At 31.7% G+C, this 64,769-nt stretch overlaps 6 protein-coding genes across 13 annotated transcripts; 4 read left to right on the top strand and 2 right to left on the bottom strand.

Annotated features, from left to right (window-relative positions):
* Nucleotides 1-4,048: 4,048 nt before the first annotated feature.
* LOC137835547 (protein DETOXIFICATION 40-like) lies at nucleotides 4,049-8,731 on the top strand. The gene is made up of 7 exons (XM_068644103.1): nucleotides 4,049-4,461; nucleotides 4,763-5,394; nucleotides 6,526-6,582; nucleotides 6,743-6,981; nucleotides 7,286-7,404; nucleotides 8,344-8,430; nucleotides 8,512-8,731. Exons 1-7 carry the CDS (start codon nucleotides 4,135-4,137, stop codon nucleotides 8,572-8,574), a joined length of 1,524 nt encoding a protein of 507 aa, XP_068500204.1. The 5' UTR covers nucleotides 4,049-4,134; the 3' UTR covers nucleotides 8,575-8,731.
* A 4,379-nt stretch (nucleotides 8,732-13,110) lies between these two features.
* On the top strand, nucleotides 13,111-18,883 carry LOC137835546 (glutamate receptor 3.7). Of its 2 annotated transcripts, none has more exons than XM_068644101.1 (6): nucleotides 13,111-13,676; nucleotides 14,560-15,908; nucleotides 16,290-16,567; nucleotides 16,698-16,729; nucleotides 17,339-17,745; nucleotides 18,179-18,883. In XM_068644101.1, the coding sequence occupies exons 1-6, from the start codon at nucleotides 13,427-13,429 to the stop codon at nucleotides 18,590-18,592; spliced, it is 2,730 nt and encodes a 909-aa protein (XP_068500202.1). In that variant the 5' UTR covers nucleotides 13,111-13,426; the 3' UTR covers nucleotides 18,593-18,883. The 2 variants fall into 2 exon arrangements, with proteins under 2 accessions (XP_068500202.1, XP_068500203.1); XM_068644102.1 differs by having other exon boundaries at nucleotides 13,228-13,676; nucleotides 14,063-15,908.
* Nucleotides 18,884-21,287: 2,404 nt separating this feature from the next.
* Nucleotides 21,288-26,913, top strand: LOC137835545 (glutamate receptor 3.4-like). 3 transcript variants are annotated; one of them, XM_068644099.1, is made up of 7 exons: nucleotides 21,288-21,641; nucleotides 22,011-22,510; nucleotides 23,185-24,524; nucleotides 24,696-24,973; nucleotides 25,481-25,512; nucleotides 25,630-26,039; nucleotides 26,333-26,913. In XM_068644099.1, the coding sequence occupies exons 2-7, from the start codon at nucleotides 22,186-22,188 to the stop codon at nucleotides 26,786-26,788; spliced, it is 2,841 nt and encodes a 946-aa protein (XP_068500200.1). In that variant the 5' UTR covers nucleotides 21,288-21,641; nucleotides 22,011-22,185; the 3' UTR covers nucleotides 26,789-26,913. The 3 variants fall into 3 exon arrangements, with proteins under 3 accessions (XP_068500200.1, XP_068500198.1, XP_068500201.1); XM_068644097.1 differs by having other exon boundaries at nucleotides 21,310-21,641; nucleotides 22,186-22,510; XM_068644100.1 differs by having other exon boundaries at nucleotides 21,319-21,641; nucleotides 22,131-22,510.
* A 3,140-nt stretch (nucleotides 26,914-30,053) lies between these two features.
* Nucleotides 30,054-31,845, bottom strand: LOC137835548 (uncharacterized). The gene is made up of 3 exons (XM_068644104.1): nucleotides 31,628-31,845; nucleotides 31,342-31,421; nucleotides 30,054-30,389 (listed from the first exon to the last, which is right to left on the bottom strand). Exons 1-3 carry the CDS (start codon nucleotides 31,742-31,744, stop codon nucleotides 30,308-30,310), a joined length of 279 nt encoding a protein of 92 aa, XP_068500205.1. The 5' UTR covers nucleotides 31,745-31,845; the 3' UTR covers nucleotides 30,054-30,307.
* Nucleotides 31,846-37,738: 5,893 nt separating this feature from the next.
* Nucleotides 37,739-38,428, top strand: LOC137834369 (uncharacterized). The gene is made up of 2 exons (XM_068642424.1): nucleotides 37,739-37,802; nucleotides 37,929-38,428. The coding sequence occupies exons 1-2, from the start codon at nucleotides 37,739-37,741 to the stop codon at nucleotides 38,426-38,428; spliced, it is 564 nt and encodes a 187-aa protein (XP_068498525.1).
* Nucleotides 38,429-49,188: 10,760 nt separating this feature from the next.
* On the bottom strand, nucleotides 49,189-56,096 carry LOC137835543 (homeobox-leucine zipper protein HDG2-like). 5 transcript variants are annotated; one of them, XM_068644092.1, is made up of 13 exons: nucleotides 55,592-56,096; nucleotides 54,919-55,144; nucleotides 54,103-54,371; nucleotides 53,794-53,911; nucleotides 53,522-53,710; nucleotides 52,613-53,068; nucleotides 52,325-52,426; nucleotides 51,999-52,199; nucleotides 51,693-51,867; nucleotides 51,316-51,587; nucleotides 50,235-50,330; nucleotides 49,739-50,115; nucleotides 49,189-49,630 (listed from the first exon to the last, which is right to left on the bottom strand). In XM_068644092.1, exons 2-12 carry the CDS (start codon nucleotides 55,021-55,023, stop codon nucleotides 49,750-49,752), a joined length of 2,349 nt encoding a protein of 782 aa, XP_068500193.1. In that variant the 5' UTR covers nucleotides 55,024-55,144; nucleotides 55,592-56,096; the 3' UTR covers nucleotides 49,189-49,630; nucleotides 49,739-49,749. The 5 variants fall into 5 exon arrangements, with proteins under 5 accessions (XP_068500193.1, XP_068500196.1, XP_068500194.1 ...); XM_068644095.1 differs by having other exon boundaries at nucleotides 49,743-50,115; nucleotides 55,592-55,979; XM_068644093.1 differs by having other exon boundaries at nucleotides 55,549-55,931.
* Nucleotides 56,097-64,769: the final 8,673 nt, after the last annotated feature.

Raw genomic sequence — 64,769 nt, 5'->3', positions numbered from 1 at the left:
CAATTGGCGTCGACTCTGTTGTCGTTGACGTAACAAAAACAGTGTCACCATCAACCTTCATCTTCACTTTGCTCGAATACCCCTCCGTAGGTAGAGCAACCGTCGTTGTTGGAGCAAGAGATACCAACACCGTGTCGTCGCTGATTGTCGTACCAACTAGGGCGTTACCGCTTGGACTCTTGTCCTACATGTTCTGCCACGTCTACAATTGGGTCTGAAACCAGTGACTGCTCCGCCCCACCAACCAAGTGTACTTGGGCCAAGGTTGACCTAACACAAATAAACTCATCAGACCACCCCCCCTCTTTTCCAGAGCTACCCTCATTTACTCCACCTGACACGTGGTTTTGGATCCCATTAAGTGCACCGCCCACCTCCATTCTTTCCCATGCACGGTTTTGGCTTCCCAACCTTTCCCACTCACTGTTTTGACTTCCCAACACTGGCACTTCCTCCTTTTTTAGGTCTATACCAACTTTAGAACAATATTCTACCAACTCTGGATCTTCCAATAAATCTATGTTGCCCTTAACTCCATCACCTTCTCCTCCAAGGTCCGAGAACACGGACTCATTCACACCTTCATCATCAGTGACTAAATAGCGTGCCTCAGAAATCCCCTCAGACAACTGCCCCCATTCCATGCACTTATTGCAACCGAGCTGAGAATAAGGATAGTACATATCTTCTTCAAAGGTAATCTGACACCGATAATCATTAATATTAATACTTTTTACCACATTTGCACTCCCGCCCGCTGGAATCTTGATCCGTAATCTAACAAATTCAAGGGTCTCTCGTGCCTCAGTTGCCTCATCCACCTCGATTAACTTTTCTACTAATGCCCGAATAAGTTCAAAGCATTGTCTATTCCAAAACATCAATGGTATACCCCTAACTCGAACCCAAGCAACTTTACCAGTGACAGAGAATGAATTATCCCAAGGGACAAGAGAATCAAAGATATCCCCAAAGCACTCTTTGTTACCATCAATGATCTTCGCAACAGAAGTCTCACCATCACCAGCTAACAACATAAAATTCTCCCCAAGATAACTAAGATTTAGCGAACCATAACCACCCACCACAACACTCTCCTTAACCGCTTGAAAATTGGACAGTTTCGAGAATCTCCCAATAAAACAACTCTCAAGCCACAAGGATGGCTCCACCTCGGCCTTAAAACAAGGTATAGCATCTTCGAACTCCTTCTGTTCACCGTCACTCTTTTTTCCCGGAGAAGAACTCGCACTCCCACACATAACCACTTATGCGAATTAACGGTGCATCTCCTTCTGGCTCCAAACCTTTTTAGAGCCCTCCACCCTCCGGTTCTAATTACGCACTTCCTTTGGCTGTTCTTTCTTACGGTATCTGGCTATGTTCACACATAATTTCCATAACCCAATCCAAATAGCATCCAACCTTCTTTCTAACTCGCAGACGTCCCTCACCCCATGGAACCTTACGAACCCAAAGCGTTGTTTTCTAGAATTAAGCTTTTTGGGTATGAAAACGTCAAGTACTCTTCCCCATCTTTGGAAAATATTCCAAAGCTCCTTTTCTTCATGACCAGGCGAAATGTTAGTGAAGAAAAACGAAGTATCAGCCATGAAAAAGACCTTACCTTTCCCTCTCTCTCTCTCTAACCTCTCTCTACTTTGGTATGGATATAACTAGTCCATGTATGTGTATTTTTGTTTTTTCTAATGATTATAGCGATAATAATGTAAAGCTTACCTGAACATCCTCCCAGAGCATGTTCCGATCGACCTCTGACACATCAACCCTTGAATTAATCAAAATGTAGAGCCTCATACGAGAAATAATTATGAGATAGCGGTTAAATGTCTAAGCATTAGAACCAGAAGTCACTCCAATGTTAAATACTAAATATACAAATTAAAAATCATTAAATTAATTATAAATATTAAATAATATATATATATATATATACCATCTAATAATTTAATAATTATATTCTAAACTAAAAACAAAAAATAATATAAATTTTAAATATACAAATTATAATAAATAAAAAACAAACAAATTCGTAACATTAAAAAGAAATTCAAAAAAATTTAAAACACCACCAACCTTGTGCGTGAAGATAACGGTGGTGATAAAGAGTGACACGAGACCAACAGCAATGGCGACAACAACAGGAACGGAACAAAGCAAAAACTCAAACAAGTAGAGAGCGACAAAGTATTTTCCATCACTAACATCTGTGATTATTTTAATTTCTTTAATAATAATATATGCTACTTTTATTGATACTTAGTCATCATATGTATTTTTATCTTCAGAAGAATATTATATATATTTTATTGGGTTTTTAACTATGATGGGGTTATTTTTTTTGCTTTTTTACCAAAATGGGGTCCGTTTAAAAAAATTATAAATTTAGGCAAGTCGTGTCAATTTGGCACGACTTCATATGCACAAATCGTTCCAATTAGGCACGACTTCTGCCTTGTCATACTGAAGTTGTGCCAACTTGGCACGACTTCTACCACGTCATAGTTTTTTTAATTTTATTGTTTATATATTGGGTAGTAAGTTATATAATGTTAAAAATTAATTTGATACATAATTTTCTAAGAGTGTTAGTTTTAAGGAACAAAAAATTGGATAATCGTGTATGCATCATGTTTGACGGTAATGTAATACAATAACTTGATTATTTGATTAATTAAAAAATGAAGAAAACTGTTATTGAACTTGGAAATAAATAGATAAATGAAAATTTATTGTATTTGGAAAATAAATAGAGAATTATTGTTGTGAATTTGCAAAATAAATAGCTTGAAGAAGTAATGATTTTACAGAACAAGTAATGATGAGAAGAGATTAATTAGAACTAAACAAATTATGACGTGGCAGAAGTCGTGCCAAGTTGACACGACTTCAGTATGACAGAGCAGAAGTCGTGCCTAATTGGGACGATTTGTGCATATAAAGTCGTGCCGAATTGGCATGACTTACCTAAATTTGTAATTTTTTTTGAACGGACCCCAATATTTTGGTAAAAAGCAAAAAAAATTGACCCATGATAGTCAAAAACCCTGTTTTATTTGTACATTGTTCATCTATGTCATAAATTTACATTACCTTCTAAAAAAAAACTTACATTAACTTCTGGTTAATAACATGTTTGTATATAATTGCAAATATACTAATTTTAACAATTTTTATTTTTCCCTTATTTGCATTCTTTTATGCCTTTGAGTTATATAGCAATTTGTTTTTTCTAAGAGTTTCTACAATGTAGGAATCAAACAAATAATAATGAATATTGTAAAAAAAAAGTAGACAGTCAATGAAAAAAATCGCTATGCGTATTAATAAAGATGCAGATCATGTTTAAATAATTATGTAATAACTTGAACTTTTATTAAACAAAACAAAACTAATGATTTAGCCTAAGGAAAAAAAAATTCATTTGATATGAATTTGGTTTTCAAAAGTTGTGGGTATCAGTTCTTTCCGCTAAAGCTTCAAAATTAATATCAACGTTTCTGACACAGTATTTTTAAAGACATCCTAATTTAAAACAAAATACAGTCTTTATTAGAATTTTTATTTAGTATTTGATATGAGATATTTAATGCCATAAAAAAGAGAGAAAATATATGTATTATTTATTGACCACCAAAACTGGTAGTTCAACAAAAAAACATTCAAAATTGAATGGTAGATATACCGTGTGGATGAGAGTTGAGTAGAGGAAGGAGGAGGAGATTAAAATAATGCAAGATGTTAAGTGAAAAACTAAATTTTATTAATAAATTTTAAAAATGGATTTTTATTAAAAAAAGCAAGACAGAGAAATTTATTGCATTATTTATTGTCTACTTTAATTAATTTATTTCATTATTTATTATCTATTTTAATCAATTTACTATGTTTTTAAATATTTTTTTAAAGAAGCATGTTTAGTTTATATTTTGTTTGCAATATAAGTTTTGTGAAACATAATATAATAATATACGCAGACGTGGACTGTGCACCACTCAAGCCTTGTATAAACACAGCAGAACACCCCACAGAGAGAAACACGCGATCGAAAGCCTCTGAAGTTGCTCTCACTTATTTTATTTATTTATTCATTTTTTTTAATTATTAAGATCAATGGGTTCAATGGAGACGGAACCGCTCTTGGGATTGTTCTCTTCGGTAGAGGAAACTCCTCGCTCAAATTCCAAACATGGCTCCAATGGGGAACTTGAGAGAATTCTCACAGACGACACCCTCCCTTTCCTCCGCCGTGTGGGGGCTGCCTTGTGCGTCGAATTCAGGCTCCTCTTCTTCCTCGCTGCCCCTGCGGTGGTTGTCTACCTCATCAACTACGTCATGTCCATGTCCACGCAAATCTTCTCCGGCCACCTCGGTAACCTTGAACTCGCTGCCTCCGCCCTCGGCAACAACGGCATCCAAGTCTTCGCTTATGGCCTCATGGTATCTTCATTCTTCATATTCCTAATCCTATTCTACGATAGTTTAAAAAAATACATGATAAAAAGTAAATTTATAATTAAATGATGTAAAAAATAATTAAAATAGTAATACTGAGAGTTGTAAGAGAAGAAATGTGAATTTTCAATGGATATGTTACTTCTATTTTTGAGTAGACACTGTTGAAAAAGTAGCAAGTTGAGAAAAGTAAGGATTCTCCCGCGTGAAGAACAAATGAGGAACTGTATAGATGAACTAAAAATGAATTTAGAAACAGTGGCTGATGACATGTAACTGAATACAGTTGGGAATGGGGAGTGCGGTTGAGACGCTATGCGGACAAGCATACGGTGCGCGGAAGTTCGGGATGCTAGGCGTGTACATGCAGCGCTCAACGGTGCTTCTCTCATTGGCCGGCATCGTTGTGACGGTCATATACGCATTTAGTGAGCGCATTTTACTTTTCCTCGGCCAGTCGGAGGAAATCGCGGCGGCGGCGGCGCTCTTCGTGTACGGTTTGATTCCTCAGATCTTCGCCTACGCGGCGAACTTCCCTATCCAGAAGTTTTTGCAGGCGCAGAGCATAGTGACGCCGAGCGCGTACATCTCAGCGGTGACGCTGGGGGTCCACCTGTTGCTGAGCTGGGTGGCGGTGTACAAGATTGGGATGGGGCTGTTGGGTGCGTCGCTGGTGCTGAGCCTGTCGTGGTGGATCATCGTGATTGCTCAGTACGTGTACATCGTGTATAGCCCGAGGTGCAAGACGACGTGGCAGGGGTTCACGTGGCAGGCATTTTCTGGGTTATCGGCGTTCTTCAAGCTCTCTGCAGCTTCCGCAGTTATGCTGTGTTTGGAGACGTGGTATTTTCAAATTGTCGTGCTGCTCGCTGGCCTGCTTCCTCACCCTGAATTGGCCCTTGATTCCCTTTCTATCTGGTAACCTTTTCATTTAAAACTATGAATTTTAAATAAAAACTTAGATCAGAAAATAATAAAAAATTAAATTTTCTCTTTAAATGAAGACTTTTTTCCAAAAAATTTAAAAAATATATTTATAAAATAAAATGTTTTAAAAAACTTACATTCAAGTTGAAGTAACTGTGCTGTATTAAAAAACTAATATGGTTCATTAAGATCCCCAAAATGTAAATTAAGAACTCAATTCAATCAACCTTGAAATGGAAATGAAGTCACTTATGTTCCCTCAAGCCAGACAGTTGCGCTTTCAGTATATGCTCATATTTGTATTTTTTTAATGACTAAATTAATTTTTCTTCTTTAAATTTAAAATTAGTTTTTGATATTTACAAATCTAATAACAAGCATCAATATCTCAACTTTATGGTCATTTTATTTATAAAAAGTAAAGAACAAAACTCTCATTTTATTTTCTCATAATAAGAAGACTATAAAAAGCCTACAATATTAATGCATTCTCTTACTATTGTTTTTAAACTAAAAACGACAATCAATATAATTAAGAATATTTTGAAAATAATTAAAAGGAGTAAAATATTTTTTATAATCTAATGTTATATATAACGCATTTTAAGAATTTATTTAGACATACGTAGTTCATAAAAGTTAAAGTAATGGATTTGGTTTGTTTATAATGTTTGAGAAAAGTTTTGTTAATACTGTGTAAACAGTAAATAACATACATTTATCACTGTTTATAATAATAATTTTAAATTAAAAAATAAAATAAAAATAAATAAAATATGAATTTATTAAAGTGTGAAATATATATTTTTATAATTTAGGTGTTAATATATCAAGACACAATACGTTAGAAAAAATAGGTTAACACCATCCATAGTTACAAACATTCACCTCACATACCAAAAAATTAATATTTTAATTATATTTAATTACGTTAGAAAAAAAAAGTTAACACCATACATAGTTGCAAACATTCACTTCACATACAAAAAATTTAATATTTTAATTATATTTAATTTATTTTTCAATTAAAAATATTATTATAATAGAGTGTCAATTGTAAGTTTTTGTGTTCCTAATTGCTAAATTGGATAGTGATCCACTAACAGCTATTTGTTATTGCAGTACCACAATTTCTGGATGGGTGTTCATGATCTCTGTTGGATTCAACGCCGCCGCAAGGTTAGATTTCTCTGTCTTTTTACGTCTTACAAAATTTCTATAATGTAGTTTCATATAGATAAATTAAATCAAACCTAGCAGGAACCATCTTTGTTTTTGGCGCTTTTTCAAGTGTAGAAAGTTATAAAAACGCTGAGTTCATATTTAATAATGAATGCAGTGTGAGGGTGGGCAACGAACTCGGAGCAGGAAATCCAAAATCAGCGTCCTTTTCGGTGGTGGTGGTGACAGCGGTTTCTTTCATGATATCAGTTATTGCAGCAGTGGCGGTTCTTGTATTTAGGGATGTCATTAGCTATGCCTTCACAGAGGGTGAAGTGGTTGCTACTGCAGTTTCAGATCTTTGCCCACTGCTTGCTCTTTCTATTGTCCTCAATGGCATTCAGCCCGTCTTATCCGGTAATTAATATTAATTACTTCATAATCATATTTATGCCTGTAAATTGAATTATTCGTTGTGTTTTTCAAGTTCAAACAAATTGATGAATAATCCTTAGTAAAAAACTGAGCCAGGTATGATTGTGAATACTCAATTATTCATTTCTCACCAACCAGTTTACTGAGGCCTAACATGTTTGATTGTTAGTTTATCTTTGAACATCATCATTGTTAAAAATTCTCAAGATTTTCTTCGTAACTCTTCTGCACAATCTTCTTGGTTTACTGTTGCATGCAATTTAACCTATCTCGTGTATGAATGAAGGGGTGGCTGTTGGATGTGGTTGGCAAGCTTTCGTAGCTTATGTAAACGTAGGTTGTTATTATGGAGTTGGCTTACCACTGGGTTCGCTTCTAGGCTTTTATTTTGACTTCGGTGCCAAGGTACGTACTTGTGGCCTTTCCATTTGAAAATTTATATATACTTTTAGCTATTTCTGAGCATCCACCATACGTTTTATTATGTAGATATCAGTGTTATAAATAGGAAACAATGTTAAATATTTAAACATGTCTATTTTACAAACAATTCTTTGCTTTAGGTGGTAATAAACTCGTTCCTTCAACATGTCAAATAGGAATTAGATTGAAAGGGAATGTTACAATAAAAATAGATAACTGTGCTACTCTAACTTATAACAAATATATTTAATGGAAATGTGTGAAAACCAGAGAGAAAGACCTATCTAAATCTTCATTCTTTTTTAATGTCCAGGAGTTTGATATTTTATTATAAAGAATTATAGTTATCTCTTAAAACTAATTGACTTTAATTGTTTAATTAGCTAAACCTTTTTTTTTTAGATTTTACGATAATATTCTTAAGATATTAGATGTTCTTATTCGATCGTAGACTGATGTATTTTCAACAAACATTCTTAACTTTAGATACACTAATTCTAATACCAAATGAAAAACTAAGTACACATGACCTATAACCCAATATACTGTTATGTATGTATGGTTATGTATGCATGGTCAATGGAAAATGACTTATCAATTTGTTAATAGATAAAACTCATGTTAAGGATAAAAAAATTGAATTTTAATTACGAGTTTAATATAAATGGTGTGAGTCAACTATCTAATAATTAATTTTTTAATAAGATTTTTATTATAATTGTTGTAAAACTGATCAAATTTTGTGATATTGGATTACAGATATATAAGAGATGCATTTACACTTTCCGTACATGTGTGTTATTTTTTCTTTCTTTCTTTATTTATTTTATATGCATGTGCATTTTAATTAGTTTTGTTTTTCTTCTAAAAAGTGGTCTACATTTCAGTAGAAACATATAACTTTTTTTTTTGATTTGGCAGGGAATATGGCTGGGAATGTTAGGTGGCACCGCCATGCAAACTGTTATCCTAATTTGGGTGACATTTAGAACGGACTGGAATAAGGAGGTAAAAAAAGAGCATCTGGTTTTCTTAAAAAAATACAGGAAATGGGGAATTTGATGTCACAGTCAATTTTGTGTATTGTAGGTAGAGGAAGCAGCCAAGAGGTTGAGCATATGGGAGGACAAGAAGGAGCCAGTACTAAACTGAAGGATGTCTTGTTTTTGTAGGGGCCACACACCTTATTATCATTATTATTATTATAATTCGCAGTTAATTTTATGTGTGTTGTGACATGTAACAATTATATTTGAACAGCTATCCATTTTTGCCCCTAAGTTACTTAAGTTTGACTGTATTATGGCAATGATTCATCAGGGTTTGTTTTGCCATTTTAAAATATTTCTCAAAGGCAATGTTTGTCTCCAAACAGGAATTTATAAAGAAAACAATTTTCTTCAAGCTCCCTAAATTTCCTTCTAATTAGAATATTTTCACACAACAAAATATTAATATTTGAAATAAAAAAAATTTAAAAAAGAAAAAATCTCTTTAATAAAAATATAAATAAAATACAAAATATAAAAATAATTTTTAAAATAAAAAATTTATAAATAATTAAAATATTAATATTTATTAAAGGTAGGGTGAAGCATGTTGTCAAAATAATATTTTTGAATATATAAACCTTCCCCTACAAGTTTATTGGACCCTAGAAGTTCGTCCTTTACTATAATTCTTTATGAAATATCTTCCCACTCCATGTCCTCGTCTTTTACTCTCAAAACCTAAAATTACTCATTTCAGCCTAAAGAGATTTGCGGTAAAAGACAATTCAAAGACCACACTTATAGAGATTAAGTGGTATGAAAATAATCTTTGTTTCGTGAATTTATTTGTTTTGTTGGTAAAATTTTTTTTTCAAACAATTTCTTTTTACTCAGTAAAGGATAAGTAAATAAATTAAGAGGAACACTTAAAAGGGAGTTTGTTTCAATCTTTATAAAAAATAAAGTAATCTTTATAAAAAATAAAGTAATCTTTATAAAAAATAAAGTAATCTTTATAAAAAATAAAGTAGCTTGTCATAGTGACTACCACTCTACAAAAGCATAAAATCTTTATAATATGAGACTAGTTTGCACACTTTTTTCACCAGATAAAAGCAACCAAAACACACAATACTGCATCAATCACAAACCTATGCCAACAGCAATAATTAAGGTTTTTGAAAAGAGATTTTATATAAAATAATTAGATGATAGTTTGATTTTTGCAAAAAAAAAAAAAACCATTAAATCACATTTCTTATAATATTTCACAATAACAAAAAGCAGAAAATATATTATTTATATTTTTTTTATTGTTGTGTCATTAAAATTATAAATTTAGAAAGAAACAGAAAAAGTAAGTAAGAATAACTTTGTTAAGCTTCATGAAATTTTTTAAACTTTAACAAAACTTTTTACGGATATGAATATGAATATTTTGTGCATAAAATTAAATATTCGTGAGTAATTTAATAAATCTTAATGATTGATTATGATATGATAAATTTAATAAATTTCTTTAAAACAGACTCTAATATAATAATAAAAAATAAATTTAAGCTTAATGTATTTTTGCAAAACTAATTTATTAGGTAAAATTTGTATGTATATACTTGAAATTAAACTAATCGTTAAACTGAGATCTCCCACGGTAGTTATTAAAAAATAGTTTTAGTTCTTACCTACTATCCTAACAGAGAGGAAAAAGCTAAGTCCAAAGTCACTTGGTATCCACTGCTTACATGACACATTCAAAAATTTCTAAATAATCAATTATTAGTAAGAATGTAATAATTTTGCACAATCTAATATTTTTTTCATATGAGATGTGTTATTTTATAGTAGTACATCATGTCTCCCTAGAATTAAAAAAATAATAATGATATATTCACAATTTAATTTTTTTTACAATCACATTACACTTTTAATATTATTATTTTAATACTTTTTTATATCATTTTATAAAATTTCTTATTTATTATATATATTTATTTGTAAACCTAACACATTAAAATAATAAGAATAGTATATAACTATAAGAGTTCTGAGACTATGATTTGCATGTCTGAAATGGAATACAACTCTCTCACTGGTTGCAGGATGTAAAAAAGGAGTTGCCACAGGTTCAAAATTGAAGATTACTGGAAGATGCAAAGAGATGCTGAAAGTGCAGAGGTGGCTCAGTTATGCAGTAGAACCTGCTGGGAACAGTTATGCAGTAGAACCTGCTGGGAACAGAAAACAGTGAGCACATATTGTGAAGATTTGATAAGTGGAGTGAAGGAGCTCAAAAAGATAAAGCAGATCTGACATTCCAATGACAAAGGAACTGCATAGTGAATTAACCTGTTTTTGTTCTATATATATGCTTGCAGAACAATTTTGTTCTAGTTTTTTAGATTGAGCTTCGTACACTCACTTGAGGTTTGTCCTTTTGCAAGAACTTTTGATTTGTGAGGATTATAGAGAATGTGTGAGGACATGTGAAGTTGTTTGGATTGAGAGATGATAGAGTAGATTTATAAGGATGATTTGTTGTAAGTTTACAAATTTATCCTGGTTATTAAAAAATATTTAAATAATGAATTATGATTTATTTTATAAGTTTGAATTTTTTAATATACAATATTCATAATTATTTATATTTTTTCATAAAAAATTAAAAAATATAATAAAAAATATTTTGTGTTAAATTGAAATAAATTTATTAAATACATTAAAAATTTATGAAAATAATATTTATTATTATATTTATTTGTCATTTTATATAACTATATATATTGTTGATATTATAATTTTATTTTATTATTTTTATTATTTATAATTATATGTTGTTATTAATAATTTAATTAAATATTTTTGAAATTATAAGTAATAAATAAATTTATATAATATTTAATTTTGTATATTGTAATAAAATATATGCATAAGGATATTTTGGTAAAATACAATAATTCTACATTAATCTCCACAAATCTCTTTATTTTGTGAAGAATGAAAAAAATCATTCACCCTCTCTCCCATCCACTTCCTCATCCTAAAAAATCTTGAAACAAACACAAAAAATACCCCTTCCCTCTTTTCTCATGGAAACAAACACACCCTTAGTGTCTTTAATATTTTTAGATCGTTGATGAAAAAATTGTGTGCCTATGTATTAATGAGAGATCATAATTAATTGGGCATAAACATGAATTCATCTTTTCATTGGGTTGATGAAGATTTTCTTGTTGGACTCCAATGATAAAAATGAAAAGGTGTAGGTGATAATTAACTTACCTAAGAGCCAAATTCACCAAAGTTGTTGTAAAAATGGATTTATGGAAATTTTATAACTTCTTTACAAAATTAGAGATGCCAAAATTCTTTACTTTTAATTTATTATGTTGTGACAATCAATTTCACATGATAAAAATACCATTCACCCAATTATTTTTACACTACAATTTTGCGGTAAGTCTACATTAAAAAAATCAGTAATTTTTTAATAAATTTAAAAAGTTGAGAAAATTAATATACTTCCACACATTTAAAAATTGTTTAGTTTTCTAAAACAATAGAAGGTAGATTACTAAAATATTTATTTTTTTATAAATAAGTAAGTGTAAAGTGAACATATTCTTTTAAATTATCTTAAATTTATAATACGATAAATTTATCATTATTATGATCATTTAAGAATTGATTCTACACAAAAATGGGTAAATTTAAGTATTTTATTCCTTTACCACTCATCTTATGACAAGTTACGTAGAGTGTTGTTCATCGACTATAACTTTTGGGTTTAGGTTTTGAAATTATGTTTTTTTTTTTAATTATATTATTAATGTACAATATCTATCAGTTAATTTTTTTTATAAAAATTGATTGATATATTTTAAGAAAATGTATAATTTTTAGTCCAACTTTTTCTTTCAAAAGACAAGAACAAAGACAACTTATATTCATGTTAAAGTCTTTTTCAATCACGTTTCTTATATTAAATGTAAAAGACAACTTATATATTTTGCATAATAAAGAAGAAGAAAAATTGACATCATTGTCGGAGTCATGTTTTCTACCAACCATCCTGTGTTCAAACATCCTTCACAGGTGTCCCATTTTCACACATAGTTCATCCCACTTACCATTTTTTTTTTATGTGAAATAATCTCACTTACCATTATCAACTACCATTATTCTCATAAAAAATATTATAAATTCAACAATTTTTTTATAATAATCTGTATTTTTTTTACTTCTCTCCTGTGTATTATTCTTTTATACTTTTTCTTTATTTTCTTCATATTTTTTATATTTTGTTGTAAAATTTTAAAAAATGCTAGGAATATAGCAATTTCGAACACGTTATTTAAAACATATTTTATTATCTACGAGTACTATTCATATTTTATTTTAATAAAATTTGAAAAGCACTACATTTATTTCTTTATACAGAAACCTTTTGACAAACTGTTTATTCTTTCTTTTGTTAGATTCTCACCAAATTAACTATTGCGTAAACTACTTTTATTAAAATGTTTCTTTTTTTTAAAAAAAGTTGGTCAACAAATATTATAAATTAATAAGATAAGCTATTTTATCTTCTGCGAATATTGGAAAAGATTATTAGTCGTTAATTTCTGTAATTAGTTAAAAATAATTAGTCGTTAATTTCTGAATATTTAATGTTTAAACTGTATTAATCTTCTTCTTTAGTAATGATATATGTGGTATGTATCTCTCTCTCTCCAACCATCATTTTCCAATCTCTTTGAAAAGTGGAATAATAACACCTTTTTATATACCAGTGAATGGGTTGAATTGAATGCTTATAATTTCACCCCAACAACCTTTTGGCTACAGGGAATCGTTGCACTTCTGCTTTTTCAACTAAACTCATCTGGGCACCGATCAAAGTGTAATCTTTCTTCAATTTCAACTATGTTTTTGCTGTTTTGGATGCTGGGTGTCGGCAAGTTCGGGTCTTTACGGTGAAGAAATTTGTGGTCACTTGAAATTCTGGGTCAAGCATGAAGAAATTCATGGTTTTGCACCTTGTGACATGGATTTGGATATGTGGTGTTGCTCACAGCACAAGGCCTGCCAGTGTGAACATTGGTGCGGTTTTTGCTTTCAATTCGGTCATAGGTAGAGTTGCGAAGGAAGCTATGGAAATGGCCGTTTCTGATGTCAATGGGGACCCCACAGTTCTCAAGGGAACCAAACTCAACTTGATAATGAAGGATGCCATGTGCAATGCTTTTCTGGGATCAATTGGAGGTGCCAACCCTGAACCTCATCAATTTTGTTGTTGTTGTTGCTGCTGCTGTTACTGGAGTAGATTCCCCCTTTAGCTGTTTCTAGGTTTAAGCTTGAATCTGTTAGTTATTATGTTGTTGACTTCTCACGTCTTAAATTTGACTTCTTACATCTTAAATTCTCTGCCAGCATAAACTTTTTTTTTTGTTTTTTTATGAATATTAATCATGCTTGGTAATATGCCTTTTTGATACTATGATGTAGCATCTTTTTCTGATGATTACACCATGTTTAGGTTTTTAGCGACAGCTTATCATATTCCAAGGTTACAGTTTATGTTGTTTCCTCGTTTTGCTGACTGCTTTTATTATTAACTGGAACCTAACTTTATAAACTGTTCACGCTAGAGAACACATTCACTGAGAGGAGTCTTAAAGTTGGTTAAAAACTCATGAAATCCCAGCAAGATCACGTACTGGCTAGCCTGGTGTGATAAGGAGAGGATTGCACATATCTATGGAGTATGTCCTCTAACTGTTCCCACCTTTTTCAAGCGTTGGCGCGTATGGTGCCTTTCTCACGTGAAGGATAGTGATGCTTATCTTGCACCTTAGTCACATGTGATGTGCGGGAGCACTAGAATAGAATCTCTTGGATCTTGGCCTATAATAATTGTGTAGTAGGATAAACTAGTTGCAGTGGTTGGCCCGTGCTGTGAGCTAGTCTATGGTGAGGAACTAGGCTTGAGTATTGTGCTTAGTTAAGACTTACTTGGTGCATTCTTAGGATTGGTCTGCTGCAGGGCTTGGTCAAGGCTATGCATAAACATTGATGTAAAATTTCCAAATTTTAACTTGGGGTATCTGTAATTTACATTTCTTAATTGTCTATTCTGTTTATTCAGCTTTTCAGTTACTTGAGAAAGGGGTTGCAGCCATAATTGGTCCCCAGTCATCTGCCGTAGCTCACACAGTTTCTCAAATTGCTGATGCTCTCCAAGTTCCTCTTGTTTCCTATGCTGCCACTGATCCAACCCTGTCCTCCCTCCAGTTTCCTTTCTTTATTCGATCAACGCAAAGCGACTTGGCACAAATGACCGCAATGGCTGATCTAATTGACTTTAATGGATGGAAAGAGGTCATTGTTGTATTCTTAGATGATGATTATGGTAGAAATGGAATATCTGCTTTAAGTGATGAACTTGAAAAGAGGAGATTAAAAATTTCTTATAAACTGCCTTTGAGTATTAAGTTTGATCTGGATGAAATCACCAACTTACTCAATCAATCCAAATTGTTTGGTCCTCGTGTTTATGTTGTTCATGTCAACCCTGATCCGAGATTGAGAATTTTTTCTGTTGCCCATAAACTTCAAATGATAGCCAAGGATTATGTCTGGCTTGTCACGGATTGGCTCTCAGCTACGATAGGTTCATTATCCCCAGTGAATCAGACCTCTTTCAGTGTTCTCCAAGGGGTTGTTGGTCTTCGTCAACACATTTTGGATTCCAGGAAAAAGAGAGCTTTCGTTTCTCGGTGGACAAAAAGGCAAAGAGATGGATTGACAAATGCTAGTTTGAACTCCTATGGATTTTCTGCTTATGACACGGTTTGGGCAATTGCACTTTCAATTGATAAGTTCATCAAAGTAAATAATTTTACCTTCATGTTTCATGATAAGTATAAGCTATCTCATACAGAAGGAATTGGCGTCCAGCTTGACAAACTCAAAATCTTCACTGGTGGATCTGATCTGGTCAAGATATTATTACAATCAAATTTTACTGGTGTGAGTGGTCAAGTTATGTTTAATTCTGATAGAAATATTGTAAGTGGTGGTTATGATATTATCAATGTCAATCAGTTGGGAATTACTAGGGTTGGTTTTTGGTCTAATTATACTGGATTTTCAGTTGTACCCCCTGCGACTCTTAAAAAAAAGGAACACAGCAGGTTTTCCAAAGATCAGAAGCTTGACAACATTACTTGGCCAGGTGGAAAGACAGATCGACCACGTGGCTGGGTGATTGCTGATAATACCAAGCCACTGAGAATTGGAGTGCCAAAAAGAGCAAGTTTTGTTGAATTTGTAACTGAAGTGCCAAATAGTCATGAAATTCAGGGGTATTGCATCGATGTGTTCAAGAAAGCCCTAGATTTTATCCCATATGAAGTTCCCTTTGTATTCAAGCCTTTCGGGAATGGTAAAGCAAATCCCAATTATGATGAACTTGTGAAAAGGGTTGCTGATAATGTAAGTGATACCCATGTTGAAAAAATAAAACATTCTCAACATTGGTTAATTCATATGTATCTACTTAACTGGTTACAATTGTTTTTCTGAGTTGACATACAGTGTTTTTACCAAAAAAGCAGCTATGCTATAAGTAAAAGTTCTGATGGATGAAATAGTATTATGTTTTTTCTTGCTCCAAAGTTTGTACAAATTTTTACCTTCTTCTTCAAGGGAACATAAATTGAAAAAATTGTAATCAGCGTTGGTTTCTGTTCAGTGTTGTCTTGATTTATCCATTATAAGACAATTCCTTGGAGCTTACTTTCAGTGGTTGCTTTACATTTATTACTTATTTAAATATTGATTTTTTTAACCATGTAATCCTTGAACATTGTTTAGGTATATGATGCTGTTGTAGGAGACATTGCAATTGTGACAAACCGTACAAGGATTGTTGATTTTTCTCAGCCTTTTGCATCATCTAGCCTTGTCATAGTGGCTCCTATCAACAAAGCAGGATCAAATGCTTGGGTCTTCCTCAAACCATTTACAGCAGATATGTGGTGTGCTACTGCTGCCTCATTTTTGGTGATTGGAATTGTTATATGGATTCTTGAGCACCGAGTCAACAATGACTTCCGTGGTCCTCCTAAGAAGCAAATTGTAACAATGTTAATGTAAGCCTTTCTAGCGTCATATGATTACCTTTTACAGTTAGTTTATTGAATTTGATGCAGCAATAGGTGCCCCACTTTTGATCCTTTGTTTTAGATTCTAACTCCATGTTGTGATTTTGTTGTTTTTCAGGTTCAGCCTCTCAACCCTGTTTAAGAAAAATCGTAAGAAAACATCTTGCTCCAAAGTCTAGTAGTTCCTTTGTTTTCTTTTTCTTTCTATAGGTCATCATATAATTAATCCATGGGTTCAATGTGTCCAACCAAATAATATGTCCGCTAATATCCATTTCCTCTCTGTTTGCTAGTTTTAATAGTAAACTCTCTCTCTATCTCTCTTTATATATGTATATGTATATAGATGTATGTATGTATATAAGATTTAGATAATTGCTAGTTTGTTGTTAGTCTTAATTTTGTGTGCCTTTTTATAATGTTTATTTTATCAGTCAATATCAGTCTTGCACTAAGTAAATATTTGTAACATCTGCATAGAAAATTTATTTAACAGTACTGCCATTCAACAGTGCTAGACCATTGGTATCTTTTACGTATGGTATGCACACATAAACATGTTAAATTGAGTATATCATATCCGTAGTCAGTTTTGCATCTATTTGCAGTATATTGTATTGTTTAAATGTAAAATCAACAAAGAAAAACCGGACTGGTTATGAATTTTTTCTCTGGCATTCATTATTATATTGTGAAGAATGATATCTGTGGCATCTTTATTATGCTTTCTGATAATCTTTCACTTTGTCACGAAATCAGAGGAAGATACCATAAGCTCCCTTTCTAAAATGGTGATGATAGTCTGGCTTTTTCTATTGATGGTGATCACGGCTAGCTATACAGCTAGCTTGACTTCAATTCTTACAGTGGAGCAGCTTTCATCGCCCATCACAGGAATTGAGAGCTTGATTGGAAGTAACTGGCCGATCGGATACCAAGTAGGGTCATTTGCTTACAGCTATCTGGCAGATAATCTTTATGTATCAAAATCAAGGCTTATTCCACTAGGCTCCCCCGAGGAATATGCTTTAGCACTGCAGAAGGGACCGTCTGGTGGAGGGGTGGCAGCTATCGTCGATGAGCTTCCGTATGTTGAGTTATTTCTGTCAAAAGAAACTGATTTTGGTATCATCGGACAGCCATTCGCAAAAAGCAGTTGGGGATTTGTAAGTGGCCATCTAACTAGAATATCAAAATGGCCAATATAGTATATATGATAAAAATTAAATGCTACGGATTTCCTCGGGATAGTGATAATATAGATTGTAGTAACAACTTCTATCTTTAAACCAGACTTAAATAGGAGTATGTTTTTAATGGGAAAACATCTAATAAGAAAAGTTTTGTCCAATATATGATTTTCTAAATTCTTAGAACTACATTTTGAAACAAAGGCTTATATCTTTGTGGTATTTTTATGATTCAATGGATTGCTGGATATGGCATGTAATGGTTCATTGAGAAGTGCTTATACAGCAGTCCGTAATTGGATTTTTGGTCACATGGTTTGGAGAAGTGGACATCATTAACATTCTGTTATTTTAGTTATCTTCTATAGTATATTTCGCATTTACTGACATTTTTGTAACAATACATCAGGCTTTTCAAAGAGAATCTCCTTTTGCCTTTGACATGTCTACAGCAATTTTGAAACTTTCTGAGAATGGGGATCTTCATATGATACATGAGAAGTGGTTCTGTAAAATGGGCTGTCCTGAAGAAAGGACAAGCAACTCCAAGCCTGACCAGCTTCACTTGGTTAGCTTTTGGGGCCTGTATCTCTCATGTGGTGTTGTCTCTCTTGCTGCACTTTTTCTGTTTCTGCTGCTAATGATTCGGCAATACGCCCGCTTCAAACAAAAGCAAAAGGATATTGCTTCTTCGTCCCCAGAACAACCATCAGGCAGTCATTGTTCCCAGGTTGTTGTTAACTTCTTTAACTTCATTGATGAGAAGGAAGAGGCCATAAAGAAAATGTTCACTCCATCTGACAATCATCACAACCCCAACTGAGATCATTGTAGTTGTCTTGCAAAAGGCCTCAAATTTGTAGGTTTCAATAATCTACTGTCCTTCAGGTTGTTTGCTTAAGATGTTTATAAGATGCCTGATGGAAATATAGTCTTTGTATAGTTACAAATAATGACGGTCCTGTATATTATTTGTAGTACTAGGTTTTTATTCTATCACACAATCTCTGTAGTCAAATAGAAGTGCTGCTGCATAAGATGGTTTACTCATATCCATTGCAGTATGTTGTGCAATTTGAGTGCTAATGATCTATACGCCCGAGTTACTATTTTACTTGCTTCTCCACGACTAAGTTTTGGCTGCTGCTATTCCATTACTTGTTAGTAATTCGATGAATCAAACTAATGATTTGATCCTTCACAGTTTCTTACAAAAAGTTTTCCAAGGCACAAACTGTTCAAAACTTAAAACACTGGTTAGTGATCTAAAAATTGAAGTCCATCTCCCTAGCCAAAAAGACCTCAAGAGCATATATTAATTGTCTGTTTACTTTAAAAAATCAATTTTCACACATTTTAATGAAAAATGCATATATTCAAGGACTTCCAAACAGTCAAACTTGGCATCAAGCATGAGTGTGTGGCAATCTTGGGGCAACAGCTAAAGCTGTGCAAATTATGCACTTATCTTGCAAAGTTGACAACTGCTTGAGTCCCCACCAAACTTCAATCTTTTATTACTACCTTTTGTTGACAAGACACTTTTTTATCTTTTCCCCCTTTCCATATGATGATGTCTCCACCACTTATTGCATATTACCTTATACTACTGTAAATTTTTTTTACCTCATGACTCTACTAATGACATCTCATTATATATAAACAGATGTGATTACCTCTTAAAAAAATGATACATTGAAAAAATTAGGAGAGTTATATATATGATTTAGATATAAATATATATAATAAAAAATAAATTTATAATTAAATGACATGGAAAAATATTAAAATAATAATATATCATAGAGTTGTATACAAATTTCTGATGTGATGATTTAAATATAAATAAAAAATAAATTAATAATTAAATAACATAAAAAAATATTAAAATAATAATATTGAGGGTGTAATATGATTATATAAAAAGTATAATTTTCTATATCATTACCATTACCTCTTAATAGTCAAAAAGAACTTCTGCCATATTTCAATCCTTTAAGGTCACATCATGAAGGTCACATCATGAACATACTTGCAAAGCACTTACTTCATTCAACAAATACAAATTATAGATTGGAAAATTAGTTTCTCTAATTAATTATATATCTTTGTTGGGTTGCTGAAAGCTGGACCTGTGTTTGTTAGTTATTCAACCAATTTTTTTCTCTTTTAAGAAATCAATATGCTACAGTGTATCCTTTATAAATAATCTTATTTTAATTAAGAAGAGTACTGTGTACAACACAACTATTCAAAATATAAAGACACCAATAATTGAATTGGAACGTGCCCTCGTCATATACTGTACATAAATATCTTCTAATCCAAATAGCAAATGAAAAAAAGTAAAAGATGCCCTAGATTAGAAACGTATTAGCAGGAGTAACTGTAATCACTGCATTTTTTACAATAATCACTTTCAAAGAAACTATTGCTTTTAAAAGCTTCCTGCAGAATATTTCGATAAAAAAAATTGAAGATGGAGATTAGTTAACTAAATATTAACTTAATTATTCATTAACTTTAACACATCTATACAACCATTGGGATCGGTGCCCAACTAGTTCTACAAAGCTTTAGGAATCAATTCCTTTAATAAAAAATTAAACAATTTTTTTATAAGAAAGTTAATCCAAAATTTATTAAAGTCTAACACATTCTAAAGGTTAGAGTAAGATATTTATGTTTAACACATAATATATTTTCTTTACCATATACTACATGTCTAAGCTTTTAAAAGTGATTATATATCTAAAAAGGATATATAGGTATCAAACACTTGATGACTATATTTTTTTTTTTTGTTTTAGTATTTTTAAAGTATGATATGTATTTATAAAATTATCACAAATTAATGCACTGAATGAAGTAGTTGGAGATCCAAAGAATTTCAACCTTTACATTAATGATGAGTCCACATTCGCTGATGATGCCAAAAACAGTAATTTCTAGTTTTCTACACTGTTGGATAATAAATTTTCAGTTCATCAATTTTTACGTTCTCATTGGCTGTACATAAAAAATAGTGAAAAATCACTCCGACAAAATGAAAGTTGATAGAGATTCGTATTTTTTACAGTTACAATTTTTTAATTAAAAAAAAATATTATAGTACTTTATTCTTACTCAAAGACTATTGATATTTCGAGCTTTTCAACATATTATAATAATTAGAAAGAGAAATATTTAGAGTAATTTTAGAATTATATCTATCACATCACAGTTTTTAACTGATATAACTTTTCATTATGCTTGTCAAAATAACATTTTCTTTATTCAAAATTTATTATTATCATATAATTTTCCTTTGTCATATTCTGAGACTGTGTTTGTGTTGGGTCACGCTCGACAGTGTGTGAACCCCTCTTTAAACATGTGCTACTAAAGATGTCAGAAGTATATATATATATATATATATATATATATATTTATTTATATGTATATATATTTATTTATTTATATGTATATATATTTATATGTATATATATATATATATTTATATGTATAATAGACGTGTTGATATAGTTGATTTCTAGATATGCCGTCACTACCACACTCAACTTATCGTGACACTTTTTCACAATAAAAAAATGTGATTCACCAAAATATCATGCCAATAACTCAGTCACAGGAGAAGACAAAGATTTTGTTACACACTTGTTGAAATTAACTCCGAGAGAAGACAAAATTTGATTGTCTAGACTTGAAGGAACTGTGATTCTTTGCTTACAGCGTGAAACACAATAGCTTCCTTCTTTTTGCTAGTGAAGAGGGCAGTTTCAGTCTTCAATCACATGCTCTCAATCATTTATAACAAGTCTTCAAAACTGTTGGAACATGAGAAGCTTTCACACATTAAGTTTGGTGTTGAGGTAATCTTAGATACTTTCATCTCCTTATCTTTTCTCTCGTGGTTTCTCTTGCATCATATTATATTATAATCTTTTTGTTTCTTTCTTGAAATTCTCAATATACAAGGCATGTGGGTCTTGTTTTCACCAACACATCTACTTGTTTATATGGTTCAGTGGAGTCTTTCACCTTAGAATTTATGACCTTGATTTTTTTATTATAAATTTAATAAAATAAAAGTACTGGATACGATAACAACATTTTTCTTTTGCATCTGGGTAAGTGAAGAATATCTGAATTTTAAAATCTAAGTTGCTGATAGTACCATATGGCTTGTTCCTGTTGGATGCTTGAATCTAGTCTTCTGGGGGTGTTTCTGTTTTCTTCAGGAATAGGAAAGGTTTGATTTTAACTTTCTAAGACCAAAAGATTCTGGTCTTTGGCTACTTCCAGCTATGGTGATTCTTGCCTTCTCATGTGCTGCTGATGAAATGGTTGGCACATGACAGGTGCTGAGTTCTGATGCTGCTTTAAACTGAAGAACTTTCAGGTTTTTTCTCACAGATGGAGATGATGTGGGTCACAAGTCAGGGAAGAATGTTTTTAGGAAGGGTGTTGTTTCTCTTGGTTTTGTTCTTGTGGATTCCGACACAGGGAGTGGTGGGAAGGACAGGAACTACTATCACAAACTCTTCTACTTCTTCGAAACCAAGAGTTTTGAGAGTTGGAGCACTGTTCAGTCTTAATTCTATAATTGGAAGATCATCTAAACCTGCATTCGTGGCTGCTTTCGAAGATGTTAATGCTGATTCAAGCGTTCTCCCTGGCATTAAACTGGAAGCTGCTTTGCATGATACAAATTGCAGTGGGTTTGCTGGAACAATGGAAGGTACTTGCCAAAACTTGAATTTATGAAGCTACCAAGGTGCTGTTTCTTTGTTCAATTTGAGGGCTTGTCTTTTAGGAGTACATTTATTATCAAATTAAACTTCTTGATTTTGTCTATTACCTTTTTATTGCTTGGTGCATGTTTAGATTAATTTATGTGATAATCTTTTTTACTTAAAAAAAATATTCTTAAAAATTGAGGGTTAGTAAACATGCCCTTAGAATTCAGACAATATGGATTAAACATCCTGTCCTCGTGAACCTCTCCTTCACATGGTATGTTTCATTCTGTGTATGATCATGTTCAATTTTGTAACTTTTTTGTTATGTTTAAGAATCTTTCATTTCAAGATTATCATTCAGTTTCTTCCACATTAACTTGGTTCTTATCAATCTTGCTAAATCGTGTTTAGAAATGATACTAAGAAAGAAGATAACACGAATCAAACTTCTCTCAAATTAAAATAAACTTATGTACTGGTACATTTTTTCGTTAGTACGTGTTTGTGAAAAGTGTATAAAAATGATTATGCTATTTGCATAGATAATGGGACAGAATTTAGAGAAGAATTTCTGAAGACTGTAGTTGCACATTCTTTCTTATAGTCCCCTCTCTGCAAGTGTGTGGAAAAGAATTGAACAAGCTTCGTTGATTTATCTTGATAATGTATGCAGCTTTGCAGTTGATGGAGGATGAAGTGATTGCTGCAATTGGTCCACAGTCCTCAGGAATAGCCCATGTCATCTCTCATGTGGCCAATGAACTCCATGTTCCTCTTGTTTCATTTGGGGCAACAGACCCTTCTCTATCTTCCCTTCAGTACCCATATTTTGTTCGCAGCACCCAAAGTGACTATTATCAGATGTATGCAATTGCAACTTTGGTAGATTACTACAGATGGAGGGAGATAATAGCCATTTATGTAGATGATGATAATGGAAGAAATGGAATTTCAGTACTAGGAGATGCTCTGGCAAAAAAACGTGCCAAGATTTCTTACAAGGCTGCATTTCCTCCTGGGGCCCTCAAGAAAGACATCAGTGACTTGTTAAATGGAGTGAACTTAATGGAGTCACGGGTCTTTGTTTTGCATGCTAATCCTGAAACTTGTTTGAGCATTTTTTCTATTGCTGAGAAGCTAGGAATGATGGACGATGGCTATGTATGGATTGCAACAGATTCGCTTGCTTCAGCACTTGATTCAATAGAGCCAGTTGATCCTAAAACATTGAATCTCCTACAAGGGGTTTTGGCTTTACGTCATCACACTCCTGATACTAATGAAAAGAAGAATTTTTTCTCCAGGATGAAGAGACTAATAAACAAGGAGACTCCAAGCTTCAATTCCTATGCATTGTATGCATATGATACCGTTTGGTTAGTAGCCCGTGCTCTTGATGCTTTTTTGAAAGAAGGTGGTGTGGTATCTTTCTCCCCTGACCCTAAATTGAGCGACACAAATGGAAGCACACTGCATTTAGAATCACTTCATGTTTTTGATGAAGGCCCTACTTTTCTGCAGACAATTTTGAGAACCAACTACACTGGTTTGACTGGACTAGTTCAGTTTGATAATGAAAGGAATAGAATTCATCCAGCATATGATATCTTGAACATTGGTGGATCTGGAATGCGCAGAATTGGTTATTGGTCTAATTACTCAGGTCTCTCGGTTGTGGCTCCAGAAATTCTGTATAAGAAGCCACCTAACACTTCAACGAGCAGCCAGAAACTATACGATGTTATATGGCCTGGAGAAACTGCAGTTAAACCAAGAGGATGGGTGTTTCCCAACAATGGAAAGCCACTGAGAATTGCAGTGCCTAACCGAGTAAGCTACTTGGAGTTTGTTTCTAAAGACAAGAACCCCCCTGGAGTAAGAGGCTATTGCATTGATGTATTTGAAGCTGCCATAAACTTGTTGCCTTATCCTGTCCCGCGAGAATACATATTATTTGGACCTGGTAACAGAAATCCTAGCTACGATGACCTTGCAAGTCAAGTTGAACTAAATGTAAGGTTCTAAACATACTTTGCAGCCTAATCGGCTATAATATGGCTTTCGATTGTCTATAGTTTTTGCATGTAGTATCTAGATTGTAGAATACATTTTTGTGTTTCCAAGGTTGGTTGAGGTCTCTTCAGATTCTAGTAGCTATCTTAATTTGGCCTTTTACTTCTTCAGACCTATGATGCAGCTGTTGGTGATGTTACAATTGTCCCCAACAGGACAAGGTTTTTGGATTTTACTCAACCTTACATAGAATCAGGCCTGGTTGTTGTTGTTCCTGTCAAGGAGATCAAATCAAGTCCTTGGTCTTTTCTCAAGCCCTTCACTGCTCAAATGTGGTGTGTTACTGGTGCCTTTTTTGTCCTTGTGGGAACCGTTGTATGGATTCTTGAGCACCGGCACAATCCGGAGTTCCGTGGTAGACCAAAGAAACAACTCATGACAGTCTTTTGGTTAGTATATTATTTCAATTTGATGGCCTTTAGCTCAATCTTTTGGAATATGACACAGTTTGTCTTTGACATTGCAACCTCCATCTATCATAATATACTGCCACCACCACTGGAGTGTAATTTGTAAGTTAGAACTGAGGTTAATATATGATTTTTTTTTTTGAAGATTTTATATCGACTAGAGATAAGGACTTTCATAGTCTATAAGTGAGTGCAAACCATAAGTCGGTTTATAAAACTTTTATGAGATTGAGTTAAATATAAATCTCCTTCTTAATACGTATCTTCCTCTAACCTCATTTTATAAGTCGGCTTATAAAGATTTTATAAGGTTGAGTTAGACATAAAGTCTCCTTCTTAATATGTATCTTCCTCTCTTTTGTTTTGTAAGAATGTCTTGGAATAAATGTGTCTCTTTCTGAATTTCCAACCCCCGCATAGCATGCCTAGTACTAGGAGATGCATGGCTTAGTTTAACATTTGCTGAGATAAGTTCTTCTTTTGCAGGTTTAGTTTCTCAACAATGTTTTTCTCACACAGTACGTGGCCACAGATTCTCATTCACGACATAACTTCAATTTTGGCTTGTGACAGTCCTTATTTTGTGACACGTGGTAAAGGTTGTTGACTTACTTTGCTGTTTTGACCTGGTGCAGGAGAGAACACAGTGAGTGGTCTTGGGAGATTGGTTCTAATCATATGGCTTTTTGTGGTGCTAATTATCAATTCAAGCTACACAGCTAGCTTAACATCCATCCTCACAGTGCAGCAACTGTCATCACAGATTGAAGGAATTGACAGCTTGATCTCAAGTAATCAACCAATTGGAATTCAAGAAGGGTCATTTGCACGGAAGTATTTGACAGAAGAACTCAATGTACAACCATCAAGGATAGTTACATTGAAGAATATGGAGGCATATATTGATGCCCTTGAGCGTGGACCAAAAGATGGAGGGGTTGTGGCTGTTGTTGATGAGCTTCCTTATATTGAAATCTTAATGTCCAATACAAACTGTAAGTTCAGAACCGTTGGGCAGGAGTTCACTAAAAGTGGTTGGGGATTTGTAAGTATCTTTATTTGCAAGTCTAAGGTGTTTACATTCCTAGATGCTCTTCAACAAAACTCATTTTTTGTGTTAGAATATTGTTGATACTATTTTCTGAGAAAACAATGAAAGCAGAAATTATCATGATTTTAATTGGAGAACAACATTAATAAGTTCTGCATCTAAGTTTTGTTTACTTTTTAAAAGGGTTTGAGCTAAGTCCATGTATAAATTCTTGTACTTATTGAAGTTGTTTCTATTAGTGTTTATACCTTACACAACACTGATATTCTTCTCTTATTTGATGACAGGCATTCCAGAGGGACTCTCCCCTTGCTGTTGACATGTCAACTGCCATTCTTCAACTCTCAGAGAATGGTGACCTGCAAAAAATCCATGACAAATGGCTCTTAAAACAGGATTGTTCTACACAAGAAAATAATGTGGATTTAAACAAACTATCTCTGAGTAGCTTCTGGGGCCTCTTTCTTATATGCGGCATTGCATGTCTCCTTGCTTTGATTGCATTCTTCACTAGAGTGCTATGTCAATACACAAAATTCAGCCCAGAACATGAGCAACATGATGAGGAAATTTCACCAGTCAGGCCTAAAGGTAAAGGGCCTTTTGGAACCACTAATAGCTTCAGAAACTTGATTTATTTTGTGGATAAGAAAGAAAAAGAAATCAAAGAGATACTTAAGCAGAAGAGTAAGAAAAGGAGACGCAGTCTGAGCTTAGATGGCCAATCTAGTTCATCTGCCTAAGTATCCATGTATATTTTTGTAGCCTCTTCTTTTACTTCTCTTGTTTAGGCCATACCATAATAACAGTAGTGACACAACTTTGTCAGAATTGAAATATTTTAATTTCTACCTTCTTGGATAGAGAACTTGCCCTGTGAGATTGCTAGTATAAAGAGAAAAAAATAAACAATCATGGTCTTCTTCAGGCCAAAATACACTAGATTTAGACAAATCTACCTTCATACAGAACAGTTTTAAGTCTCCAACTAAGAGTTGTTCATGAATAAGAGGTTTTCATGCAGAGTTCATCCTCAATGGAAATACCATTTTATTTGCTTAAAGTGACAATCTTATGTAGACCTTTTACAAAGTGAATTTTATCAAATTGAAGAGTTCAAGAGTAGTATTATTCAATGGAAGGTGTCAAAGTGACCAACAAAAATGAACCAATTAAACATGGTTCATTCACTTTTTTCGTGAATTGTTAGCAATTTTACATCATTCTCTCCAATGGTATATTTTGTTAACACTTTTTTACTAATGGAAAATTGCCTTATATATCTCATATTTCGTAAGAACATATTTATATTATTAGATAATTTGGTTAATTGATTAAATTAATTACGCTAATTAAATGAAATTTGAGAAAATTTTAAAGAATAATAAATTCAAGTATTTATTTTAATAAAATAAAATGAAGAGGAAGCCAATATTACAAAATAAGATTTTCGATGTCTATATAAAAAATTCTTTTTATTTTGACTTTTGTTTCACAATAAAAATACTGTCTTTGACTTATTTTAAATTATTCATCTATTTTGTTTTGGATACTATCAGTAATTGGTCTTCATACTTAACTTTTATGTGCATTTGAAGGTCAGGAATAAAATTTAATCTTCTATAAGGATACTAATCTTGATTCCAAAATCGTGCTTGTAATATTTGTCTTTGGAAGAACAATTTACATATATTGATATTTTAAAAAAAAATATACCCATTTACATAAATTATTTAATAAATTACATCAATAAACCTTAGACATTCAACTTAATATATTTTTCATCAAAATTCAACAGTTCCATTACTAACAATATTGGTAATTTTAAAAATATACTAATTTACATAAATTATTTAACAAATTGCACCAATAAAGCTTAGACATTGAACTTAATATATTTTTCATCAATATTCAACAATCCCATTACTGACATGGCCTAGAATTCTTCTAAACTTTTTGAACTAAATTTTTAATTTATTAAATATAAACAATATTAAAATATTTTTAAGATGTTACGTATATTTATTATTTTATTTAATATCTTCATTAAAATAGTAAAATGATTTAAGGAAAAAAAATTGTAAAATGATATATCATAAATGAACTATGATCAATTTGAAAAGGATTTTAATTTTCCATATGTTCCTTGACCACAAAATACTTAAAAACTGAGTTTGTTTTTTAAAAACCCAAATACTAAGAAACTTATTGGTTTTGGTTATAGGTTTATATAAAAACAATCATTTTTAAAAAATTTTTTTAAACATGATAAAACTATAAAATAACGTAGAACTAGCCTGTGACAACTAAATAAAACAAATGGATGGATATTTTTTATACTCTCCATGCCCTAAATGCATAATTCATATGTGGAGGAAACTCGTATTCATCATCTAAAGTTTTGTGTATTTTTTTAATGTCCATGAATTTATCTTTTAAATAAATAAAAAATAAAGGAGGAAAGAAAAATTCTTTAGAACGAGTACTCTTTAATTTAACAAGTTTTAAAATAAAAGAAATAAATGATAGTTTAGTGTAAATATAATGTCTTAAATTGTGTATTTTTATAATTATTAAACAACTCTCCCAAATAAATTGACCTCTCTTCATTTTTATTTTTCAAAACTTCAGATTCATGTATAAAAAAATTATAAAAAAGTTTTGGTGAATCAGTTCAGAGTCTCGCTAGGTCCTTCAAAATTTAATTCATTACTGAACTTAAAACAAATTGTGTTACTATTATACATTTTAAATTTACAAAAGAAATCTTAAAAAAATAACTACATTAAAATATTCAGGAAAAAAAACTTAATTGTTCGTGATAATCCTCTTAGAACAAAATTTTCTACGATGATAATAAACCCTACAATTTTTTTAAAAGGAACTAATCTAGATAATATTAAAAAGGTATTTTTTTTTTTGGATAAATTAAGAAAGAAAGTATTGTTGACTATGCAAAATTGTCGGTAACAATTCAGTACAACAAGGCCATCAAATGTTCAATCATTTTAATGGTAAACATATTTCCTGTCACATGCATGTGGGCAGTCATGAATAGATATTGTTATTTGTTGAATCAAGAAAAGATTATTCACTTGCCAGATAAACCTTTCCCACAACAACCAAATTGGCAACTCCAACTTTTGTGTTAGCTTCTTTGATTAAACCAACACCATTCTTCATATTTTATCAATGAAAAACAGTTAATAAGATTATGAATACACTTTCTATTGGTTAAAATTGACAAGAAAATAAGAAAAATAAAATGTTTCATAAACATGGTTCATACAAATATCACAACATTTGACAACCAAGAGTATTCTTTAACAGTAAGTAGATTTCAAATAATTTTTAATCTAGAAAATTTAAATGAAATCATATCAAAATTGATATAAGGATTATAAACACAAAATGGTTCCAGTAATTTTTCCAAGAGATTAGAGGGTCTGGTTGAACCAAATCAAAGAAACATTGCATTGTCAGCATGCTATCAAAGTATAGCAACCCAATTTATGTTTTCTAAATCTACTATCATAGTTTATACAATGAAACTAGCTTATTTAACCAACATCTGGTGGAAGTATACATAGATTTAGCAGATGCTGTAATTGAACTGTGCAGGTGGTGTAATATTAAAAGATTTTTTTTATGACTAGTATGGTCGCAAAAGTCTCAAGACATCAGTAGAAATGACTTCACGTTACCTCATCATTATAATACCAAAGGAAAGAAGACTATGTAGAGCAAGACTTGAAATTTCCCCCTCTCTCTCACAGATACATACACACATATATAGTTTTCTGGCTTCCTTGCTTAGTTAGCTTTTCATTCTTATTTTGGTTTCTTAGTGTGTATGCATTGGTTTATCTCAGTTTTGAATTTAGAATAAATGAATATCAGTCAATCTTTTCACATGTTTTTCTTCATCCTCACTTTCTTCTTTCCTTTCATCTCTTGTTATGTTGCAATACAAATTCTGTTACATTAAAAACTAAAACCAATCCAGCAGAATACTAATGAATGCTGTTATAACATCAAACAAATAACCAATAGTTTATCATGCAAATTATTCAAAAATGCAACCAGCCATGATTTCTAATGAAGTAACAAGGCATATGACGTCTGTTTGAATGTAAGAAACAAAAACAACTTAGTTACATATTTCCTTCCAATAAACATCCACAAGGAGGGTAATTTTGAAACCACTACAGGACGACAATCTTGTGCCAAAGGTGTTAAGGCAGTTGTAAGTAAAAGTGGCACTACTCTTCAGGTTTCACAGGATTCGCCTCTTTCTTTGGAAGATCAAAATCTACGTAAGTATATGGTTCTGTTGGTTCCTCACTGTAATAGCCACAAAATAAATGTCACACGTTTAACAAGGTAATCGAGAAACTTGTATGGGGAAAGGAAAGCCATAACAAGGCATGAAAATAAAAATAAACTTCACTATAGAGTCACCCCAAGCAGTAGTTGATTTTCTTCATATTGTATTCAATGAAAATAAAACTAAACTTCACTACAGAGCCATGATTTCTCTTTCATCCTATTTTTCATCCCATTTTCTTCTTATCCCTTTCTTTTCATTCGTATCACATGTAATTCTCTCTTTCTTCATTTTCTTTTTTTCCCCTATCTCCCATCTACTTACATGAACAGATACACCCCATACAGGGGTGTAATACTCTCAGCTACTAAAGCCTCCCCATGTTTCAAGTACCGGTGTTGCTAATAATATAATAATTCATACACGTACATGCAGAGGATCAGATTACTTGCAAGAATGTCTAAGGGATCAAGTTAATCTTACGACTCTAATAACTCTTTTGTAACTGTTAGAGTAAGAGAATATGAAAAGTGATGGTGTTGGTAACTTTATTAGAATTACTCTTGAAGTAATATATATTCAACATCAAACAACGATAGGTTTTGAAATAATGGCAAGTCGCAAGTACATATGTTTTTTATTTTTTACTTTTATGTTTTAAATTTGCATAACATTTCAGAAGATAATATTACAGTAACGACATAAAACGATGAATCATAAGGAAAATTGCACTCATCTCTCCTAAAGTCTTCTCAACTAATGATCACACTCTCTAGTTTTTAAATTGGCATTCACTTCTTATTTGATTATACACACCCCTTTAAAGAAGTCTTTCAGTACCTTCCGTTTCCCTTATCACATTTGTGCTTCCCAAATTATATCCACCCACAGCTATAGCTCAATTCATAAAATGAAATTATCTTAAAACAAAGAGAGTAGATATAATTGCAAGGTAGATGATAATCTGACCCAGGTTTTGAACGCATGCACTGCCAGAAGAGCTTGAAAGGTCCCGGAACAGTCTTGAATGGGTTTCCCTCAAAGCAAGCCTACAAAATTTACCACCTTGATTTGGGACTTAGAAATGATGATGATAATAATAATAACAGAAAGATTGTTCCAATTAAACACACAGAAAAAAAAAAGATAAGCAGAGAAAAGAAGGTGAAGTGAGCAGCGATCCTGAATTACATGAACAAATTGATGAAAAGTAGGGAAGGTAAAATTGAAAAGAGAAAAGGGGAAAAAGATAAACCTGGATAACATCCTCAACACGGTCGTTGCAACGGTGAGCTTTGGGTTCAGGATGATTGTCTCCGGTGATTCCCCATGGACTCTCTCTCCTCGGCACCGGCCTTGATTCGCTGCTCATTTTTCCTCTTCTCTTCTCTTCTTCTCACCTTCACTTGTTGGGTCACACTCTGTTAGCAAAAAAGAAAAAGAAAAACCTATTCTTTAACTCCTAATAATTTTTCACTGAGAAGTACTCTCTGCTGCATTCATATCTAAAGAAAATTACTATGTAAGTGTATATCCATATTCTAATGGTAAGGTAAATATTTATTTTTAAAAACTAAAATTATTATGATACGGCTTGATTTAATTAAACTTTAAATTTTTTTTTATAATTTTGGATGGTTAGAATTGAATTTTAATAAAAAATATATATTTTATTAAATATTTAAAATATTTTTTTTTGTTTTTGTTTAAAACAATTATGGTTTGATTATTATCTCTTTAAGAATGCGGTGATTAATAAGTTAAAAATATAATAAAAAGTAAATAGATAAGTTAAAAAAAGGTAAAAATAATAACTATATAATTCTGTTAATCATAAAAGTAAATATATAAATAAAAAAAATATTTCACAAAATTTTAATGTAAAATTTAAATTTAAAATATTCAAATTTATATTTATCAAATACTATTTATAAATATATATATATATATATATGTATACATTTTTATTAAACCTTTTATAAAATAGTTTTACACTTATATCAACAACTTATTTTATAATTAATCAATTATAATATTCATATTAATAATATTTTTTATTAATTAATATGGTAAATTTTTTAAAATTGGAAGTGTGTATTTATAAAATTATTAAATAATAATTAATTTTATAAAAAAATAATTAATTATTATATTAATTAAGTTAAATATTACTTATGAAATAATTTTTATTATTAATAAAAATTATAAATAATTTTTATTATTAATAAAAATTATAAATAATTTTTAAAATAGTATTTAATAATTATAAATGTTTTAATTATTAACTACTTTAAGTTATAAATTAGTTATTTCGATATCAATTTAAAAATAGTTTATAAATTTTTATTAATAATAAAAATTATTTAAATATTAATAATTTTTATTTTATAAAATAATATTTAAATGTAACTAGTTATTTTTTATTTATTTAATTTTTGTTGAGTAATTTTCTTGTAATATTTGTTAAACTCTTTGTGTTATATAATAATACCCTTAATAATTTGTTAAACACTTGTGTTATATAATACTTTTAATAAATAATTTTAATATATAAATTATGTTTTAGATTTTTAATAAAAAAATTATATTATGATGTAGAATTTTTTAACTATTGACATTATTTTTAAAGAATGCTTAAATTTAATTTAGAAATTAAGATAAAAAAACGATAAATTGAAAAATAAAGAAGGTTAAGAAAAATATTTTAAACATTCTATTACGAAATTCTTTTATTGAAAATAATTCAAATTATTAAATATAATGTTTTAATCATATAGGGAGGTAATTAATATTTGTCAGAAACTTTCATAATAAATAAATTAGAATGTAACTTATTTATTAGAAAATTGAAAATATTTTTTTATACAAAATATGTTTATTTAGATAAAAAAAAGTTTAAATTTTAGTAATTTAATTACTTGATACTACATAATTTAAAATTTAACTTAAAAATATAGTAGTTTTAAATTCTTTATATTTTCTCTTTTATTGAGTTTATGTATTTTTTCTTATTTTATTATTAATTTGGCTTTTACCGAAACATTTTTACTTGGTTTAGATTGCGTGTCACTCACTCCACATCATTTTAGCAACTAATTTTGACATTAATAATGAATATTTTTTAATTATTTTTTTCCATATACATTAGATTATTTCTTAACTATTAATATTATTTCTCATATTATGTTAGTTAAGGTTTTATTTATCAATATCAGTGATGTGTTTTTAATTAATATTAAATACAATATTTTTTGTTAGTGTAAACTAAGATGATTTTCAATTTACATTAGTTGACTTTTTTCAATGAATGTCCATCAAAACGTATATAGAGTTATTGATTGATAACATTAATTATGTTTTCTTTATAGTAAAATTTAGTTAATATTAATAAAAAAAATTATCGACATCAATGAAGTGAGACTGTATTTTTGTAAGTAAAGATCTTTTTTAATTGATATTGATAACTATTTTTTGATTGAGGTTGCTAGTCTTTTTTTTTTTAAGTTCCAATGTCTTAAGGAATTTTTTTGACTAACCTTACCTTCTTGCCAATATGAATAATACCATTTTTACAGGTATCAATTGAACGACAATAAAATAATTTCAAGTCAAGATTTCAAAACATAACCTTAAATAATGTAAGTCAAAATAATAAAATAATTGTAGATAAGATTAACTAAAGATGGCAGCAAAAGGGTTAGGATACCAAGCTACATTAAGCTGCTCAAGTTTGGATGATGAAATTGTATACAGGGTAAGATAATGAAAGATAAATTTATAATTAAATAACATAAAAGTTTATTAAAATAATAATATTGTTGATTATTAGGTTAATGTAAAATGAAGTCGGATGTGAAGTATCAAGATATTTCGGAAAAATGTATTTCTTCAAAGATTATTGGTCTAACATAAATTGTAAGATGATATTAAACACAATTAAAAAGATGAAGTTAAGGTCGATATTCTTAATTTGAATATTAGGCATTGAACCGGTTATGCAGAAAGTTTGTATGCGGAAAGTTCGAAAAGTCGAGATGTCGAAAAAAAAAAAGTAAAAATCAAGTAAAAGTATTAGTGAAAATATTATGTGGAAAAGTATCAGTATTAATAAGAGATACGTATGAAAATGATGTAAGTAGAAGGATTAAAATGATGTGACATGCTCAATAAGTCTATTAACAGTAGTATAGATAAATAGAATGCTTAATTCTAACTTAAGCATTGGAGAATTCCTGCAGGTACCGCACCTCATAGCGAGAGATCGTAAATTAATTCCAAAAGTATGAGTGACTAAGAGAAGGAGTTGACCAAGAGAAGAAGTTGATCGAGATAAGGACTTGACAGAGGAGCAAAAAGAGTAAAGCGAGGACGGATTCTAAGAGCACTCTCTCCCACAGTTTGTACAAGTACATTTTGGTGCCCACCGTGGAGCTGAGAGTGAAGTGTTGAGGAAAATGGTAGTCACAAGGGGGAAGAATCATATGGAGGAAGAAGAAAGTGGACAGGAGGACTCAACTATGTCTATGTTGGTTAAGTTGCAGAGGGAGTTGGAGGTGTTGAAGAAGAAGAATGTAGATGAGATGGAAGCATTAAGAGCCGAAAACATGTACATGAAGCAAAAGCTTAAAGAGGAAAATACTACGCCTTTAAATTCAATGCGAGAGTATGTGGAGACAAGTACACGACCAAATCTAACAACTGTTAATAGCTTTGAAGTATCGCACAAGAAGACTCGTTTTGTGTCTCGTGATGTTTATGGGACGTCAATAAGAAAGCACCCTTTTTCTGAAGGAATTATGGAAGTATTGCTGACTAATAACGAGAAGAGTCCAACACTGGAGAAGTATGATGGAAGCACTAATCCCGACGAACAAGTTGTGGTGTACATTACTCGGATCAGCTTGTACACTTCAAATGATGTTACTCTATGTAGCGTATTTCCGACAACGTTGTAAGGAGTTGCATTGAGTTGGTTCACGAAATTACCACCTTATTCAATTGACTATTTTGATACATTGGTGATGAAATTTGGAGCTCAACTTGCTACCAGTAGGCCACATCATCTCACATCTATTGCATTAGTAAATATTCGGCAGGAGAGGGAGGAACCGTTAAGGGTGTTTATGGAGAGATTCGGAAAAGTGGTTTTGAGTATTCGAACTTTAAGTCCTAAGGTAACCATGCACCATATGGTTACAACATTGAGACCAGGACCATTTGTTGATAGCCTAAGCAAGCGGCCTGCAATCGATCTTGATGAGTTAAGACAAAGAGCGGCGAAGTTTATGCAATTAGAAGAATTAAGAAGTTTCAAGAGTCAGATTTGTATGGAAGAAGGGGTGGATAGGAGGGAAAAGGAAGGAGGAAGATGGAAGAAGCCGAAAGAGACATACATATGACCATGATTTGCACGATATTCTCCGCTAAATGCTAAGCGAGCAAAGATATTAGAAGAAACCCTTCATATTTAGTTAATTCCTTTACCAAGAAAAATACCTACTCTTAGTAATGTTGATCACAACAAGCATTGCAGATATCACAAGAATTTTGGCCACAACACGGAAAAATGTGCAGGGTTAAGAGATAAGATCGAAGAATTGATTCAGGTAGGACATCTTAAGCAATATATACAAAGAAATGAAGCGATAAGATTTGAATCAAGAGATTGAGGCGTGGAACAGAGTGGGGGTAGAGGTTGGGACTGAAGAAATGAGGAAAGTCGAGAGGGAGGAAGGGAGAGAAGTTATGAACCACAAATGAGAAGATATCATATGATGAAAGGAGGGATAAAGGAAGAATTCCTAGACCAAGGAGGGGGAGAAGTCCAGTAAGGCGATAAGGGGAGTGATCAATACTATTTCCGAAGGTTTTGCAAGAGGAGGAGTTTCTTCATCATCAAGAAAGAGGCATGTAAGATCATCAAGAACTACTAGTTCAATTTATAAGAGAAGTATGTCGACAATAACATTCACAGATAAAGATTTCAAAGATATTAACCCCAATCAAGATGACTCAACTGTGATTACTATTGAGATAGAAGATTTTGTGGTTATGAAGACGTTAGTAGACCAAGGAAGCTCTGTTGATATTTTGTATTGAGATACATTTTTAAAATTAAACTTATCAGAAGATGAAATTCAACCTCATTATGAGCAGGTAATTGGATTTTCAGGAGAAAGGGTGACGACGAAGTGGTATGTTGATTTAAGGATGAGGTTTGGGACCAAAAGTTTATCTCAAGTCATTAGCATTCGGTATCTAGTGATATATGCCAAAAATTCTTATAATGTTTTGCTGGAAAGACCATCTTTAAACAAACTAGGAGCAATAATATCAACACCTAATTTAGCTATGAAATTTCTAGCTGGCCGGAAGGAGGTTACAACAATGTATGTAGATCAATGTACTACTCGAGAATGTTATTTAACAAGTTTGAAGATTGAGATGATGTTGAGGAGTAGAAATAAGGGGAGTGTTGATGAGGCGAAGTTGTTGGAAGAAGAGGTATGGGTTTTACATTTGGATGGAGCTTCAAATAAAAAAGGCAATGGAGCTGGAATAGTGTTAGAATGACTGGGAAGATTTAGGGTGGAGCAAGCTTTGATGTTTAAATTCAAAACTTCAAATAATCAAGTTGAATATGAAGCATTGATAACATGATTATTATTAGCAAGAGACATGTGAGCAACGAAATTGTTATGTAAAACTGATTCGAAGTTAATGGTGGGACATATCAGAGGAGAATATCAAGTGAAAGATCATTTGTTAATTCAGTATTATCATAAAGTGAAAAGTATTATGCAAGAGTTTGAAATGGCAGAGATAGAGCACATACTGAGAGAGAAGAATACAAAATTCGATTTATTGTCAAAGCTGGAAAGTTGTAAAAAACAAGCACATCATAACTCAATCATTCAACAAACGTTACATATCCCAACTATAACTGCTAATGAGTGTTTGGTAGTGACGGAAGAAGAAGAAGATTGGATGGTGTTGGTTAACAAATTTATAATGGCGTAAGAGAAAGGAGAGGTGGGGACATGAGTTTGGCGAAGAAGGCGGCGAAGTATACTTTTATTGGCCAAGATTTATATAGACGAGGATATTCAACTCCTCTATTAAAATTTGTGACGAAAGATCAAGGAGATTATGTTCTTAGGGAACTTCATGAAGGCATGTGTGGATATCATTTAGGTGCAAGAGCCATGGCAGCGAGAATTTTGAGAGTTGGGTATTACGGATCGACAATCCGAGAAGATAGTAAGAATTTTGTGCGGAAGTGTAAAAAATGTTAGGAGTTGGGAGGACTTAAACATCTTCCGTCACATGACTTGCAGGAAATATATGCATCATGGCCGTTTGCGAAATGGGGAATGGATATTGTTGGGCCATTTCCGCCAAGTCGAGGGCAAAACAGTTTTCTCATAGTGGTTGTTGATTACTTTACTAAGTGGATAGAAGCAGAACCGTTAACAAAAATTACTGCTCAACAAGTTGAAGCTTTGTTTGGAAAAATATAGTTTGACACTTTGGAATACCGAATACAATTATTACAGATAATGGAAAGCAATTCATTGATAAAAAGTTAGCAGAATTTTACAAAAGGTTGGGAATCAAACATCTTACTAGTTCAGTCGAACATCCACAAACAAATGGCCAAGTGGAGTTGGCTAATAAAGTGATTATGGTTCAATTGAAGAAACGTTTGGGGAATGAAAAAGGTTTATGGGCCGATAGTTTACCGGAAACATTATGGGCTTACAAATGTACACCTCAAACAACTATTGGGGAAACCCTTTTCAATTTAACATATGAAATGTATGTGATGATACCGATAGAGATTGGAGAACCAACATTATGTCAAGAATTGCAAGACTTGAAGATAAATGAAGAATGTCTTAAAATCGAGTTAGACTTACTCGAGGAGTTGAGAGATAAGGCAAGAATAAGGGAGGAGACAGTCAAAAGAAGAGCGGCTAGAAGGTATAATGCTAAGGTGATACTAAGAAGTTTCAACAAAAACAACTTGGTATGGAGGGTGAGAACAAAAGCTTGAATAAATGTAAGACATGGGAAGTTTGCTTCTAATTGGGAAGGGACATTTAGAATTACAGAGGACTTAAAAGATGGAGCATATTAGCTTGAGGAATTAAATGGCAAGCAAATACCGCAAACATATAATGCAAGTCATCTGAAACATTACTTTACTTAATGTATTCACAAAATCAATGAAGCATTTCATCGCGAAGTTTCAGACCATTCTACTCTATTTATTTGTTTTGGTTTTTTAAGTCTTGGTTAAGGAAGTTTTCACTATTAAGCGAATCCCTGCCGAAAGTGACTAACATATCAGTTCAGGAAGTTTTCACTATTAAGTGAATCCCTGTTGAAAACGATTAAACCTCTCGGTTAAGGAAGTTTTCACTATCAAGTGAATCTCTGCCGAAAGTGACTAAATCTCCTGGTTAAGGAAGCTTTCACTATCAAGTGAATCCCTACCGAAAGTGATTAAACCTCTCGACTCAGGAAGTTTTTCTTACTAAGAGGATAGCTACTGCTCAAGCCGATACTGGAAGAGAGTAAATATCTTGTGTAAGAAAGCTTTCGTTATTTGATCTCTATCAACTATAAATAATCACCTTGCGGTTAAGAAAACATTTGTAGTAAATTGATGTCAAGATAATTTTAAATGTGAGTCTATTCATAAAGGTTAACAGAAGTTTAAGTGTAATACATAGTCGAGAGGCTGAAAGAAGATCAAAACGTAATACACTTATCAAAAAAAAAACACATATAATACATTAGTCAATGTCAACAAGATCATTATCTTCACAATTATCAGTGTTTCAAGCTGCAACATCTTCATGTTGATCTTCTTCTTCATCAAGAATTTCACTAATAGGCATTAACTGACCTCTGTGAAAGTCTTTCATAACATCAAAGTTTCCTTCATTAATAGGAATCTTGTAAAAGTACTCGGCTTGCTAAAGAGCCTTTGTGAAATCAAGTTTGTGTTGTTCCAAAACATATTGTTAGGCCACTTCAACTTCCTTCTCTTCTTTTTCTTGGCGACCTTCTTCAGAATTATAAGAGATTTCATCCTTGATAGTTCTTGATGATTTTTTTCCATTTCACTAGTAGGTGGCCTTGTTCATTAGTTAAGTCTTCAATTTTATTTTTCATAGTTTCCTTCAGGGGGACACATCGAGAGTGCACATCTGTTAGCTATTTCATCTTTTCGGATAAAGATGTGTTAGCATTGAGAGTGGCTTCAAGCATTTGAGTCGAATCAACTAATTCTTTCTTTAGGCGTTCAACTTCAACAAGATGAACACCCTTTGCAGTGTCATCACCAAGCCTTCTACATAAAAGTAGAGTTTGAGCAGCAAGTTCGAGCACAACATTGGAGAGCTCTTTTGTAGAATAGTTTCAAAAAAACTCTTTCTCATAATTACTTAAACTAAAAGATAGAGACTCTGAAAGCTTCAATGAAGAGCTGTAAAGAACATCTGGCAAAGGCGCAAAAGGTCCATTATGTCGGCTTCTTCTAGGCGATTTGTTAGAGGAATGAGATTGACGATTTGAATGGTCTCGCTTTTTATGCTTCCGAGAGGCAGTACCTTTAACCATAACTTCTAGTGGAACTTAAGTTATAGGAGTCGCGACAATAGTAATTTTGGGCTCTTTTCGAGTTCGAACATCATGAAAGCCTCCCGATTAATCATTTCATAGAGCTATAACACAAAAATAATTCTTGCCTTTCTTGCTAGCAGTAGCCATGATACCTTTTAAATGTGAAAAAAAATCAGCAAAGTTAAAAAGGCATAAGCAAGAGAAGGCATAACCGAAAGGAAAATATACCAAAGAATTCATCCTCAACATGAGGAGATAGATAAACACGAAGAAGACTCCAAGTACGAAGTTTCCAGGGAAGATCATTAAGAACCGATAAAATTTCCAAGTCATCGGCAGTCATTAAGGAACGAGGCCAAGAGTTGTGTTTAAAATGAGTGTTGATCCATTAAAAAGGGAACTTAGGTTTATCTCCATCATAAAAGTATTTATGGTCATCCTTTTCGACCAATACTTTGAAAAATCCACATTTGAAGTTCTTGTATGAAGACGAGAAAGGAGCCAGAAGATAGTTTGTGTCCGGCTTATCAAAGACAACCAACTTGCTTGCTTGTCGGGTCGAGTACTATGAAAATGTAGAAAAACTTGCGGGCTCGCTTTTAAATGTAAAAGTTTACATATAAGTTGGAAGGCTTGAACAATAGCCTAACTATTTGGATGAAGTTGAGTAGGGGCGACATTCATAACGCGAAGCACTCCCATTTGAAATTCATCCAAAGGAAATCGCATGTGCATATCCATAAGAAACATGAATAGAAATAGAAAAAATCATCAACCGAATCTTCTCGACCATGAAAAACATTATCAATGACTCGACATCTTCATTAAATTGAGGTTTGTAAAAATCTGCATTTGATACAAAATATAGAAGTGAAGCATTGAGTCCTCCTTCCTCACCTTCGAGATTGACAGCATTGAGTCCTCCTTCCTCACCTTCGTTTCTCCCGCCGGCGACAATGCTTGATAGGATGGTGCTCCTCCCTCTTTCTCTACCTTTGACAGTGAGCACGAAGTGAGTCTCTTTCTTCCCTCCGTCATCGCAAATGTGTTAGTTGGTGGTGCGATGACTGCCTCGTTACGAACCTTCTCTTGGTGAACGGTGGTCTCTTTGATCCAGTTATGACCTGCCTGTTCTAACTCGCCTAAAACAATAGGTTTTTCCGAAAAGAACGTGTTTCCCCGAGATCCCTTCCATAATTTCTCCTCCTCCGTGCTTTTAGTTGGGCCATTTTTCGATCGAAACTCAATGTCATTTTGATCGTTGCACCTCCCTTCCACGTCCAAGTGGTTTGTTTGGTTCAACGCTCTTTGGGCCGATTCTGAAGGCCCAATCCACTTTGCCACGTCAGCCCTGCTTAGAGTTGTTGGGCACACCGAACCTGGTTTCTCCTTTCCTGTGAATGTGCAGCAATTAGGTGCTGAAAAAACTCTCACAGAATTTGCCGAAAAGGGCATATAATTTTGTAACGGTACAATTGGTTCTGATCTCGGACCATTCTGTTCCAACGAAGGTTGTTCACCTCTCATTTCCACCGTTTGTTCTTCGAAATCGCAGCTCCCCGAATTTACTGATGCGTGAGACGCTAATGAATCCGCCTCAGACTCGTTTCCCTCAGATGTTTCACCCCAATGACATTGGCACAACTTGTGTTATGGGACTGTGCATTCTTCCTCCACCGATATTTGATACAGATTCTCGTTGATCCTCATATAGTTTGTTAACTTTGCTTCGCATCCCACTGATACTCTGATTTTAAACCTTGCATACTCGAGTTCTTCCAGTGCTAGCGTTGCTTTATCAACCTCAACAAGTGTCCCCATTAAAGCTGCAATGTGTTTGAAACAATCTGAATTCCATAGCTTCAACGGGAGACCCCTGCATCTCACCCAGACCAGTTTGTCCACTGCTACAAATTGTTCTTCCCATGGAATGATGGTATCAAATAATTCTTCAAACCACCCTTTGTTTTCCTATATCGCTTCTTGGATCTTTGATTCATTTTCCCCCATCAATAACACATGGAACCCACCCAAAAAATTTACCTTTATATGGTTGAAACCACCCAGAATAAAGCATTCATTCAAACTTAAAACTTTACTTAAATCTGAAACCCTCCCAATGTAACACTTTTTAAGCCAATCCCCGGGTGTTTCTTCTGCTCTAAAATGTATTGCATGCACCCTTGCCTTGTTCTGTGTTTGTTCGTTGTTTCTTATACCATTCTTGACAATGTTAGCGTACTTTTTTTTATTTCTTTGGCCCTCCACACTTTTTTTATCTCTCTCTCTGGCTCTATTACCTTATCTTTCAACTTCATGTTCCACTCCTTCCTTGTTACAGCTGACCTATTGTATTTCGGTCTGTTAACATTCATTTTCCAGCTCCCAATCCATATTGTGTTCAAGTGGTTCTCTAGCTCCCTGATGTTCTGCACCCCTGAAATCTCACAAAACCAAACCTTTGCTTCTTAATGTTCAGTCTTCTTGAAATGAAAACATCACTCACCCTTCCCCAACTGCGAAAGATTTTCCATAAATCTGATTCTTTGATATCGAAGGGAAAGTTGGAAAAGAAGAAAGGAGTCCCCCTGTTGACCTTGACATCGTGAAAGACGTTAGTAATGTGTTCTTGGCTTTGGTGAAAGGGCAATAATAGTTGTCTTTAGAAGAGAGTTGAAGGTGTAAATGAAGACAGAAAGTGTGGTGTAAATTAGGCTTTTCATAGAAAGTCTGGTGTAAAATAGGCTTTTCAAAGTGTAACTTTACTTTGTGAAGAGTATTTTGAAATTTTATTTTGACTATTCACATATATACTTGATAAAAATGAATGCAATAACTATATTATAGATGAAAGAGACCAAAATAATTAAATATTGTGGTGAATAAATTAATTTGGTAAAGCATTGTAGTTAGTTTTTACTTCCTTTATTAGAAGAAAGTAATTTTTATCTTTATATTCAATATTTAATAAATGCTTTTTAACAGTTTATAACGTTTAAACACTCTTTTAAGTACGCTGGTTTTAAACGTTAATTTCCAAATTTTTTATATTTAATATAAATTTGTGTTTATAATACGTAAATTAGTATTTTATCAACATAACGAAATTATCTTGTTTATTCAAGTATGATATTTTATTTTAAATTTAATTGGAAATATTTTAAGAAAATATATAAGATTATTAGTATATAATATACAATACGAAAATATAAAAACTAAATAATATAACTAGAATAATTAACTTTAAAAAATTACAAAAAAATAATTTAAAATTAAACTGTAAATATTTTAAAATATACTGTTTATCAATTAATTTAAAATAAATCTAATATAAAAACATAGAAGTATGTGATAAAAACAAAGACTCAAATTGTCAAAATTTTCTATTATACACTAAAAATTAATTTCACATTAAAATTACATAGATAAAAAAACATATTTAACCATTTTTCTATAACGGATTAAAAGTATGTGATTCATCTCATTTTGAAATTTTGTCACTTGAGTAGATGTATCAACCCATTTAAAAAAAGTTAATATAAAATAATATTAAATTAAAATTTTAATTCTTAATTCATTATGTATTATTTTAAAAACTTGTGATAAGTGAAAGTAATACTAAAAAGAGAAAAAGTTGAAATAGAATTGTATAATATTTTTATTTTTTCAATTTATTGTGTATTATATATTATATGAAATATTTAGTATTAATCATCAACTTTTAAATTTTATGTATTACATTATGTTAATTAGATAAAAAGTTGTTTTTTTTAAATATTTATTTTAAAATTTCCACATTTTTTTATCGGCAAATTTTCACCTATTAAATCCTCCAACATGTAGTAAATCAGGTTAATTTATTTTTTTTAATATATACTAGGTGAATTGGTTATTTATAAGGTGAGTTGTTTGAAATTGGGAGTTCCACATCAGTTGGTTGAAGATGAGCGAGGGACCAATATATAAATATAAGGAGAAAGACATACAAATCTATGTCTTATTATTTTTTATGAAGTTAGTGTCCTGATATATTATATGTGTTTGTTTATGATTCATTGGTGTTGAATTTCATTGATATCTCTCTTTGAAAAATTGAATAGTAGTATTAGAATTGATGGTTTGTTAGGCAAGCATATCTTGTTGTGGGTCAAATATGGGTACAATTAAGGACTACCATTAAAGAATATGACATTTTCTTACTTGGAAATTTCAGTAGGAAAAAACCTAAGAAATACTAACTTTGGCAAACAATAATGAAGAAGATCAAGAAGAGATTAACAGGAGGGAAAGGAAGGTACTTATCTTTTATTGTGAGAGTATTCTTAGTAAAACAAGGTAAGATGTGGAAGAAACCTTCAATATGACACAACTCAAAACTTGGTTATGGATGAAGTCTAAGTAGCATGTTTTTAATTTTGCTTATTTGGATTGATATTTGAACCCTTATATGTGTGTGAAGACTTGCATATAGATACTTTGCTATGAAAAATATATCTAGAATTAAGTTTGTTCTATGCTATAAGGTTGTTGTTTTTGCATATGTGTTGTATGTTGTTGTTTTGCGGGGGGGTGTTGCTACAAGCTTAATATAATTATGTTTTGCATTATGCAAATAACTTACCCATGTTGGTGCTTTGGCTTACAAATACAGTGTTAGAAGGATTCGGGTTAAAATTATCATGTTGATTAAGGGGGACTTCAACTAGTTTAAATTAGAAGACATATACAATAGTGGGTGGTGAATGGTGGAAAAGTGGTTGCTACTATTACCACATAAGAATATGAAGATGGGTACATTTTCATGCAACAAAGGAACATCAACATTGGTGTTGCCAAATACAAGGATTTATGCATAAATAGCTAGGATCCTAAACTTTTTGTTGTGGTGCGACTATTTTTTTGTCAGCAACTAAATATGTGTACAAGCCAACTAATGTTTCTAATGCTACATAGATAACTTTAGGTTTGACCTCTTAATTGTTTTGCTACTGGTTTAAGTTGGGTTTTGGTGTTTTGGAGGCACCTAGCCTCTTTTTATAAAAGAGTTGGATCATCCCTCAAATGCTCCAATTAATTTAATTCATTTTTTTACTGATAAAAAAACCTTAATAAAATTGGTTATCATAACCGTTCCACTATTTTACTTATCCTTCTATAAAGGGACATTTTATATAGGTGGAAAAGTGAGAGTAGGAAGATAACATGGTGTGTAAATAATAAATAAATTGAAGAGGAGCATTTAAGAGTGTTCCAACACTTATACAAGATAGAGTAGCTTGACATACTCTCTACCACCCTACAAAACATAGATACCAGACAAGATGAAGCCAGTTTTTCTCGGTACCCTCACCAAAGATGAGAGCAACAATAACACATATAAATGCAACATATAAAACATAACCAACTACTAAAAAACAGAGAAAATGCAACAAGTTGCGCTGGGCAGCAACCAAACTTAGGCATAGCAATCTGAAACCTCTCTTAGCAAAATAAATACCAAAAGATATATAACCACATAGAGTAACTCTCGCTCCCTATGCTTGAAGACATATGGAACTTGCTTTTGCAGTTTGAATGCCGAGATAGTGCCAACAATAATCACTACATCAGCATGGGTTACCAAAAAACCCCAAGAAAAAATCAAGTTGAAGACACTGGCCAATTAATTGCACAGTTGTCGTCTATTGCCCTAACATCTACACTAAGATATGACCTATATAGGTTATGGTCAAGCTGTTTTCTGTCGGAGTCTAGCTATCATGTGCCCACCAACTTCATAGTGCAGAACACTACAACTTTGTTTTAGCCTTATCCATAGTAGAAGCGTAGATTGCATTTGCTTCCAATCATCTACAAATAGCCGAGGCTTCCCTTCCCTATAGCAATCTCCAACCTGCAAACTTGAGAACAACATCCACAAAACCAAGTGAAATATAACAAAAAAAAACAAACAGATAGTGCCCCCAGTGTTCAAGAAATCGTCATTTTAATGCCATATTAATACATGTACTTGGGCATTGGACCCAATTTGAGAATAAAAAACATGTCCTTGAAACCTTGTTTTTTATCCATGCCAAGACTGCATCTAAGCCACTGAAAAAAATTCAACCGCATCAACTTTTGCTTGGTTAAAAACTATCCTACTTTTATGCTTGCAAATGCACCAAATGATGGAGACCCACACTGCTTTCCACAACTTATTGTCTTCTCTGGTAAACCAAGAACATTGGAATTGGCCAAAGTGTTCCGTTAGAGAATTATGATTAACAAACCTAACCCCAATCCAAATATTACAATAGTTCCATACTAAACTCCCAATCTGACAAGTTAAAAGTAAGTGAGAAGACATTTCCTCCTCGCTCCCGCATAGAACACACAATGAATCCATCAGTTGGACCGCCCTTCTAAACAGATTATGCTTAGTAGCAATCATATTTTGCAATTACCTCCAGCAAAGCATTAAGTTGAGGCTGGTACCAACAAACCCCACAAATCCCTAAACATAACACTACTTGAACCTGTGTGCGATTTAGTTAGGATTAGATACTAAATCATTTTGACATTGTATGTACTAGTGTGAGGATCTCTCCATAACCATTTGTCCTCCCTAGCTAAGCTCAATGTTTACCCTTCTAAGATAGACATGAATTCCTCTACCTGAGCCTTCTCCCACTCAAACCACTCTCTTCTCCACTTGAAATCCCAAACCTAGTTATCTTTCTACCAATTTTCAAAGCTATACAGGGACGTGTCATGGATGAGGGAATTATTAAATAGCCTTGGGAATCTAACTTTCAGTTGGCAATTATCAACACAAACATCCTCTCAACTTGATTCTTTTACCAGACCCCACTGACCATTCCATATTAGAATCAAACCAATCATTATCCTGCCCATCCACACACGCTTTGTTTAATCACACCACCATATAGAGTTGTGCTTCGAAATTCTAGATTCACTTAGTTTCCTCTATGAGCCATATCTAGAAGCGATGACATCTTTCCACAATCCAGTCTCAGGGGATCCTAATCTCCATTTCCATTTTCCTAATAAAGTTTTATTGAATAATTTTATCTTCTTGATGCCTAGCCCACCCATTGTTTTAGATATACATACATTATCCCATTTGACACAAACAAATTTTCTACCATCGACACCCAATCACCACAAGAAGTTACATTGTAACTCTATAATCCTTTTGCAAATAGAGGATGAAGCTTTGCAAAATGATAGGAAGTATTCAAAACAGAACAAATCAAGCACACACGACCAACAAAGGATAAATTTTTACCTTTCCATGTTGATAACCTCTTCTTAATCTTTGATAGCACCGGGTTCCAAAAATTTGCCTTAGTCAAGTCAACCCCTATAGGCAAGCCAAGGTATATAAAAGGAATATTCATAATGCTACATTATAGAACCTTTGAGAATGATTCTAATGTATTCCTATCTACACCTAAAGCACCAATTTTGCTCTTAAAAAAGATTTTAAGGCCAGAACAAATTTCGAAACATCTAACCATAACTTTGATAGCGTGAATGTTTTGAATATTAGAATCACATACGAACAGGGTGTTGTCTGCGAACTGATGCTTCACCTCCACATTGTTGGCACCAACTTTCAATAATAAAAAAAAAAACTTCCTTTCTAGCAACTTGATTTACCAAACCTGATTAGAACGGTGCAATCAAATTCTCTTGTCTGATGACTCTAGAAGGTTTAAATTTCTTAGTTGGGCTTTCGTTAACTAAGATAGATATAGATGATGACTCCATACATGCTTTGATCCATTGTACCCATTTTTTGCAAAAGTCCATCCTAACCATCATATAGAACAAGAAATTCCCACTAACTGAGTTGTACTAAGAAAAATATAGGTCTAAAGTAGTAACATAAACTTTTGTTGTTCAATAAATATGTTCATACTTTTTTTTATCAGTAAAGATTAAGAAATAAATAGATAAACTATAGACTCATCTCTTATAGATAAATTTCCTAGATTCTTTATTAACTTCAAATTGAAGACAACTCTTGAAAAAATAGGTAAATAGAATGATAACAACTCGGAGTGAGGAGTGATGTTTGGAATGGAGGAGAAGATGTTTCAAATAAAAAATAATCCAAGTTGCCTACGTAAGAGATAGATGAATTAATCTGAGGAGTGATAAGGAATATGAATGAATATGGATAATGATACACAAAAATACACCATCAATTCAACTTATAAAAATTATTGAACAATATAAGAAGAAGAAATTAAATTTTATGAGCTATTTTGGAATACTAAAGCCTAACACCTGTTAAAGACTTTACTTTGAGAGTAATAAGCTATGAAAGATAACTTACTTTGAGAGAAGCTATGAAAGATAACTTTACTTTGAGAGTGATATAAAATAGAGTAACTATGAAAGATAACCTGAATCATAGGGGAGTGAAATTATCTTTGTCTATGTGTCCTTTAACTAATGAAACAACAGATCATTTTTCTCTAGTTATAGAATAGCTACTAAGATATGAAATATGTGTAATAAGTGTATTGGGGTTAGTACAATAAATCTTAACCAATCAATGTAATATTTTTAACAATTTAACTTATTAGAACTTTAGAACTTAATAATAAAGAAGACGTGATTGGGAGGTGCATTATGTAACAAAATATGAAATTAAAGAAATGAAATTATATTAAAAAATGAGAGAAAGAATCCAGATGAAATGTTTTATTTTACAAAGTAAAAGTATGATTTTTGCTGATAAAAAAAGAAACAAGTAAAAGTATGAAGCTGATATTTAATGAATTTTCAAAAGCAAAATTTTAGGTGTTCTCAAAGGGATATAATATAATATAAGCAACAATATGATTTATAATAAAGGTTATATTTTGTGTTACTTTTTTATGGACATGGATATTGAGTTATGAAACATTTTTGGGAGTAATACATTCTACATAATTAGTACATACACAATTGTTTGTTTCCTTTACTTAATTGTCTTTTATTTTTTATATACACATATACATTCTAAAAGTATACCTTCAAATTGAAAGGAGGAACTTTTGTCATGTTTTATCTTTAGCAAAACATTGATCCTCCCAAACATTTTTTAAAATAAATTAAAACACATAGGTTATTCAATAGTTATGGTAAAAATAACAAATACAAAATAAAAAAAGCATGGGAGATGACTTGACAAATTGGAAGGAACATTCATTTGAAAACCTTAGAAGGATCAAACAGGTGTAGTGAAAATTTAACCACTACACTAAAGATGCAAGCTATAGTGCTGGTGCTTGAGCTGAAACACAAATAATAACAACTGAAGAAGGAACATGAGAGGTTAAGTCAAAACTACAACCTAATAAAATAAACACAAAAGGACTAACATTAACAACTAAACAACTATTAATACGCAGTCTTGGAAGGTGAAGAAAAGTGTTGTCTTCATTGATTTAAGCTCTTATACTTTACTATTTCCATGGAAGTCAATTCCCGAACCTTAATCCTCTCGTGTTGAGTGTTAAGAAAGGATCATGCAAGGTGCGCTCTTGACTTCTCATCCTTTTTTCTATAAGCCGAAGTTCCCAACACCTTCTCATTTCTCAGTGCACCTCTTTATCCTTCTTCTAAACTGCATTCAAGTTAACCAATAAACACACCATTAATAAGAATCAAGAGACAGAATGAAGTGAGAATGGATAATATAATGTTTTGATTGGAGTGTTAGTTTTGTTCTTACCGACCCTTAGGTCAAGCAACTTCACCAGATAAAGCAGCCTTAATTCTCTCAACAGTGCAGGCAATAAGATTGTTAACAGTGGCAACTGATCCAAGAGAGAGCTTTGCCGTTGGAACTGAATCAACCAAGATTTGGAAGGCCACAGTCAAAAGAGATCCACCATTTCCAGTGTCACCAATGCTTCCTCCATGTGCAGTGGTCCCATCTGGGAGAATAGCAAATCCTGAAGGAAGAAGGGCCACGTAGTCAGGGTCCCCTCCATTCAGAACCACGTTCATTGCCACAATATCTACAGGAGCATAGATCACAAATGACCCTGTTGAGTCTGCGCAACTCTCTTGCAATATCAACATGTTACTCTGGCTTGAATTCGCACTCTGCAACATTGTAAACATATATTATAGAGATAGCTTTTAATCTTAGTTTGACTAACGAAAAAGAAAGTGCAATGAAGTTGATGAATAGTAAGGGTGATTCTTAGGTATGATCAACTTACATTCACTCGAAGTAGAGAGACACAATTTCCAGTTTCTCGTCCATTGGCAATGTGTGCCATTTCCTGAACAACTCCTCCATTGGAAAGAATATCCCACTGTTTTCAAAGGGTTCAAAAAGTTAGATGAATCATAAAATAAACAAATTTAATTGAGATGAAAATATCATATTAATCTAAAGACTAACTATATATAGATATCAACACCTATTATATCTCCATCTTTTTCTTTTTTATTATTTTTTTTATCAATAATATATATATATATATATATATATAAAAGATTTGTACAAATCTTTACACATCTGAATAAGTTAGAAAAATTGTTATATATCTAATAAAGAGTTTATGCAAAATTGTGCAAATGTATGAAAAAGTAATAATAAATATTTATATTTTTTTCTCAATATATCATTTGAATGTCATTTCTTACTTTTATATCCATGTATCATTTTTAATTGAAAAAAAAAAACTGTTCAAGAATTTCGTACCTTTTGTTCATTTTATGTCACTTCTAATTTTATTTTTTTTGGAAAATCTCCAATTAATCTTCCATTTTATTAACTTCTTTATTAATTTTTAATAAAAGAAGCATAGATGTTCCATTCTACATGACAATTTCAGAGCAACAACATTATTTCTAAGATATGAATGTTTTGGAGAAATTTATTTCTTCTGATTACATCATTTATATATATATATATATATATATATATATATTAGTTAAAATAATAAAAAATGATCTTGTGAAAAATCAAATGACATAAAATAATATGAACAAAGTTTCATGGCCTACATGATCACTTGTCTTTGGACACTTTGAAAAGGATGTTTGCAATTAGAAGTAATTGATATGAGATAACTTAACTTAGAAATTTGACGTAAGATAACTAAATATTATGACTACAAATCAACGGAGAGATACATCACACACCAAACTAGGCAATTTTACCCAATGAAGAACAAGGTCTAGTAACCTATGAGCAGACAATAATGCAGCCTAGAACATTTGACAAGAAGACAATCATTGGTGCATAATTATTGTCTAGTTTGAATACATGAATACATGAGTAATACATGTTACCTCACTTCTGGAGTTCTCATCACGGAGGAATTCAAAAACCCTTTTTGGTGACACTGGGAGCCAAAAAGAAGTTGCAGCACTGAGAACAATGCCAGGAGGCCTTCCTGGGTCATCTACACTCTTACGTGTCATGACCCTTACATCATCAGCTCCAGTTCCAGAGAGTGTTGTCCATGTGTGTGCAGTAGATGCACTCACTCCAGCGCAAAAGCTTATAACCATTCTCTCTGCCAGTTTCAGCATACTCTTCCTTCCATCTTGGTTAGTTATCACTAATTAAACACATTACAATAAGGTTAATTAGTTAATCAAGGAGAAGATTGATAAAAAAAAAAAAAAAGTGTGTGAAATAAATTCCATAATATATATATATATACCTCCAACATCTACTGTAGGAATGTTTGTTGCCATGGCACAAGCAAGCCTTTCACATTGTCGATCCAAGGTGGCAATCCAACGTTTTGCACCAAATGCATGCCCAGAACTAACAAGCTGCTTGTATAGATTGTGAACACCTCTGTCATCCACTTCAACATGCTCAACCCAAATGACCTAGGACAAAATTTAGCTTCAAGTTAAGCCGCATAGTAGTAGCATCTAAACACCCCTTGAAATGGAGAAAAAATTGTCTTGGTGACATGTTAGTTTTTAATCAGTGATTTATTAATTGTATTCTGTCTAACCTTTGAGTAGCCATTGGGCATTTCTTGAATTAAGCAACCTGAAGGCCTTCTTCTACATCTGGCTGAGGGACTAGGACGCAAATTATCCAGGGACACGTCCACTACAGCCCAAGTCCCGTCACCATGATGCTTACAATATCTTACAAAATAGCTCTCTCTAGTTGGCACTAGAGGTGAAGGTACTTGTACTTCTGCTGTCATCTGCATAATAATATAAATTGGCATGTATTTATATTTTTGAGTCCTTGACAAACAAATTGAATTTACTAAGTTTCACTGTATATCATATAAAAAAAATGAACACTTTATTCTATAAAATTCATTACCACTTGCAATGCACCGTTGTAATTCCCCGCCACCCCTGTTGATAACACTTCCAACGTCATTGCTCTTGAGACTATGCCAGAGAACACTGTGGACCATTGGTTCTTAAAAGCACAACAAAATATGTCAAAAACTATAAACTACATTAACAAACATGGTTACATATAAATATGTCAAGAAAATAAGCAGACATGGTTACATATATATCTTGTGACATAATCAAACTTGGTTAGATGTCAGGAAGAAAATCAAACTTGGTCTAATTTTTGTTATTCTCCATATACACGTACCACGTCCATGAGAATCTCAACAAGGCTAACATGGTTCATGATAACAACGGCATTCTCCCGTGAAGCTTCGCACTTGAAACCAGCGGGTTTAGGACCAATTCCCCGAGGAAAAGACCTGATGTATTCATCCTCGTTGAGCACAGTGGTAGTTCCATCCAGGGTAGTCAACCAAAGAGGATCACCCATCTGTGCCATTCCAATGAGCTCCTCCATGGCTGCAACAGCAAGCTCTATTATTATGGGCTTATCAGCCTCAGTAGGTCCACTGATTGACCTAAGAAGATCTCCTGCAGCTCCACCAAACATGTCTCCACCAATGCCCGCAGACTGGCCACCAAAACCACCTCCAATCCCAAGCTCAAGTGGACGCGGAGGAACAGATGAAGGAGAAAGAAGTGGATAGCTCACCACAGGCTTCCCCACGTACTTTGCAGCAATGCCAGAAATCCTATCAATCTGAACATGAACACCGACATGTATAAGAATTAAGAAAATTCAAGTAGTTAACAAGACTCTTTGATCTTGCACATGAATATTTCATTAGGACAATCATGTTTAAGTAAGATATAGTTATACAAAAGATGCAAATCTAAGATCTTATTTAAAAATAATTAAACATTTATTAATTTGGATAATGTAGTTAAGAATTAATTTTGTATTATTTATCATTTTTTCAAATAATTATGAAACTACAATTCTGTTAAATTATTATTTTTTTTTAAATTTGTTTAACAAATGGTATAAAGTATAGAAGCTTATTATTCTTATGCAGTTGTAAGATGGAGTGATATTAAGATGATATTTTGTTAGTTTTATATACAAAGAAAAGGTTTCTCAGGATAAAGAGTCCTTGTTATTTTGATACATCTATGGCGCTGTAAATGTAGAGCAGCTTCCAAACTGTGATACCTCTTCTCTGAGGCGTGCATTTTCGAGCCTCAGGTGATGTTCGTCGAATGACATTTCCCCTATAGCGGTTGGTCCTCCACAATTAGGACACGAGGCATTGCTGAGAGCTTCCCTGAACCTCATGTTGTCAGCTCGAAGCTTATCGTTTTCAGTTCGGAGCTGTGTGTTCTCATGGCGCTCATGTTGGGTCTGCAACACAAAGCAGCACAGCTCAAAGAGTTCCTCCTTTACACTTTTAAACAAAAGAAACAAAAGCCAAAAACCATGTGTACCTTTATCTGAGTGCGCTTGTTCTGGAACCAAAACTTAACCTGCAATGGCTCTAACCCTAACTCTCGACTCAGCTCTTTCCTTTGCTTGTCATCTGGGTGCGGACACTCCTTAAAGAATCTGAAAAGAAAAATTAATCTCAACAGCTGTCATGGGTCTGTTTCAGTTTTAGTCAATACTTTCAAATTTGAGTCCCTAAGAAATTGAAGCCCTAAGCTTCCACTTGTATGGTTTTGTTCGGCTGGGACTGTTAGTCTGGTTCTGTATCCAATGAAGTTCCATTAAAAAATAGTGTATTTTGGATGGCTTACGCTTCCATTTCCTGGATCTGGTGCTGAGTGTGGCGGTGGTAGCGTTTCTTCTTGTTGGGACGAGGGTCTTGGTCTTCACCAGAAGCACCTTCTTGGTTTTCACTTCCTGACTTGGTGGCACTGTCAAAGTCATCTTCGCGGATTCTTGGGACATCGCTCTCTGAAGTGTTCTGAGGCATGTCCAGGGGGAGAAGCTGACCAGCTTCCATCAGGTTTGGCTGGAACATTTCTACAGATCTTTGAGATTCCGAGGCCTTATGGTTTTCAATCTAACAATACAATAATACGAGGTATAAGTACAGTGTAGTACTCGCAAAGAGACAACATATATATATATATAAAACAGAAGCAACGGCAACACCTTTTTATGTTTCTTTTTGGTTTTGTGTCTAATTCACATGTGTAGACACATAGATAGGGGGACTAATTGATGGAATAATTTAAATTATTTTGTAAAAGAGTTGTGCAGAAAACACGGGAATTTTGACTAGGTTGATGGTTTTTTGGGAAAGTGAGCGAGTAGCTTCAAACAGTGAGAAGGGGAATAACGCGTTTTACGAATAACGAGAAGGATACAAGAGAGAGTCTGAGCTCGCTTGGCTTCACACTGAGACCAATTTTGACTTGTAAAAACCAAGGTCCCTTTTGAAGGATAAAGTCAATTTGAGAAAACCCAACACATCAATCAATTGGCATCAGAATCAGAAGCAAATTATGACAAAAATGGGGGTAAATTGGAGAGAGATAGGAAGAAAAAGAAAAGGAAGAAGAAGAAGAGATTACAAAGACATCAAATGATGAAGGTAGCACACTGACCTGGCCAAGAGAGAGCCCTGAAGATAATCCAAAGCCAACAACGTTGCCGTTTCTTCCAATCATGGAGGGCATGTTTCTTGCTGGAATCATAATACCAGCTGGCATATTTCAAACTCTAGAGAATTCAATTCTCTCTCTGGTGTCCAGTGTTGTGTTGATTTTCTGAGACCCTTTTATGCTGAAAAACTTCACAGGATGAGTTTCTTCTTGGATTCTGACAAGGTCACTTCAAAAAGGAAACATGCTAACATAATAAGCCAAAAAAACCCAGGCACAGAAACTTGACTTCGCATGTATAATTAAAAAAAATGAATAATTAAATGAATATTTTATATGCTACATTAGAATGCACAGAAACAAAGTGTTGACAAATTTTCTGATACTGCAAAACCAGAGACAACCAGAATCAAAAAGTGAAAACAAAAAGGCCAACTAAACATCTGGGGAATCCATCTAAGCTTCTTTTCTTTCCCGTAGATATATATGGCAAACCTACCGTTCTTTTCGCATTCTAGCAACCCTAGCTAGCCAAATGCACCAAAAAAAAGTAAGAATTTTAAAACAAAAATTGGTAAAACGTTTTGGTGTGGCGAAAACAATGATCTGAAGTTGCGTGAATGATATACCTACCGTATACAAAACCAACATGAACCAGGAGTTTTCCTGCACTTACCAGTGGAGGGTGATTGCAGGAGACTATAGGTAGGTAGAAGAAGAAGATGAGTATTTAGATCTGCTTTGGGGCTAAAGTTTGTTGCCAAAAAAAGGACCCTTTTGAGGGATACATAGGAGAGAAAAAGAGTTTGAGAAAGAAGCTATGGAAATAAAGTTGCTTATATGTGGGAACTATAGAAACCTTGAGGAGTGTTGTGATGGCAAAAAGCTTGGTTTGAAGGGAGAAAGTGAGAGGGGAGAAAGAAGAGGAGAGGACAAAGGAATTGAAGGAGTAAAGAAAAGGAGGAGAAAAGATGGAAACAGATGGAGAAAATGTGGCAGCGATGAGTTATTGCTGAGGGCATTGAGATGGTGCAATTGCATTTAATGGTGAGCCAAAGAGGTGTAATTGCTAGTGAATGAGAGAGAAAGAAAAAGATAGAGAGAGAGTGACATTTTTCTTTTGTGTAGTAAGTAATTTTTTGCCCTTGGTAGAGTTGATGGTGCAACAAATGACGGCTACCAAACCTCTTTCTATTGCTTCTATACACTTTATTTAGTTTCTCACATATTCTGCAACAGATTCTGTAACTACACTTCTAATTACAATTTTCTCATATACTGTGTAATAGCAAAAACATATGGTTTATGAATGAACCAAGATGAAGCTTTTTACTTATGGAAACATCATTAATTATTGTAAACTTCATTTCTTGATTTTTGAAAAAGTCTGTTGACGTGTGAACACCAAGAGGGTGATGCTAGCCTGGAGTTTGAAAACTCATCTGCATGTTGTTTTGTAGGAAATTTTGTTGACTTGCTTATCCTACACCTCTATGCTGCATTAATGAAAACATGGTTCATACACACACAAACTATTATTAATGGTAACAGGTTTGAGATAGGATAAAATTAAAAAGTTAAATGGTACTGTATGTTATTATTGTTTGAGGTAAATAAAAAGTACATGTTTCTATATCTTCTTCTGCTTAACAAATAATAATAGTATAATTTTCTCTCTAACAAGTTATTTTATTTATTTTTATCTTGCAAATGACAATTTTGCTTTTCTCTATCATATTACTTTAATCTTCATAATATCTAGATAAACTTATCGGTGTTATGATTTAATTATAAGTCTAATGAATATGACTTAAGACCATGTTTAAATTATTAATCAGTGCATATGAACCAATCATGATAATTGTGTTGCACGTTATCATTCCAAGTCAAATAACAGTGAGATAAATATGGGTAATCATCTTTTAAATACAACAAAGACTATTTAAATATTATAATTCTTATGTAACTTTCTAAATTTCATATTTATTTATTTATTTATCTTCAAAAGGACCATGATCCGTGACTTGATAATTTGTTAATGTGTAATTTGCATTACATCATCCTTTGTAATGCCGTTAAGGACTATCTTGATTCTACGTTTGATTCTTTTTCCCATGATACGTTGAAATGTTATGACATCACATATATTCTAACAGATGGTAATGTACTTTTGGAACAAGAAACTTTCTACGTATTAAGTATATTATTTATATATATATATATATATATATTATTCGTGTTCATATACATATATACTGTAAATGTGCATATATTTGCTCTAAGTACAAAGAATGAGCATTTAAACCAAAAAATATATTTGGTGAATTAAATGAATCAAGCATAGTTGATGATGAATGATGATTTGGTTATTATTGTAATTCTTTCAATTCAACAAATACAACATCGTTGTCAAATATAAAAGAGGTTCTGTAACACATTGTACAGTGTATATTTAGCACTTGGACAATTGCTAAACACGTATATACGTAATGCATTTACTTTTTGTAAAAAACTATGCATTTATATATGAAGTGTTGAAGATAAAAATAATAAATTCATAAATTCAAGGAAAACATGACACCCGTTTGTGGCGCGCGAATCAGTAAAAGCATAGTCCAATTTATGAACCTTTATTGTGTAATATATATAAAACAGTAGTAGGAGTATTATTTTAAATATTCCTTACATTAACTACCATATCTTAAATATTAAATGAATGTTATATATCTGTATACATTATTAATTACTCGTGATAATATATTATTAAATAAACATTTAATGAAAATATTAAAAATATAAAAAAGCATTTAATGTTTTAATAGTATTAAAAAACATTGACTTTTATTAAATTATGCAGTAAGATAAAACTTGTATTTTTTTTTCTCTATCCTTCACTTCAAAAATAAAGAATATTATATTAATATTTAAAATATTTTTATTGAATTTATCAATATACATTATTTATATATATATATATATGAGAGTGACTTAGATAAAAATAAGATAATAGACGTGACTACATAAAAAATAAGTAAAAAAATATAAAGCCATGTCATCAATTTAAATACTCATTTTTTCTATCAGCAATTTAAATAGTCGTGTAAATATGTATATATATATATATATATATATATATATATATATATATAACTTAAGCATTTTTAATAAAATTATTTAGGATAAACTATAATTATTAATATTTATTTTTCTTATTTTCACTAGAAAATGTCTAATGGAGAGAGAAAAATTAACTAATTTTATATGAGGTATTTTTTATTTTTATATTTTTTAATATTCAAATACGAGTTAGAATAGTTAAATTTAAAAAAAAAATGAATACTACCTAATTTAAAATTAGTGTGTATAAAAAATGAGTGTTCATATATCCTTTGTTCATTTTTAAATGTTGATTTTTTAATAAGAGAATTTTTTTCTTTTAATTTTAATTTTTGAAATTTCAATGTAACGTGTAATTTTTAATTATATCCTTAATTTAGTTAATATGAATATAGAAGAATTAGATATAATAACAAAATTATAAAATATAAGTGTTGGATAGTTTTTCTAAAACTTTAGTCAAATGTGTAAACTCGAAACGTACAATTATTGTTAACAATAATGCACATAATAAATATCTTCTTATAATATATGATTATCCCATATCATATATTAACCAATAGAGAATATTCAATGTAATTGAAGTTTTTTTTTTTAAAGATGCACTTCTATGCTGCATAATTATGCATTAGTTTTGTTATGCATTAGTTTTGTTAGTAAGATGGTTAGGAATTTGTAATAGGGTTGGGACATTCCTCAAGTTTAATTAATTAATTCATTGTTGATAAAAATAATAATAGAAATAGACACTTGTCTTGATTCATGAGAGTTCCTAATTAAGTAATTTCTTAAATCATCTTTCTCAATCTATCTCTTAAAAAACAATTCTTGTCATATTCTTTCTTGATGGCAACAATCAGCAGTAAATTCTCAACGGCTTGGCAATATTGTTAACTATTCCAAATTCTGAGATAAAATTTCACAACCAATTAGTCTGAATTGTGGTCTCAAAACATGTCACAAATTCAGCCTCCATAATGGATGCAATAATGACAAACTACTTCATACTTTTTCATGAAATCACTCATCATAACGAAATGTAGACTTTCTTGTATCCATATAACCAACAAAATATGAATTTGTATATCTAATCACCCCAAGATGATCAGATCTCCTATATAAGTAACAATGTGATTATTTGTCCCTTATAAGTATTTTAAGACTTTCTTTGCAGCTTTCCGATAATCGAATCCTGGATTACTCTGGTATCTACTAAGCATATCAACTGCAAAACTAATATATGACCTTGTACATGTTTGAGCATACATCAAACTTCCAATAACATATGCATAAGGGATATTCTCTATCTATTTTCGTTTCAAATAATTGTTTGGACATTGCATGAGACTAAATTGTATTCTTTCTGTATTGGAATAGGAGATGTTGAACATTTATATTCTGAATCTATCTAAAATACATTATTAATATATGATTTCTAGGATAAGTCTATCACGAAATATTTCTATTCCTATCACATAATATGTTTTACCCATATCTTTCATTTCAAAATTGTTAGAGAGAAACTTCTTAGTCTCACTTGCTCCCTTTGACCTTCAGAACAGTTGTAGGAATGAAAATATATAATATCAATTTCAACAGTTTTTGGACAGTCAAAGCATTGCCTAATGCACAAACTCTTACGTGAAAGGTCATACTAGGGAAAATGGCCACAAGTCAGAATTTAGTTAGGAGAGGGATCAATTTAAGCAGTACAATCTTCCCTCTTTGAGAAGAAAATGAAATAACACTTGTTCTTTTACAGTCTAGAACACTTGTTGTAGTTGGGTGGGTTTAGTCTGCCTAACATAATAAACCTATAAGTCAATTCCACCTTTTTCAAAATAAGTTAAAAACAAAACTTGGTGCAGAAAGGATTTTGGATTGCAATGATTTTGAGTATATTGGATCATGGGAATAAAGTAGTTTTTAAAGAAGGGATGATAGATGTATGGCTCCGCTAAAAGCCTAGATATGAATGAAAAATAAACTACTCAATATCATCTTTTCATTTACAAAATGGTTTTTGTGTTCAATCCAATGTTTAAGAACAATTAGGTAGCCTTAAAGGATGTTAAGTGGGTAATCATGATGCTACTTCTTGCACTATTCGTATGTTATTTTGACAATTTTTATTTATAAATTTTAATCATGAAATAAGTCATAATTGACTATCTAAAATTAGGAAAGCTTGGTGATTGCAAGATATATATGAAAAGATAGGGAAGCAAAACATTATGGGGACCAGAAACACAAAAGTGTCTCAAACATAACAATTGTGGATTCTTCATTCAACCTTTAATGCATGATCCAAAGGAAAAAAGAGAGTTGTTGTTTTTCTACCAAAGAAAATGTTAGAATTATGGATATATGACTGAAGGTGATAGGAAAAGAGAAGGGGGATGAACAAATTCATTATGGCAATGTTGTATCATGCAAGACCAGGGTTTTTTTTACAAGCTATTCACACCATTTATGCATCAAAATCCTCATCACAACTCCTACACACTCACAAATCCTCTATACATAGTCTTTGGCGAGTCACATTCATGTTATACATCTATTGATGTTCTGCTGGTAACGAATACAATACTTTTTGGAAATTTTTTTCACTTAAGGCCTAAGGTAAGGAAATTGTAATTAATGGGACTTTATTGTTTTGTAAAAGGATCAATGTTATATGTAATTGCATCCTATTTTTTGTATTTGGGTTAAGACCACTAGTGTGAAATCTTAGACAAAAAAATTTAAAGTCCTTAGGTGTCAGTTTTACAATTGTACTTTATGAGCAAGTCGTCTATAGTTTTGACTTATAGACAAAGATTATGAACTGTAGTCTATTAATGTCATTATAGGCACCAATTATTTTAATAGCCGACGTCTATTTCTTACATGAAATAATATCTTAATATACCCATACAAGGGTATAAGCGACAGTTATTACGAAAACCAACGCCTATATCCTTTTTCTAAATTTATACCATTTTCTTGTATGGTCTCTCCCATAGACTACAGTTTTAACTACAACCATAGCCTATGATGACATTTTTTTCAGTTCAATTTGTTTTATGTGTTTCCTCCTATTAATTAACTTGTTCATTTAAAATCTGAGCCAGATATGCAATAATATTTCAAACAACTAGATACATATTTTTTCAAAACAATCAAATCATATATATATATATATATATATATATTGATAAATTATTTACATCTACCAATATATATTCCTATCTACTCCTACATATTTAGCTAATTTCATATACATTAGAAGCATGTTATATTAATTAAACATATATACTATTCATTAACTATCTTAGAATTATAGAACCTAATGAAGTATGTGGCTCAAACACTCCTCACATAATCCATTGCTGACGAATTTAATGGTTGAGCATCCATAAAATATTCCAATACAAAATAAGTTGAAATTAGTGTTAAAGACATATAGTTTATTATAAACCATAATTTAAATATTGTTACATGCTCCCAACTTCAATTAATGTCAAGTCTTATAATGGTAGTCATCCATTGCATAATGTAGTAGACACACTCATACCCTCATTATAGTTTATTACACTACAATATTAATTAAAAGTTAATATTGATATTTTGACAAAGAATGAGGAGAGGAAGACAAAAAATTACAAACCTATAGGTTCAACCATGTCGGCTTTTGACAATTTGCAATGTGTTGACCTCTGATTATGTTATATCCATGCCATGCCCGAATTAGCAACAGAAAAAAAAAAAAAACTTGTTAGTATATGTTTAAGTATTATACACAGGTAAGTAGATAATGTAATTACCCATCAATTATTTTCTTAAAATATATGGGTGACTTCTTGTGAAGTGAACACAACCACACAACAGTGCTATCAATTACGAATAACACAGGTAACTGCCAGTGACCCCTGCATCATGCATAAAAACAATTAGTCATAATTTTAAAAATGAAATACTAATAATTGATGACTTATATTAACTAAACTTACTCATTATTATAAGGGGAACAATATATTTGTTTTCCCCTTGAAATTAAAGAATTAGTGATGTATGACTGAGTTTAAACTTTATGAGTTCTAGTTGGATTAATTAATTGAGGATCCAAGAATCCATAAACATCTTTTTTTTTCCTTCAAGTAATTAGTTAAATCATAATCAATAATTTAATATAATAGAGTAAATAGAGATATAGGTGGAAGAGACTTACATCATGAAAAACTGAATGATTGATATATTAAGCTCTTGGTTGCCAACTGCAAACTCTAAGGCATTTGTCATGTATATGTATAGAGGGATGTCACTATTTCTTCTAAAAACAGTGTCATCCCACGGAACTTCCATTGGGTTTGTACCTATAGCTGTAGTAATCTTTAATAAAGAGGTTATTGGATCATCAATGGAAACCTTATGCTTCTTAATTAATTTGTAGACTTGTTCTCTAACACGGTTGCTATAAAATAAATAACATTTGTATTAAATTAAATATAATACATAAATATAAATTAATAATTACAAATCAATTTCTTATCCGGGTTCCGAAATAAGTCAAACAAGGTGTTTGGATGTTTGAAATTTCATTTACAACTAACAACATTCGGTGATCTATCTATAGTCTGCAAAATACTTTGAAGACTTAGGAAGTTCAATTTCATCCCGTTCGAAATCAAGATTATTAGTCTGCTTATATGGGACCAAATTTTATCCCAAACCCTCACATGCGCAACAGACCAACAACAAATCATATACAAAATGAAATGGATGAATCACTTTCAAATAAGCCAAACAAATGCTCTTACTATAGGAATGAAGGTCACAATAGAACAAATTGTCCATATCGACAATAGTAAAATGTAGAATCTTGTACTATTTTTCTACTTTTTATGAGAATTAAAGTTTTCGGTTAACATTCTCTATTTTAACTTTTCGATTAAAATTTCTGGTTTATTTTCAGCATTTCAAATTTAGGGTTTTATCAACTTAATTTTTTATCATATAAACTAGATTTACTTTAATATTTTTTTTAAACAATTTACTTATATTATTTTATATTATTAAAGTATTACATCATTAATTTCATTAATAATTCAAAATAATTTTAATGTATTAAAAACCAAAAAATTATGTTTAATTTTTTAATTATATATAATAAAAAAATATTTTCTAAAAATTCAGCCATTCTTTAATTATATAATAAAAAATTATTTTACCAGAACTTAGCCATTCTTTAATTATATATAATAATAAAACATTTTATAAAAACCTATTTTTCTTTAATTATATATAAAAAAATAAAAACATAAGGCACAAATACTATTTCTCCGATTTCCTTTTTTTTAATTCTACATATTATTATTTTTTAAATTAAAAATGTATATTTTATATACGATTTTAGAGGAAATCCTATATAAAATATAGTAGCTTCTATTTTTATTTTTTATTTTAATTATACCGATTGTAATACTTCTAAATTGAAAATGTATATTTTATATATGATTTTAGATGGAAATCGTATATGAAATAGGCAATTTAAAAAAAATTGTGAATTATTATATTTTAAATTGAAAACGTATGATTTCAGATAAAAATTGTATATGAAATATACTGATTTTTTATTTTTTTCTGAAATCGTAAATATATTTGGTGATGTTTCTTTGATTAAATGTCGTATATTCATATAAGATTTATCTATTTTTGGAAAAAAAATTATTTTCCTATTTCAGAAATTTTCTTTTAAAATGGCACTAGATTCGAAAAAAAACAATTATTTTTCATTGCTTTGCAAAACCCTTTGTTTTGCTAGGTTATATATTTATTTTTTTTAAAGTTTATAGCTCAAAATATATGTTAGGGATTATAGTTAAACCCAAAACATGGTTACATTAACTATTAGTTTCAAAATTTTACATTCTGATGCCACGACATTATAGTTAAGATCTCTTAATATATATTATTTTTGCTACATTTTCTCATGTCATTATTTTAGATATTTAGAGAAAATAATGATAGACTATTTAGTCTAAAATAATAATAATAACAACTAATAAGTTTCGTATAATTGGTTTAAAACTGAACCATTTTTTAAGAAATACTCTATTTGAATTGAACTAAGTTTCAAACTAGGTTTAAAAACAAAAATAATTTTAAGGCAAATTCATGAAACTAGTTTTAAAAAAACAATAAAATCGATATCTTGTTTCATGGAATCAATGTCAAACTTTAATTAGCATTATATAACATATATAGTTGATGTTATTAAGGATATTACATAGTGATATTTTAGTTTGACATACTCTTGATTAAAAACTCTTTATTAACGAACAATCAAATATTGTTTAAATTTTGATATAAAAAATTATAACATCATAAATTAAACTTTTAAATTATTTTTTTAATAAAATTTAATATGATTCCAACTTTTTTTAAATAATTTAGTATTATAATCTTAGTTTTTTCTTAAACAATTCTATAATAATATATATAATTTAATGTGTATTGGGCATTTGATAAGATGGTTGAGGTAAATCTGTTTTAGAGAAAATAATTTAAAAAAGAAATTATATTAAATTGTTTTATGAAATTGATTTTTATTAATATACTCTACTTTAAAATTATTGAATAGAAAACAATTTTAGAAATAAAAAATAATTAGTTGCTATAGTGACCAAATTAGATACTATTTTAAAGACTAAAAAATTTATTGGTTTCTAAATTAGTTTCTATTATTGATAAATAGT

Source organism: Phaseolus vulgaris, chromosome 5 (genome assembly GCF_000499845.2).
Source record: "Phaseolus vulgaris cultivar G19833 chromosome 5, P. vulgaris v2.0, whole genome shotgun sequence".
Taxonomy (NCBI): domain Eukaryota; kingdom Viridiplantae; phylum Streptophyta; class Magnoliopsida; order Fabales; family Fabaceae; genus Phaseolus; species Phaseolus vulgaris.
The sequence above is the reverse complement of the archived record's forward strand: the minus strand, read 5'-3'. Positions and strand labels throughout refer to the sequence as shown.

Coding starts and splice junctions, on each gene's coding strand:
- LOC137835547 (XM_068644103.1), top strand. CDS start 4,135: ATGGGTTCAATGGAGACGGAACCGCTCTTGGGATTGTTCTCTTCGGTA. Junction 5,395..6,525: donor CTTGATTCCCTTTCTATCTG/GTAACCTTTTCA, acceptor TTGTTATTGCAG/TACCACAATTTCTGGATGGG. Junction 6,583..6,742: donor GGATTCAACGCCGCCGCAAG/GTTAGATTTCTC, acceptor TAATGAATGCAG/TGTGAGGGTGGGCAACGAAC.
- LOC137835546 (XM_068644101.1), top strand. CDS start 13,427: ATGAAGAAATTCATGGTTTTGCACCTTGTGACATGGATTTGGATATGT. Junction 15,909..16,289: donor TGAAAAGGGTTGCTGATAAT/GTAAGTGATACC, acceptor AACATTGTTTAG/GTATATGATGCTGTTGTAGG. Junction 16,730..17,338: donor AACCCTGTTTAAGAAAAATC/GTAAGAAAACAT, acceptor TCACGAAATCAG/AGGAAGATACCATAAGCTCC.
- LOC137835545 (XM_068644097.1), top strand. CDS start 21,564: ATGCTCTCAATCATTTATAACAAGTCTTCAAAACTGTTGGAACATGAG. Junction 24,525..24,695: donor CAAGTCAAGTTGAACTAAAT/GTAAGGTTCTAA, acceptor TTACTTCTTCAG/ACCTATGATGCAGCTGTTGG. Junction 26,040..26,332: donor CTAAAAGTGGTTGGGGATTT/GTAAGTATCTTT, acceptor ATTTGATGACAG/GCATTCCAGAGGGACTCTCC.
- LOC137835548 (XM_068644104.1), bottom strand. CDS start 31,744: ATGAGCAGCGAATCAAGGCCGGTGCCGAGGAGAGAGAGTCCATGGGGA. Junction 31,422..31,627: donor GTGTTGAGGATGTTATCCAG/GTTTATCTTTTT, acceptor TAAATTTTGTAG/GCTTGCTTTGAGGGAAACCC. Junction 30,390..31,341: donor TGCATGCGTTCAAAACCTGG/GTCAGATTATCA, acceptor TGGCTATTACAG/TGAGGAACCAACAGAACCAT.
- LOC137834369 (XM_068642424.1), top strand. CDS start 37,739: ATGGGGAATGGATATTGTTGGGCCATTTCCGCCAAGTCGAGGGCAAAA. Junction 37,803..37,928: donor AAAACAGTTTTCTCATAGTG/GTTGTTGATTAC, acceptor CAATTATTACAG/ATAATGGAAAGCAATTCATT.
- LOC137835543 (XM_068644092.1), bottom strand. CDS start 55,023: ATGCCAGCTGGTATTATGATTCCAGCAAGAAACATGCCCTCCATGATT. Junction 53,711..53,793: donor ACAAGCGCACTCAGATAAAG/GTACACATGGTT, acceptor TTTGTGTTGCAG/ACCCAACATGAGCGCCATGA. Junction 52,200..52,324: donor ACAACGGTGCATTGCAAGTG/GTAATGAATTTT, acceptor ATTATTATGCAG/ATGACAGCAGAAGTACAAGT.